General features: G+C 37.5%; 3 protein-coding genes across 6 annotated transcripts; 1 reads left to right on the forward strand and 2 right to left on the reverse strand.

Moving 5' to 3' along the window:
• The first annotated feature begins 22794 nt into the window (after positions 1-22794).
• LOC110606037 lies at positions 22795-43374 on the forward strand. 2 transcript variants are annotated; one of them, XM_021744764.2, is made up of 12 exons: positions 22795-23069; positions 23175-23261; positions 24774-24907; positions 29771-29829; positions 29915-29969; positions 30069-30119; positions 40156-40195; positions 41391-41431; positions 41504-41608; positions 42252-42299; positions 42645-42764; positions 43062-43374. In XM_021744764.2, the coding sequence occupies exons 1-12, from the start codon at positions 23021-23023 to the stop codon at positions 43128-43130; spliced, it is 858 nt and encodes a 285-aa protein (XP_021600456.1). In that variant the 5' UTR covers positions 22795-23020; the 3' UTR covers positions 43131-43374. The 2 variants fall into 2 exon arrangements, with proteins under 2 accessions (XP_021600456.1, XP_021600458.1); XM_021744766.2 differs by lacking the exon at positions 30069-30119.
• Positions 43311-50621, reverse strand: LOC110606036 (probable sucrose-phosphate synthase 4). Of its 3 annotated transcripts, none has more exons than XR_002486474.2 (15): positions 50191-50621; positions 49747-49836; positions 48517-48737; positions 48280-48343; positions 48005-48204; positions 47444-47924; positions 46898-47023; positions 46493-46624; positions 46224-46400; positions 45995-46048; positions 45789-45851; positions 44333-45175; positions 44113-44240; positions 43670-44000; positions 43311-43476 (listed from the first exon to the last, which is right to left on the reverse strand). XR_002486474.2 is itself a non-coding variant. In XM_021744762.2 (14 exons), exons 1-14 carry the CDS (start codon positions 50398-50400, stop codon positions 43730-43732), a joined length of 3060 nt encoding a protein of 1019 aa, XP_021600454.1. In that variant the 5' UTR covers positions 50401-50621; the 3' UTR covers positions 43628-43729. The 3 variants fall into 3 exon arrangements, 1 of the variants encoding a protein (XP_021600454.1); XR_002486475.2 differs by lacking the exon at positions 43311-43476 and adding an exon at positions 43536-43566; XM_021744762.2 differs by lacking the exon at positions 43311-43476 and having other exon boundaries at positions 43628-44000.
• Positions 50622-57853: 7232 nt separating this feature from the next.
• LOC110607066 (probable carboxylesterase 18) lies at positions 57854-59112 on the reverse strand. Its single transcript, XM_021746123.2, has one exon. It carries the CDS (start codon positions 59039-59041, stop codon positions 58064-58066), a length of 978 nt encoding a protein of 325 aa, XP_021601815.1. The 5' UTR covers positions 59042-59112; the 3' UTR covers positions 57854-58063.
• Between the last annotated feature and the right edge of the window lie 12977 nt (positions 59113-72089).

Below are 72089 nucleotides of genomic sequence, written 5' to 3' on the forward strand. Positions count from 1 at the left end.
AAGGCCAGAGGAAGAGGTAGATTCTAAGCAAGAAGATCTTAATGGTTATATACTTGCAAGGGATAGAGGTAGAGAAAAATCAAACCCCCTTCAAGATATAATGAAGTTAAGGCTGTGGCTTTTGCCTTCACGTCTGTAGAAGAAATTAAAATCAAAGAACCAAAGTTATATCAAGAAGCCAAGTGATCTAAGGACTGGAGAAAGTGGAAAGAAGTAATGGAGGAAGAAATAAAGTCACTGAAGCAGAATAACACTTGGATTCTAACTAAGAAATCTGAAAAGAAGAAGGTTATAGGGTGTAGATGGATTTTGAAGAGAAAATCGGGCATTCCAGGTGTGGAGCAACCCAAATTCAAAGCAAGACTGGTTGATAAGGGTTTCTCGCAAGTAGAAGGAATAGATTATAATGAAATCTTTTCTCATATGGTGAAACATGTTTCAATCCGGGTTCTGTTATCATTCTTAGTATATCAAAATCTGGAATTGGAACAAATGGATGTGAAGACTACATTCTTACATGAAATTTTGGAAGAGTAGATTTTTATGAAGGAACTAGAGGGTTTTGAGGAAAAAGGGAAAGAAAATTGGGTTTGTCAGCTTTAGAGGTCTCTTTATGGTCTAAAATAGTCGCCTAGACAATGGAACCAGAGATTTAATTCTTTTATGCGGGACAATACATTTCATAGAAACAATTTTGATTCCTATATCTATTTTAGAAAGCTTGAAGATCAGTCTCTAATATATCTAATGATGTAATACCCAATTTCGCCTAGACAATGGAGCGCCTTTAGGCCCCCGAAAGCATAAGTGAGGAAAGTCCAGGTTCGGCCGCCGAACCTCAAGTTCGGCCGCTGTAACGCCCCGGAAATCCGGACCGCTACCGGCGCTAGGATCCAGATCGGCGTAAGGCCGCCGGGACCCGTAGCAAGCCTAACATAACCTGTAATCCTGTTTAATCCCATACATGATCAACAAACTCAAAAGAATCTGTGAACATACTCATACATCAGCCAAGCTCAACCTGTACATTACATAATCATAAACATAAACCACCACTGGAGCCCTCATCAAATGCTCCAATGGGGTATCTCATCATACATTAAGCTTGGACTATCATGAACATCATAAACATATCTATAGATCATGTATCAAAAGGGATAACAATACTCATAGGGTCAAGCACAACTATAACCTCAATATTCCTTATTACATAACATAACTTAAAACTCTTTTACATTACATCATAATACAATTGTCATGTCCACCATCTAACTATTACATAACATCACTTCATACTCTGGCTAACCTCTTGGTCTACCATGTACCTGCACATCTGGGGTTAGGGGAGAGGGGTGAGCTTTAAAGCCCAGTGAGCAGAATAGAGAAAAACATATATTAAATATTTCATGCTTCCATGAAATGCAACACATTCGTGAATACTAATGTAAACAACCTAAAATATATCATGGCATATATGATGCATGAACATGCTCCAAAAAGCTATATTTCATTTATTTAAAATCTTAAGGTTCATTCCACTCACCTCTGGCTGAAGCTCTACAGACTCTGAAGCAGCTATCTCACTGCTGAGGTCCTCGGTTCCTCGGGTCCGAACCTACACGGGTGGACTCCAATGAGGGACCAAACATACATAAACATAACTCTAATAAACTCCCCAAAAACCCCCTAAAACATCAGGAAAACATCACATAGAAATATGCATGAAATGGCTGAACAGGGCACTTTCGGCGGCACCTTCGGCGGCCGAAAGTCCTGGACAGATCCGAAAGTCGGGCACTTTCGGCGGCACCTTCGGCGGCCGAAAGTCCCAGACAGAGACGAAAGTCTCTTTTCGGGGGCAACTTCGGCAGCCGAATGCTGCCTCCACAAAGGGGGTTCGGCGGCCGAAACTCCCTTCGGCGGCCGAATCTGGTTTCTGCCAAAGGGCAGAAACTCAGCTCTTTTATGCCCATTTCGCCTCCCAAGCTCAAATCATGCAAAAACTTGCTCTACAACATGCATACTCCACATACATCACACCTAGGGGTCTCAAACTAGCATATACCCCATCTACAACACTTCCATCAACAAAAACAAGCTACATTGTTCATCAAAGCATCAAAACCCATAAACTCAACATATACCCTAACATGCATTTCTATCCATAGATCTTGCATAAAGCTTAGTTAAAACACATAAGGAGCTTAAGATCGGCTCTTACCTCTTGAAGATCGAGAGGGAGACGACCTAAACTTGGAGATCCACGAAAATGAGCTCCTGAGTTCCCAAAGCTCCAAAACTTGGTTTGAATGCTCAAAACTTGCAATGTGAGTTTAAAACTCAAGAAAAATGGAAGAGATTTGGAGGAAGAGCACAAGATTTGTAAAGGGAAGGTTGGAAGCTTGCTGTGGCCGAAAATGGGAGAAAGCTCACCCATTTCGGCTAAGTGCCCCTTTTATAGGTGGCTGGCCAGGCCACGTTCGGGGGCCGAACATGCCTCCGCATCCATGCAATGTTCGGCGGCCGAACGTGAGTTTCGGTGGCCGAACCTGGACTTCCCTCGCCTATGCTTTCGGGGGCCTAACGTGCCTCCAAAACGCATGCATGTTCGGCGGCCGAACTTGCCTTTCGGCGGCCGAACCTGGGTTATCCTCCAATGCTATTTTCATGTAAAAACTCATTTTCTTTTATACTTAAAACATTAAAATACATGAAAACATTTTATAAAACATGTTCTTACCCTTCTAGAGATTTCCGACGTTCGAGATCCCACCGGACGGTAGGGATTCCGATACCGGAGTCTAGCCGGGTATTACATTCTCCCCCCCTTAAGAACATTCGTCCCCGAATGTTCCTCGACTAGTACATAGCATAACAAACAACATAACATACATACATACATATAAAACACATAGGGACTAACCTTAAAAGAGGTGGGGATATTGCTGGAGCATGGACTCCCGTGTCTCCCAGGTACATTCCTCCAAATTGTGGTGGTTCCACAGGACTTTCACCATCGGGATTTCCTTGTTTCTTAACTTTCTGATCTGGGTGTCTATGATCCGTACTGGCTGTTCAACATAGGTGAGATCCTCTTGGATCTCTACATCAGGCTCACTAAGAACCTTGCTCGGATCTGACACAAACTTCCTCAACATAGAAACATGGAAAACCGGATGGATTCTTGCCATAGTAGCAGGTAAGTCCAGCTTGTACGACACATTCCCAATCTTTTGCAAGATTTCAAAGGGTCCGATGTATCGTGGGGCTAGTTTACCTTTCTTTCCGAAGCGAACCACTCCCTTCATTGGAGACACCTTGAGCAATACCAGATCCCCCTCCTGAAACTCTAACTGTCTCCTGCGGACGTCTGCATAACTCTTCTGTCTGCTTGCAGCAGTCTTGATTCTCTCTCTGATGATGGGTACCACCCTGCTGGTGATCTCAACTAACTCTGGCCCTGCTAAAGCCTTCTCTCCAACTTCCTCCCAGCAAACAGGGGACCTGCACTTCCTTCCATACAAAGCTTCATATGGAGCCATCCCGATGCTAGCATGATGGCTGTTATTGTAGGCAAACTCCACCAAAGGTAGATGCTGCCTCCAAGAACCGCCAAAGTCCAACACACACATTCTGAGCATATCCTCTATGGTCTGGATGGTCCTTTCTGACTGTCCGTCCGTCTGTGGATGGAAGGCAGTACTGAAATCCAACCTGGTACCCATGGCATCCTGCAGACTCCGCCAAAACCTGGAGGTGAACTGGGGCCCTCTATCTGACACTATTGAAACAGGAACCCCATGCAGTCTGACTATCTCATCTACATATACCTGCGCCAACTTGTCTACAGAATAGCCACTCCTGACAGGGATGAAGTGAGCAGATTTGGTGAGTCTGTCCACAATCACCCATATGGAGTCCAATCTGTTGGACGCCGCCGGTAACCCCACTACGAAGTCCATAGCTATATTCTCCCATTTCCACTCTGGAATAGGTAGTGGGTTCAGCATCCCAGCCGGCTTCTGATGTTCCAGCTTCACCCTCTGACATACTTCGCAGGCGGACACAAACTGTGCCACTTCTTTCTTCATCGCTGGCCACCAATAAACCTTCTTCAAATCCTGATACATCTTGGTGGCTCCGGGGTGAACGCTGTATCTTGCATTATGAGCCTCCCTCATAATGTCTCCTTTAAGCCCTATGTCATCTGGTACACATAATCGACTCCCATAGCGGAGGATCCCCTTGTTGTCGAATCTGAACTCGCTGTCTTTGCCCGACTGAACAGTCCTGGCAATCTTTACTAACTCTGGGTCCTCATGTTGTTTCTGAGCCACCTGCTCCAGAAACACGGGTGTCACTTTCATCTGAGCAACCAAGGCACCTGTACCAGATAACTCCAACTGTAGACCTTCCTCAATGAGCTTGTAAAACTCCTTCAGCACCGGTCTCCTCTCTGCCGAGATGTGGGATAGACTGCTAAGTGATTTCCGGCTTAAGGCGTCAGCTACTACATTCCCCTTACCCGGATGATACTGAATCTTGCAATCATAGTCACTCAGTAGCTCTACCCACCTCCTCTGTCTCAAATTCAAATCTCTTTGACTCAAGATGTATTGCAGGCTCTTATGATCCGTAAAGATCTCACATTTAACCCCGTAGAGGTAGTGCCTCCACATCTTGAGTGCAAAGATTACTGCTGCCATCTCAAGGTCATGCGTGGGGTAATTCAACTCATGCTTCTTCAGCTGCCTAGAAGCATAAGCAATCACCCTCTCATTCTGCATAAGCACACAACCCAGTCCCACACGGGACGCATCACAAAAGACTGTAAAGTCTTCATCACTAGCCGGCAGAGCTAAAACTGGTGCTGAAGTCAACCTCTTCTTGAGCTCTTCAAAACTCTCCTCGCACTGGTCGGTCCACAGAAACTTCTGATTCTTCTTGGTTAGTCTGGTCAGAGGAGCTGCTATCTTTGAGAAGTCCTGAACGAACCTCCTGTAGTAACCTGCCAAACCCAAGAAACTCCTGATCTCTGTTACTGAAGTGGGTTTAGGCCAGTTAGCCACAGTTTCTATCTTCTTGGGGTCTACTTCAATCCCATTCTCTGACACTACATGCCCCAAGAACGAGATGCTCCTCAACCAGAATTCACACTTGGAGAACTTGGCATACAAGCCATGTTCCCTCAAGGTCTGTAGAACCAACCTCAGATGATGGGCATGCTCCTCTGCATTCCTGGAATACACTAAGATATCATTTATGAAGACAATAACGAAGTGATCCAGGTACTGGCTAAATACTCTGTTCATGAGGTCCATGAATGCTGCAGGGGCGTTGGTTAACCCGAACGGCATCACAAGGAACTCATAGTGCCCATATCTGGTCCTGAAAGCTGTCTTTGGTGTGTCTTCTTCCCTTATTCTCAGCTGATGGTACCCTGATCTCAGATCTATCTTGGAGAAACAACCCGCTCCTGCTAGCTGGTCGAATAGATCGTCGATCCTTGGCAATGGGTACTTATTCTTAGTAGTGACTTTATTCAACTGTCTGTAGTCGATACAAAGTCTAAGGGATCCATCCTTCTTCTTTACAAAGAGTACTGGAGCACCCCAAGGTGAGGTACTCGGTCGGATGAAGCCCTTGTCTACTAGATCTTGCAACTGTTCTTTCAACTCTTTCAACTCAGCTGGGGCCATCCTGTAGGGAGGGATAGAGATCGGTCTCGTTCCAGGCATTAACTCTATCTCGAACTCTATCTCCCTAGCAGGTGGTAAACCTGGAAGCTCGTCTGGGAACACGTCTAAGAACTCTCTGACCACCGGCACTGAGGCGGGCTCTCCAACCTGACTGTCTAGCTCTCTCACGTGAGCTAGATAACCCTGACAACCCCTCCTGAGCAGCCTACGAGCCTGTAGGGCCGATATCATACCTCTAGGCGTACCCCTTTTGTCTCCTCTGAAGACGACTTCTGACCCATCCTGACATCTGAACTTAACTACCTTGTCCCTGCAGTCCAAGGTAGCACCATGGGTAGATAACCAGTCCATCCCTAGAATGACGTCAAAATCAGTCAACTCTAGAACCACAAGGTCGGCGGACATGCATCTTCCCTCCACAAAAACTGGACTACATTGGCAGACTGACTCTGCCACTGACGGGTCACACTTGGGTCCACTGACCCAGAGGGGACACTCTAACTCAGAGACCATCAACCCTAACCTCAGCACGGCTCTCGGAGCGATGAAAGAATGAGATGCACCAGGGTCCATCAATGCATACACATCAGAACAACCAATGATGAGATTACCTGCCACCACGGTGTTGGATGTGTTCGCCTCTTGCTGTGTCATTGTGAAGATCCTCGCTGGAGCTGACGGACCTTCACCTCTGAAACCCGCTGAAGAAGAGGCTGCTCCTCTCCCTCTACCTCTGCCGCTGGCTTGAGTTGGTGCTGGAGCTACTGGCTGAGCTACACTGCCTGAACCTGTCTGCTGGGACTGTGCCATAACAGCTGCTCTAGGACAATCCCGAGCCATATGTCCCTCTTGCCCACATCTGAAGCAGGCTCTGGACCCATATAGGCACACTCCCCTGTGTGGCTTACCACACTTCACACATGCTACATTGTCTGCACCTGAGCTCGAGCCACCTCCAAAACCCAGACCTGACTTGATCTTGCTCCAGAACTTGTTCTTCTTCTGCTTCTTGGTGGTGCTGCTCCACCTCTTACTACCTGAACTTAAGGAAGAAGGATCCACTTTTCCCCTACCTGGGGTTTTGGAACCGGAAGGCTGTGCCACTGACTGCTTGACTTTTCCCTCGATGATAGCACTAGCCTCCATTCTCCTAGCCATATCGACTATGGTGTGAAAACTCTCTCTATCTGCTGACTGTACCAAGGAGGAATACCTGGGATGGAGCTTCATGATATACCTCCTCGACTTCTTCTGGTCTGTGCTAAGGTCCTGCCCAGCAAATGGCAGCAACTCCATAAACCTGTCAGTATATTCGTCTACACTCATGTCATCAGTCTGCCTCAACTGCTCGAATTCTATTATCTTCAATTCCCTTGAACTATCAGGGAAAGCCCATCCTGCAAACTCATTTGCGAAATCCTCCCATGGAAGACTGTCCACCCTCGGTTTGATGTAGTTCTTGAACCACTCACGGGCCTTCTTGCATTTTAGGGTGAACCCAGCCATCTGAATGGCTCTGCTGTCATCCGCCCCTATCTTGTCTGTTATCATTTTGACCCTTTCCAGATACACAAATGGGTCATCACCACTATCATATTGGGGAGCACCCAGCTTCATGTAGTCGGTCATCTTGACCTTGCTCCCTCTGGATGAGCTAGGGTTAGGAGGTTGAGTAACTGGGGCTGCTGGTTCTGTAGGTGGTGGAGGTGGGGCAACATTTTCTGTGGTAGGGTTTTCTGGATTTGGGTGATAGGGTGGTGGTGGATACATAGGATACTGTGGGTATGGTGGGTAGTATGGCGGATATGGCATCTGTGTGGGGTAAGGGCTAAAACTAGGGTAATCCGACGTGCCTCCCATCGAATACCCGGGGTGTTGCGAGAAATGTGGGTAGTGGGGTGGCTGAACAAATCCCGAGGCCTGAGTGCCTCCTTGGGACTCTCCCATTCCCTCTTCTGACATACTAACCCCCAAACTGCCATCCCTCCTCTGCTCTACATCCACACTGTCCTCCACATCCACTGACATTCTCCCTTGTACAGTTCCCCTCACAGATCTGCTTCTGTCCAAATCCAAAGACCTTCTAGGGTCTCTCATTGCTCGGTCCCTGTTGGACCTGCTAGACATTGCCCTAGGCAATGCTGGAGGACGGGCGCTCATGCCCTCATCCTCAGGTGGCACTCCAGTCAATCTTGCAGATCGACGAGTTCCTCTCATCCTGTCTTCTGAAAAACCACACAAAGCACAAACATCAGCATCATATGGTTCATGTGGGCACACATGAACCCTCATCACATATACATCATTCATATCATAGCATCAATGCACATGTATATAATCATGGCATTTCACATCATCATACAAGACAGGACTCCACATCCTATCCTAGTGGACATGACCTTCCTATTGTGCTTGACCTTCTATACCTCTATGAGCCCGACACTCTAGGTCCGATCATATGAACCTAGGGCTCTGATACCACTCTGTAACGCCCTGGAAATCCGGACCGCTACCGGCGCTAGGATCCAGATCGGCGTAAGGCCGCCGGGACCCGTAGCAAGCCTAACATAACCTGTAATCCTGTTTAATCCCATACATGATCAACAAACTCAAAAGAATCTGTGAACATACTCATACATCAGCCAAGCTCAACCTGTACATTACATAATCATAAACATAAACCACCACTGGAGCCCTCATCAAATGCTCCAATGGGGTATCTCATCATACATTAAGCTTGGACTATCATGAACATCATAAACATATCTATAGATCATGTATCAAAAGGGATAACAATACTCATAGGGTCAAGCACAACTATAACCTCAATATTCCTTATTACATAACATAACTTAAAACTCTTTTACATTACATCATAATACAATTGTCATGTCCACCATCTAACTATTACATAACATCACTTCATACTCTGGCTAACCTCCTGGTCTACCCTGTACCTGCACATCTGGGGTTAGGGGAGAGGGGTGAGCTTTAAAGCCCAGTGAGCAGAATAGAGAAAAACATATATTAAATATTTCATGCTTCCATGAAATGCAACACATTCGTGAATACTAATGTAAACAACCTAAAATATATCATGGCATATATGATGCATGAACATGCTCCAAAAAGCTATATTTCATTTATTTAAAATCTTAAAGTTCATTCCACTCACCTCTGGCTGAAGCTCTACAGACTCTGAAGCAGCTATCTCACTGCTGAGGTCCTCGGTTCCTCGGGTCCGAACCTACACGGGTGGACTCCAATGAGGGACCAAACATACATAAACATAACTCTAATAAACTCCCCAAAAACCCCCTAAAACATCAGGAAAACATCACATAGAAATATGCATGAAATGGCTGAACAGGGCACTTTCGGCGGCACCTTCGGCGGCCGAAAGTCCTAGACAGATCCGAAAGTCGGGCACTTTCGGCGGCACCTTCGGCGGCCGAAAGTCCCAGACAGAGACGAAAGTCTCTTTTCGGGGGCAACTTCGGCAGCCGAATGCTGCCTCCACAAAGGGGATTCGGCGGCCGAAACTCCCTTCGGCGGCCGAACCTGGTTTCTGCCAAAGGGCAGAAACTCAGCTCTTTTATGCCCATTTCGCCTCCCAAGCTCAAATCATGCAAAAACTTGCTCTACAACATGCATACTCCACATACATCACACCTAGGGGTCTCAAACTAGCATATACCCCATCTACAACACTTCCATCAACAAAAACAAGCTACATTGTTCATCAAAGCATCAAAACCCATAAACTCAACATATACCCTAACATGCATTTCTACCCATAGATCTTGCATAAAGCTTAGTTAAAACACATAAGGAGCTTAAGATCGGCTCTTACCTCTTGAAGATCGAGAGGGAGACGACCTAAACTTGGAGATCCACGAAAATGAGCTCCTGAGTTCCCAAAGCTCCAAAACTTGGTTTGAATGCTCAAAACTTGCAATGTGAGTTTAAAACTCAAGAAAAATGGAAGAGATTTGGAGGAAGAGCACAAGATTTGTAAAGGGAAGGTTGGAAGCTTGCTGTGGCCGAAAATGGGAGAAAGCTCACCCATTTCGGCTAAGTGCCCCTTTTATAGGTGGCTGGCCAGGCCACGTTCGGGGGCCGAACATGCCTCCGCATCCATGCAATGTTCGGCGGCCGAACGTGAGTTTCGGCGGCCGAACCTGGACTTCCCTCGCCTATGCTTTCGGGGGCCTAACGTGCCTCCAAAACGCATGCATGTTCGGCGGCCGAACTTGCCTTTCGGCGGCCGAACCTGGGTTATCCTCCAATGCTATTTTCATGTAAAAACTCATTTTCTTTTATACTTAAAACATTAAAATACATGAAAACATTTTATAAAACATGTTCTTACCCTTCTAGAGATTTTCGACGTTCGAGATCCCACCGGACGGTAGGGATTCCGATACCGGAGTCTAGCCGGGTATTACAGCCGCCGAACATGGCATGCATGCGGAGGCACGTTCGGCCCCCGAACGTGGCCTGGCCAGCCACTATAAAAGGGTCCCTTAGCCGAAAATGGGCGAGCTTTCTCCCCATTTCCGGCCAAGGTGAGCTCTCCGCCGCCCCTCACCGATCTTGAGTTCTTTCCTTCCCATCTTACTCGATTTTCATGAGTTTTTACTTGGTTTTGAAGATTTTCAAGCTTTGAGCTAAGTTTTGGAGCTTTGAGGTTCAAGAACTCAAAACCTTCCACCTCCGAGTTTAGGACGTCTCTCCCTCGATCTACAAGAGGTAAGAGCCGATCTTAAGCTCATTTTATGTTTAAAGTAAGTTTTATGCTAGATCTATGGGGTTAAATGCATGTTTAGCTCATAGTTAGGTTTATGGGTTTTATATGTGTTTTTGAGCAATGTGAGTTGCTTGTGTGTTGTAGTTGGGGTTTTTGTTGGTTTGATGCCCCTAGGAGCTTGTATGGTTGCTTATGAATGCTTGGGAATGTTGTAGAATAGGTTTATGCATGAATTGTTAGTTTTGGAGGCATAAATGCATAGGGGAGCTGAGTTTCTGCCATTCTGGGCGAAACCAGGTTCGGCAGCCGAAGGAACTTTCGGCTGCCGAAGCTTGCCCCCGAAAGGAGACTTTCGTCTCTGTCTGGGACTTTCGGCCGCCAAAGGTGCCGCCGAACATGCATGAGTTTCGCCTCTGTCTGGGAGTTTCGGCCGCCGAAGGTGCCGCCGAACCTGTCTGACTTTCGGCTCTGGAGGGACTTTCGGCCGCCGAACCTGCCGCCGAAAGTGCCCTGTCCAGCCCTTTCTCGCATGTTTTTCTATGATTGTTCCATGATGTTTTAGGGGGTTTTTGGGGGATAGTTTAGAGTTATGTTCATGTATGTTTGGTCCCTCATTTGAGTCCACCTGTGTAGGTTCGGACCCGAGGAACCGAGGACCCCAGCAGTGAGTCTGTTGCCCCAGTGTCTGGTCAGAGCTATCCAGAGGTGAGTGGAATAACTTATTATGTTTTAAAGCCAAGAATGAACTTTTTAGCATGTTTCACGCATCATGAATGCCATGTGATGAATTAGGTTGCTTGCATTAGAATTCACGAATATGTTGCATTGCACATTTTTATGTTGATGTGGATGAATGTTGAATGATCCATAGCCCTCGATCTATGTTATGACGATATGATATGTATGGCATGGAAAGTAAGACCAGTGGGACCCATTCTACGTTCGCTGGCACTATGTAAGGGAAAGACCAGGACCCATTCTACGTTCTGGCACAGTTGGACCATGTAGAGGGCTATTGGTGACAAGTTCATCCTTGATGTGATTAGCTGTGATGTGATGCATACCATGATTCATATGATTTAAATGTTTTTATCATTCTGCTCACTGGGCTCTAGTAGCTCACCCCTCTCCCATTTCCCCAGGTTTGCAGGTACAGGGTAGACCAGGAGGTTTACAAGAGTAATGAAGTCACGTGTATGTAATAGTTAGTGTGGACATGATAGATGTATGAATGTTATGTAAAAGTACAGATTCAGTAATGTATTGATATTGAGGATTAGATATTGTGCTTGACATTATGTTTGAGGAACCTCTTTTATTACATGATCAAGTATGTTTTATAATATTTATGAAAGCCAACTCATCTCATGATGTATCGCCCATTGGGGCATTGATGAGATCCCACAGAGGGATCATAATTATGATTATGACTATGCACAGTATATGTTCAGGTTGAGTTGGATATGTGAAAGAAAGGTTTTAAATTTTTATGTATTTTCTTGATCATGTATGGGATTAAACAGGTTTTCAGGATGTATGTTTGGCTTGCTACGGGTCCCGGCGGCCTTAAGTCGACCCGAATCCTAGCGCCGGTAGCGGTCCGATTTTCGGGTCGTTACAGAATGGTATCAGAGCCCTAGGTTCATAGGATCGGACCTAGAGTGTCGGGCTCATAGATGTTCTAGAAGGTCAAGCACAATAGGAAGATCATGTCCACTAGGATAGGATGTGGAGTCCTGTCTTGTATGATGATGTGAAATGCCATGATTGTATGCATGTGCATTAATGATATGAATGATGTATATGTGATGAGGGTTCATGTGTGCCCACATGAACCATATGATGCTAATGTTTGTATGATGTGTACTGTTTTTTAGAAAACAGGATGAGAGGAACTCGTCGATCTGCACGATTGACTGGAGTGCCACCTGAGGATGAGGGCACGAGCGCCCGTCCTCCTACATTGCCTAGTGCAATGTCTTGTAGAGCCAACAGAGAAAGAGTGTCAAGGGACCCTAGAAGGTCTTTTGATGCTAGCAGAAGGGGGACTGATAGAGGAGGAAGTTCTTCAGATGTGAGGGAGGTTACGGAAGAGGATCAGAGGAGGGATGGGAATCTGGATGTGAGCATGGAGGAAGAAGGGACAGGGGAGTCTCAGGGAGGCGTTCAGGCCTCGGGGTATGGTTTTCCACCCCATTATCCACCTTTCCCATAGGGTTCAGGGTATCCGATGGGAGGTACATCGGATTACTCCAGCTTTAACCCCTACCCTACCTACATGCCTTATCCACCTTTCTATCCACCTTACACACAGTACCCAGCTTATCCACCCTCACCCTTCTATCCAAACCCGGCAAACCCCACCTCGGGGAATGCTGCACCTCCACCTCCTCCACCTACAGAACCAGCAGCCCCAGTTACTCAACCTTCCAGACCTAGCTCAGCTGGTGGGAGCAAGGTAAAGATGACAGATTACCTCAAGCTGGATGCTCCCAAATACAAGTCAGGGGATGACCCCTTTGAGTATCTGAGAGTGGTGAAGACTATAACTGATGAGCTAGGGGCGGATGATAGCAGGGCCATTCAGATGGCAGGGTTCACCTTAAAGTGCAAGAAAGCACGGGAATGGTTCAAGTGTTATGTGGACCCGAGACTAGACGGTATGACATGGGAGGAATTCGCGAATGAGTTCGCTGGATGGGCTTTTCCAGACAGTTTCAGAGAACTGAAGATGATTGAGTTTGAGCAACTGAGGCAGTCAGAGCACATGGGTGTAGAGGAGTTCACGGATAAATTCTTGGAGCTATTGCCTTTTTCAGGGCAAGCTCTAGATACAGATACGAAGAAAGCCAAGAGATATGTTATGAAGCTGCATTCTAGGTACTCCTCGTTGATTCAGTCAGCTGAGAGAGAAAGTTTCCACACTGTAGTGGATATGGCTCGAAGGATGGAGGCAAGTGCTATAGTTGAGGGGTCAGTGAAGCAGTCAGTGACCCAGTCTTCAGGGGTTAAGACCCCAGGCAGAGGAGGGCCAGGTCTCTCTTCTCAAAGCTCAGGAAAGAAGAGGTGGGATAACACCACCAAGAAGCCGAAGAAGAATAAGTTTTGGAACAAGTTGAAATCCGGTCTGGGTTTTGGCGGTGGCTCGAGCTCAGGCTCAGATGGTACAAAATGCCAGAGATGTAGAAGGCCGCACAGGGGAGTGTGTCGAGCTGGGACTAATACATGTTTCAGATGTGGACAGGAGGGACACATAGCTCGGGAGTGTCCTAGAGCTCCTTTTATGGGCCAGCCCCAGCAGACAGCTTCTGGTAGTGTGGCACAGCCAGCAGTTCCAGCCACAACTCAAGGCAGTGGCAGAGGTAGAGGGAGAGGGGCAGCCTCTTCTTCTGGTTCCCGAGGTGAAGGTCCATCAGCTCCAGCCAGGATCTTCACCATGACTCAGCAGGAGGCTAACACATCCAACACCGTGGTGTCAGGTAATCTCGTCATTGGGTGTTCTGATGTGTATGCTTTAATGGACCCGGGTGCATCTCATTCATTTATTGCTCCGAGAGCCGTTGAGAGGTTGGGTATGATAGTCTCTGGGTTAGAGTGTCCCCTATGGGTCAGTGGACCCAAGTGTGACCCGTCAGTGGCAGTGTCAGTCTGCCAGTACAGTCCAGTTTTTATTGAGGGAAGATGCCTCTCCGTCGACCTTGTGGTTCTAGATTTGACAGACTTTGACGTCATTCTAGGGATGGATTGGCTATATACCCATGGTGCTACCTTGGACTGCAGGGACAAGGTAGTCAAGTTCAAAGATCAGAACGGGTCAGAGGTCGTCTTCAGAGGAGACAAGAGGGGCACACCTAGAGGTTTGATATCAGCTCTTCAGGCTCGTAGGTTGCTTAGGAAGGGATGTCAGGGGTACTTAGCTCATGTGAGAGAGCTAGTCAGTCAGGTCAGGGAGCCAGCCTCAGTGCCAGTTGTCAGAGAGTTTCAGGATGTCTTTCCTGATGAGCTTCCAGGTTTACCACCTGCTAGGGAGATAGAGTTCGAGATAGAGTTAGTGCCTGGAACTAGACCGATCTCTATCCCTCCCTACAGGATGGCCCCAGCGGAGTTGAAAGAGTTGAAAGAGCAATTGCAAGAGCTGGTAGAGAAGGGCTTCATCCGACAGAGTACCTCACCTTGGGGTGCTCCGGTCTTGTTTGTGAGGAAGAAGGATGGATCCCTTAGACTTTGTATCGACTACAGGCAGTTGAACAAAGTCACTACCAAAAATAGGTACCCTCTGCCAAGGATCGATGATCTATTCGACCAGCTAGCAGGAGCGAGTTGTTTCTCCAAAATAGATCTAAGATCGGGGTACCATCAGCTAAGGATAAGAGATGAAGATGTGTCGAAGACAGCTTTCAAGACCAGATATGGGCATTTTGAGTTCCTTGTAATGCCGTTCGGGTTAACCAACGCCCCTGCAGCATTCATGGACCTCATGAACAGAGTATTTAGCCAATACCTGGATCACTTCGTTATTGTCTTCATAGATGATATCTTGGTGTATTCCAGGAATGCAGAGGAGCATGCCCATCATCTGCGGTTGGTCTTGCAGGCTTTGAGGGAACATGGCTTGTATGCCAAGTTCTCTAAATGTGAGTTCTGGCTGAGGAGCATTTCGTTCTTGGGGCATGTAGTGTCAGAGAATGGTATAGAGGTAGACCCCAAGAAGACAGAAACTGTGGCTAACTGGCCTAGACCCACTTCAGTGACAGAGATTAGAAGTTTCTTGGGTTTGGCAGGTTACTACAGGAGGTTCGTTAAGGACTTCTCAAAGATAGCAGCTCCTCTGACCAGACTAACCAGGAAGAATCAGAAGTTTGTGTGGACCGACCAGTGCGAAGAGAGTTTTGAAGAGCTTAAGAAGAGGTTGACTTCAGCACCAGTTTTAGCTCTGCCATCTAGTGATGAGGACTTTATAGTCTTTTGTGATGCGTCCCGTGTGGGACTGGGTTGTGTACTAATGCAAAATGAGAGGGTGATCGCTTATGCTTCTAGGCAACTGAAGAAGCATGAGTTGAATTACCCCACACATGACCTGGAGATGGCAGCAGTAATCTTTGCACTCAAGATGTGGAGGCACTACCTCTATGGGGTTAAATGTGAGATCTTCACGGATCATAAGAGCCTACAGTACATCTTGAGTCAAAGAGATTTGAATTTGAGACAGAGGAGATGGGTGGAGCTGCTGAGTGACTATGATTGCAAGATTCAGTACCATCCGGGTAAGGCGAATGTCGTGGCAGACGCCTTAAGCCGGAAATCACTCGGTAGTTTATCCCACATATCGGCAGAGAGGAGGCCAGTGGTGAAGGAGTTCTACAAGCTCATTGAGGAAGGTCTACAGATGGAGTTGTCTGGTACAGGTGCCTTAGTGGCCCAGATGAGAGTGGCACCCGTGTTTCTGGAGCAGGTGGCTCAGAAACAGCATGAGGACCCGGAGTTAGTAAAGATTGCCAGGACTGTTCAGTCAGGCATTGATAGTGAGTTCAGATTCGACAGCAAGGGGATCCTCCGCTATGGGAGCAGACTATGTGTACCAGATGACATAGGGCTAAAAGGAGACATTATGAGAGAGGCTCATAATGCAAGGTACAGCATTCACCCCGGAGCCACCGAGATGTATCAAGATTTGAAGAAAGTTTATTGGTGGCCAGCGATGAAGAAAGAAGTGGCACAGTTTGTGTCAGCCTGCGAAGTGTGTCAGAGGGTGAAGCTGGAACATCAGAAGCCGGCTGGAATGCTTAACCCACTACCTATTCCAGAATGGAAATGGGAAAATATAGCTATGGACTTCGTAGTGGGGTTACCGGCGGCGTCCAACAAAGTGGACTCCATATGGGTGATTGTGGACAGACTCACCAAATCTGCTCACTTCATTCCTGTCAGGAGTGGCTACTCTGTGGACAAGTTGGCGCAGGTGTATGTGGACGAGATCGTCAGGCTGCATGGGGTTCCTGTTTCGATAGTGTCAGATAGAGGGCCCTAGTTCACCTCCAGATTTTGGCAGAGTCTGCAGAACGCTATGGGTACTAGGTTGGATTTCAGTACTGCCTTCCACCCCCAGACGGACGGACAATCAGAAAGGACCATCCAGACCATAGAAGATATGCTCAGAATGTGTGTGCTGGACTTTGGCGGTTCTTGGAGGCAACATCTACCTTTGGTGGAGTTTGCCTACAATAACAGCCATCATGCTAGCATCGGGATGGCTCCATATGAAGCTTTATATGGAAGGAAGTGCAGATCACCTGTTTGCTGGGAAGAGGTTGGAGAAAAGGCCTTGGCAGGGCCTGAGCTAGTAGAGATTACCAGCAGGGTAGTACCCATAATCAGAGAAAGAATCAAGACTGCTGCAAGCAGACAGAAGAGTTATGCAGACATCCGCAGAAGGCAGGTCGAGTTTCAGGAGGGGGATCTGGTATTGCTCAAGGTGTCTCCTATGAAAGGAGTGGTTCGCTTCGGAAAGAAAGGTAAATTAGCTCCACGATACATCGGACCCTTTGAAATCTTGCAAAGGATTGGGAATGTGTCGTACAAGCTGGATTTACCTGCTTCAATTGCAAGAATCCATCCGGTTTTCCATGTTTCAATGTTGAGGAAGTTTGTGTCAGATCCGAGCAAGGTTCTTAGTGAGCCTGATGTGGAGGTCCAAGAGGATCTCACCTATGTTGAACAGCCAGTGCGGATCATTGACACCCAGATTAGGAAGCTTAGGAACAAGGAAATCCCGATGGTGAAAGTCCTGTGGAACCACCACAATTTGGAGGAATGCACTTGGGAGACACGGGAGTCCATGCTCCAGCAGTACCCTCATCTCTTTTAAAGTTAGATTTCCATGTGTTTATGTGCTATGTGTGTATGTTATGTTTGATGCCATGTTATGTGCTAGTTGAGGAACATTCGGGGACGAATGTTCTTAAGGGGGGGAGAATGTAATACCCGGCTAGACTCCGGTATCGGAATTCCTACCGTCCGGTGGAATCTCGAATGTCGGAAGCCTCTAGTAGGGTAGAATCATGTTTTCATAAAATGTTTTGAGGTATTTCATGGTTTTAAGTAAAATGGAAATGAGTTTTTGCATAAAAACAACCTTGAAGGAAAACTCAGGTTCGGCCGCCGAACATGCATGCCTTCGGGAGCGCCTTTAGGCCCCCGAAAGCATAAGTGAGGAAAGTCCAGGTTCGGCCGCCGAACCTCAAGTTCGGCCGCCAAACATGGCATGCATGCGGAGGCACGTTCGGCCCCCGAACGTGGCCTGGCCAGCCACTATAAAAGGGTCCCTTAGCCGAAAATGGGCGAGCTTTCTCCCCATTTCCGGCCAAGGTGAGCTCTCCGCCACCCCTCACCGATCTTGAGTTCTTTCCTTCCCATCTTACTCGATTTTCATGAGTTTTTACTTGGTTTTGAAGATTTTCAAGCTTTGAGCTAAGTTTTGGAGCTTTGAGGTTCAAGAACTCAAAACCTCCCACCTCCGAGTTTAGGACGTCTCTCCCTCGATCTACAAGAGGTAAGAGCCGATCTTAAGCTCATTTTATGTTTAAAGTAAGTTTTATGCTAGATCTATGGGGTTAAATGCATGTTTAGCTCATAGTTAGGTTTATGGGTTTTATATGTGTTTTTGAGCAATGTGAGTTGCTTGTGTGTTGTAGTTGGGGTTTTTGTTGGTTTGATGCCCCTAGGAGCTTGTATGGTTGCTTATGAATGCTTGGGAATGTTGTAGAATAGGTTTATGCATGAATTGTTAGTTTTGGAGGCATAAATGCATAGGGGAGCTGAGTTTCTGCCATTCTGGGCGAAACCAGGTTCGGCAGCCGAAAGAACTTTCGGCCGCCGAACATGCTTGTGGAGGCAGCCTTCGGCTGCCGAAGCTTGCCCCCGAAAGGAGACTTTCGTCTCTGTCTGGGACTTTCGGCCGCCAAAGGTGCCGCCGAACATGCATGAGTTTCGCCTCTGTCTGGGAGTTTCGGCCGCCGAAGGTGCCGCCGAACCTGTCTGACTTTCGGCTCTGGAGGGACTTTCGGCCGCCGAACCTGCCGCCGAAAGTGCCCTGTCCAGCCCTTTCTCGCATATTTTTCTATGATTGTTCCATGATGTTTTAGGGGGTTTTTGGGGGATAGTTTAGAGTTATGTTCATGTATGTTTGGTCCCTCATTTGAGTCCACCTGTGTAGGTTCGGACCCGAGGAACCGAGGACCCCAGCAGTGAGTCTGTTGCCCCAGTGTCTGGTCAGAGCTATCCAGAGGTGAGTGGAATAACTTATTATGTTTTAAAGCCAAGAATGAACTTTTTAGCATGTTTCACGCATCATGAATGCCATGTGATGAATTAGGTTGCTTGCATTAGAATTCACGAATATGTTGCATTGCACATTTTTATGTTGATGTGGATGAATGTTGAATGATCCATAGCCCTCGATCTATGTTATGACGATATGATATGTACGGCATGGAAAGTAAGACCAGTGGGACCCATTCTACGTTCAGGGCACTATGTAAGGGAAAGACCAGGACCCATTCTACGTTCTGGCACAGTTGGACACTGTTATGTTATGATATGTAAGGGAAAGACCAGGACCCATTCTACGTTCTGGCACAGTTGGACCATGTAGAGGGCTATTGGTGACAAGTTCATCCTTGATGTGATTAGCTGTGATGTGATGCATACCATGATTCATATGATTTAAATATTTTTATCATTCTGCTCACTGGGCTCTAGTAGCTCACCCCTCTCCCATTTCCCCAGGTTTGCAGGTACAGGGTAGACCAGGAGGTTTACAAGAGTAATGAAGTCACGTGTATGTAATAGTTAGTGTGGACATGATAGATGTATGAATGTTATGTAAAAGTACAGTTTCAGTAATGTATTGATATTGAGGATTAGATATTGTGCTTGACATTATGTTTGAGGAACCTCTTTTATTACATGATCAAGTATGTTTTATAATGTTTATGAAAGCCAACTCATCTCATGATGTATCGCCCATTGGGGCATTGATGAGATCCCACAGAGGGATCATAATTATGATTATGACTATGCACAGTATATGTTCAGGTTGAGTTGGATATGTGAAAGAAAGGTTTTAAATTTTTATGTATTTTCTTGATCATGTATGGGATTAAACAGGTTTTCAGGATGTATGTTTGGCTTGCTACGGGTCCCGGCGACCTTAAGTCGACCCGGATCCTAGCGCCGGTAGCGGTCCGATTTTCGGGTCGTTACAAATGATATATGTAGATAACATGTTGATAGCAGCAATGGATCAATCAGAGGTTAAGAGATTGAAGGAAATGCTGGGAGCAGAATTTGATATGAAAGATTTAGGGTCTGCAAAGAAAATTCTGGGAATGAACATTAAGAGAGATAGAATTGAAAACTGATTAACTCTATCTCAAGAGGATTACGTGCAGAAGGTTTTAACAACATTTGGAATGGACCAAGCAAAGACTGTGAATACTCCGTTGGGGGCTCATTTCAAGCTAAATTCGAGCAAGGATTCAGAGAAGTTTAATGAGTCATTCAAAGAAATGGTCTCATATTCAAGTGTTGTTGGTAGCATCATATATGCTATGATCAGAACAAGGCCGGATTTGGCTTATTTAGTTGGAGTTATCAGCAGGTTCATGAGCAAATTAGAAAGAGATCACTAGAATGCTATGAAGTGAATACTCAGGTATATTAGAGGAATACAAAAGCTGAAACTCAATTATGTCCGGGAATTAGGTCTGAAAGTTAAAGGTTTTTGTAATTATGATTATGCAGCAGATTTGGATAAAAGGAGGTTAGTATCAAGGTATGTATTCACTTGTAATACCCGGCTAGAGTCCGGTATCGGAATTCTACTTTCCGGTGGAATCTCGGATGTCAGATTCCTCTAGAAGGGTAAGAGTTATGTTTTTGTAAAGGATTTTAGTATGTTTTAATGTTTTAAGTACAAAAGGAAATGAGGTTTTGAAAGAAAAGAGCCAAGGAAGAAATGCAAGGTTCGGCCGCCGAAGGTGAGTTTCGGCCGCCGAAGGTGAGTTTCGGCCGCCGAACATGCATGAGTTTTGGTTTCACGTTAGGCCGCCGAAGGTGGTCTGGCCAGCCACCTATAAAAGGCCCTAGGTCGGTGAATGGATAAGATATTCTTTCCATTCACAGACAGAGGTGAGATCATGCTCTTCCTTGGGTGATTTTCATGTTTTCTTCAAATCCCAGGTACACAGAGAGTATAGCAAGCTTGCTACGGGTTCCGGCGACCTTAAGTCGACCTGGATCCTAGCGCCAGTAGCGGTCCGATTTTCGGGTCGTTACATCACTATTGGAGGAAATGTTATAAGCTGGAAGTCAGGTCTGCAACATGTCGTACCTCTTTTGACCATAGAGGCTGAGTATATGGCATTGACGGAAGCCATTAAAGAGGGAATCTGGTTAAAAGGTCTAATGGAGGAGCTTGGATTCAAACAGGAAACAGTGGAAGTGTTTTGTGATTCTCAAAGTGCCATCAGTTTATCAAAGAACAACGTACATCATGAAAGAACCAAATACATAGATATCAGATTGCACTTCGTTAGAGATTTGATATCTAAAGGTATTGTCAAGGTTCTGAAGATCCACACAGAAGAAAATCCTGCAGATGCACTCACCAAGACTTTATCAGTTGACAAGTTCAAAAAGACGCTGAGCTTGTTAAGGCTGATCGAAGAATGAAGAAGGTCAAGACGAAGAAGGGATGAGGATTCACATGTATTGAAGAAGTTCAAGCAATGTGGAGAATTGTAGGACTGATGCTTGAATTCTTCAAAAGAGCTCGGAACTTGTGGACAAAAACACAGAGATAGAGATCAGACAACTTGTAGATAGCTTGGCAGATGATTAGACCTGTAATGAGATGTGACGACCTGTTGATGAGGTGTGACGACCTGTTGATGAGGTGTTTTGCTAAAGGGCTGACCTGCCTGAAAGAAGGGCCGACCTGCCTAATGAAAGCAGGCTAAGCAAGGCAGGCTCGATGAGAGAAGGGCTGGAGTGCCTGGGATGCTTATAGAGTTGGTGGAGCCCGGATGCTCGTCAAGGTAGGCCAGTTGTCCATGAGAGCTCAGATGCTCTGAAGCTTGTAAGGCAAGAATGAAAGCCTAAAGGCTCAAAGATTCACTAAGCCTTGAGAACTTGGAATTCTGGAAGGCTGGAGGGCGAGAGTAGCTCGGAAACCTAAAGACTCACCAGGGCAAAAGTAGCCTAGATGTGGTAGTTCAGAATATTTGAAAGCTCAGAATGCATGGATTCCTCAAAGTGCTCGAAAGGTTTGACACGTAGATTATTTAAAGAAGTCGAAACGTCTTAGTAGATTAAAAGGAACGACAAAATTTTATTTTTCCACCTTCATTTAAAAAAACTTAAGGGTTTTCCAGTCTCTTACATTGGGGGCCAAAGTCGTTGAGTCTGCTATTTAAGGAGCAGACGTCTCTCTGTTTTGAGGGTGAAAAAGTGTGAAAGGTGCGCAAAGTGAAAAGCGCTGTGATTATTATTTTTCTCTATCATTGTTGATTTGTAATCGAGCTTGTGCTCGTGCGTGGTTGTTCTCTCTCTCTAACACTTTGTGAATAAAGGATTCCCTCTTTCAAGACGTAGGACGATTCATAAAAATCGATCTAAACTCGTAAAACTCTCTGTATTTTTCTTTCTTTTCTTTATTTTCTGTTACGTCGCTCACCAGAAATCAAAATTACGGTATTAGAGTAACAACACTTTCGGTCTAGAATTTTGAGATATACTTTTTTTTATCATTATTTGAGATGGATTTCGACTTGTATTTTCAGAACCAATATAATATTCTCTAATGTGCATGCTCGAGATTCTCATTATTTTAATGAAAACTTATTTTTAAATTTTAATATTTTTTAAAGAAAATCTTCTCAACTTATCGAACAATAGATAAAATTAAAAAAATCTCTAAAAATTTTATTTTAAAAATCCTCAAAGTTCAAAATTTTTAAATTTTAAAAAATCTTTCATTACTTTAAAAAAATTCTCCCCTCTAAAAAAATCCTCTTAAAGGGCTTCAAAGAGGAGAGAAGCCGTTAAATTAAATTGAAGGTTCTTCTTGTAACAGAATGTAAAAAGAAAAGAAAAAACACCGTCGGATGTGCACGTGATCAATTTTCTCGTGAATTCCCCTGTTGAAGTGATATTTGCACAAAGTAGCGCATTTAAATAATAAAGTGGCCTCTTCGACTACAAATTTTTCATCAAGGGTCTAAGCGACTACAAGATATGTTGTTAAGGACTAAAATGAAATTTTAATAAAAGTGAAATATTGTGAAAATTGGCGTTGGGACCATACTTGCCCAAGCCTCGGAATCAATTTGCTCTGCTCTTTCTCCTCCATTGTTTTTTTTCCCTCCAAAAGGTTTCCCTCCTTTTAGAATCGGTTCATTTCTCTGTACTAATTGAGTGCGATTGATTATCTGGTTTCCTTCAAGAATCTCAACTTTCAATTCTCAACAACATTAATTCTCTCTGGTATTCGTGTGGAAATTGGGATTCGAAGATGGAGGAATACTTGCAGTACATGAAGACTCTACGCTCTCAAATGAACGGTATCTGGCCTGTCTCTCTACATGAATATCTGAAATCAAACACAAATCCTTACTAAGGAAGCATTTAGTTTGTATTTATTTGCGTATGCGAGTGAATTTTTGTAGAAGTGGAAGATCAGGCAGCTAAGGTATCAGTGGAAGAGCACACGCAGATCGCCACCATTCAAACCACGGAAACTGATATCAAATCTGGTAGTTCTCCTTATTTATTTATTCCTTTTAATATTACGTACATACATGTATACAGAATGATGCATTTCTATGAAAATTCCAATTGTTTTTTTTAGTGTAGGTTCCTAGTTATTTTCGCTGTTACATCTGATTTTTGGCAATGTGTTTAGGGATGGCAAAGGATGGGGTATTTTTGGGTATCCGATCCGACCGAATCCTAATGGAACGAAGTCATAATCGGGTTTGGTATGGGTTTGGGTTTTAAAAATAATATACATTGTGGGCGGGTTCGGATCGGATTCGGTTCACTACCGAACCCGTTTATATAAATAATTAATTTAATATAAAAAATATATTTTATTTATAAATTTTTTTATATATTTTTATTAAAAATTTAAATTTAAATATTCTTTAGAAATATTAGATTTTTTAAATGAAAATTATTAATGAAAAATATTTTTTATATAAATTATTAATTAAAATATATAAGATTAAACGGGTTCGAGTTTTATTCAGATAATAATAATCGGGGTTTGGGACGGATTCGGATAGTTTAAATTAATTTTTAATCGGGTTCGGAATGGTTCAGATATTACTAATATAAATCGGGTTCGAGTATAGTTTAATTTTCACGAGTAACTACCCGTTTATATCCCTAAATGTGTTACTTCTTCGCACCTTTTTTGCGCGCTAAAATTAGTCGATTGGAGATATATAGATCTGATGTATAGATTTTCTTTAGCTGGATAGAGTTACAATAGAATGGTTTTTAAATATTGATAAGACATATTTTGAGGATGAATTTGAAATATCTATTAAAAAGTATGATTTCAAATATAATTTCATATGCTTGGTTGAAATGTGTATTTCTTTTTCTCTTGTCCTTCACTACTCCAAATCTTTGGACTTCAAATATTTTGTGCAATTTCAAGCTTATATTTATTATTGGTATTCTTGTTTACTATTTTTTAATATCAAAATTTATATTTGCAAAACTTAGGCCTTATTTCTTATATTGAGAATTTTAAGTTCAATATGGATGACTAATTTAAGAAGAAAGAATACGAACACTGACTGTGATTTGTAGTAATAAATAATAATTGTGGCCTTTACTGTAGAAGTTGATGAACCAGAAATAATATTCTGCTCTGCATTTTAATTTATCATCAGACATCACATGAATAAAGAATTTTTTTTCTGTTTTGGAACTGTAAAAAATATTGATGCATACTTTAAGTTCAAGATAAATCTATTTTTGGAATGTTTAAATCTTAGCCGTTGTAAAGGACATAAAGATTGATGCCAAATAAGTTTTCTGATATTCGTCAATCATCACAGAAATGCTCAATTACCTAGAATGCACAAAGCTAATAAAAATTGCTTGCATGTGTAGGTGCTCGGTTTATGATTGCAATTTAACAATAGTGAGATGGAATGAAATGCTTAAGGCCCAACATTCAGGAATTAACGGACAACATTCATAATGAGATATGATTGCTAAATTTCCATGAACCTTTTCCATTATTTTTGCAGCAAAATCAGAGACAAAGAAACTTAAAGAAGAAATTGAGAAGATGATACAGGCAAAAGGACAAATATGCTTGCAGATAATGGAAAAACAAAGGAAGATTGCTTCTATGGAGTCTGATTCATCTACCCTTTACCAGGTATTTTGAGATTATCTTGAAGTTTAAACGTAAGTAGTTTATGCAAAAGATGGAAACATGGAAAAATAAAAGTGAAAACGGCACACAAATTATACACACTGTAAAGTCCAATAATGGAGCCATCACAATTGAAAGTATAAGGTCCACATGAAATCTTTCTGTCCACCCGGCTTTTCTTCCATTGTAACTGTAAGTGTACATGTGGAGTGTAACAAGACAAAAAATAATTGGACAATTTCTGCGTGTTTTCTCTGTTGAAGCAAGTGTGTTAATATACAGATTATAAAGCCTTATTAAGGTAACTCCTGAGAATCCTCAATCAATTAGTATCAATTAGTCTATAATCCTCCATCAATTAGTCTATAATTACGTAATTTGCTTTAATTATGTACAAAATTTGTTTACACTCTAACACTCCCCCTCAAGTTGGAGTATAGATATTTCTCATGTCCAACTTGTTAGAAAGATGTTCTATTCGAGACCCATTTAAAGTTTTGGTGAGTAAATCACCCAGATGCTCTTCTATCTTCATATAACTGGTGGAAATTAAATTTTCTTGAATTTTCTCATGGATAAAATGACAATCAACTTCAATATACTTAGTCCGTTTATGATATACTGGATTGGAAGCAATATAAAGAGTAGCCTGATTATCACACTAAAGTTTCATGGGTGACGCAACATCCATACTAAGTTTTTTCAGCAGATGATTTATCCATAGAATCTCACAAGTGGATTGAGCTATGGTTTTGTATTTTGACTCGACACTGGATCTGAATACCACGTTTTGCTTTTTACTTTTCTAAGATACTAGGTTTCTTCTAACAAGTACACAGTAGTCTGTAGAGTATCAGAAAAATAGTCAATTGCAATATGCCTATGATCACTGTAGAGTATACAAATTTCAGGGGTTCCTTTTAGATAACATAAAATTTATTCTTGAGTAGCCCAATGTTTCGTAGATGCAGACATGAATTGGCTTACAATGCTTAATGCAAAATCAATATCTGGCCGAGTCATCATCATAAGCTAGTTCAGCTTTTCAACCAACCTCCTGTACCTCTCTGGATCATCATAAGGGTCTTCGTCATCTTTTGTGAGACTTATATTAGGAATTATTAGTGTGTTATATAGTTTAGCTCACGTTTTTCCAGTTTTTGCAAGTAAATCAAGGATATACTTTCTTTGAGACAACAAAATTTTCTTTTTACTTCTCAAGTTTTTGACTCCCAAGAAATACTTAAGTTGACCCAAGTCTTTGGTATGAAAACTCGCATGCAAGAAGGATTTGAGTAAAGAGATCCTTGCACTATTATTTCCTGTAATGACAATGTCATCAACATATACAATAGGGAGAATAATAACAGTAAATGAATTTCTATAGAAGATTGAGTGGTCACACTTGCCTTTTTTCAACCCAAAATTTTGAACAATTTCATTGAACTTGCTAAATCATGCACGAGGACTATGCTTTAACCATACAAAGATTTCTTCAAACAATAGGCTTTTTCATACTTTCTTGAGCAACAAATCTAGGTGGTTGCCCTATATACACCTCGTCTTAGAGGCCACTATGAAAAAATGCATTGTTGATATCTAATTGGTGTAAAGGCCAATGCTGAGAAGCAACTAGAGAGATGAACAAGTGAATCAAGGTCATTTTGGCTATAGGAGAAAAAGTGTCAGAATAGTCAACGCCATAGGTTTGTGCATAGCCTTTAGTGATAGGACGGGCCTTAACCTTGCTACAGAACCTTCTGGATTGACTTTGATGGCAAAAACCTATTTACAGCCTACAGCCTTCTTGCCAGAGTGTAAATTAACTAGTTTTCAAGTATGATTTTCATCTAAAGTCTTGATCTCCTCAAATATTGCATCGTGCCATCTAGAATGGACCAGTGTCTCTTTAACTGTCTTATGTAAAGAAATGGAATCTAGAGAGACAATTAAGGAGGTAGAAGGAGACAAATGATCATAAGAAGAAAGTTAGCAACAAAATAGACTTACACTGTCATTTACCTATGGGGAGGTCAAGGTCACTCGATAGTGGATCGGATGGCGAAGAAGATTCTGGTGCAGGACATGTATTATCAGGTATTGGTCTTCGAGAGTAAACTTGAATAATTAGCGGTTTAATAGGAGGCTGAGTACTAGGAGGAATGTTATCATCAGATTGTGCAACAGAAGGCACACTTGAGGAGTTCCCACTATCAGATGTGATTCTATAGATGAGCCACTTATCATCCTCCCCCTAACTAGTAGAGGTTTGTGCAACAGGATAAAAATAAATTTGCTCGGAAAAGGCTACATCTATTGAGACCAAACATTTGTTAAGCTCTGGAGAGTAACACTGATACTCCTTCTGAAGGCGAGAATATCCCAAAAAAATACACTTTAAAGCTTTAGAATCAAGTTTAGTCACATGAGATCTGACATTCCAAATATAGCAAGTGTTGCCAAAAGTCGTGGTTCCAGAGGAAATAATAGTTTTTTAGGAAAGAGGACATTTAGTACAGTGGAGGGCATGTGATTAATGAGGAAGTATGCAGTAGAAACAACATCAGCTTAGAATTGCTTAGGAACTTGCATTTGAAATAACAAAGCTCAAGCGGAGATGTCGATTTTTCCTTTTAGCTACCCCATTTTGAGCGGGTGTATCAATGCATGATGATTGGTGAAAAATACCATGTTGAGTTATATAAGCCTGGAATGATTCTGATATATATTTTTTTATCATTGTAGCTTTGCAAAGTTTGCATAGAAATATTAAATTGAGTCTTGATTTCAGCACAAAAGGCAGAGAAAGGAGAAAACACTTCCAAGCGATGCTTCATAAATAAATCCAAGTCATTCTGGAGAAATCATTCACAAAAGTGATAAAATATCTGAATTTAGTCTTAGACCTAATCCGACATGGTCCTCAAACATCCGAATGAACTAATTCAAAAGTAGACTCAACTCGTTTATTGACTTTAGGAGTTAAAGAACTTCAATGATATTTTGCAAAATGACATGACATACACTTCAGTGAAGATACGTCATGAAATTGAGGGTATAACTTTTTCAAATCCGGTAAACAAGGATGTCCCAACCGATAATGTGTTTCGAACGGAGACATAACACTAGAATAAGCAACAGACTGAGGCACTCATGCATCCAAAATGTAAAGACTCCCAGATATGGTTCTTGAATGAGACAATGATTAGGAAAAAAAGAAACACAACAATTTAGGTTTTTTATAATTTTACTCACAGAGATTAAATTAAAGCAAGATTAGATAAATTTAGCATAGACGATAGAGTAATAAAAAGAGTAAGTTTAACAGTCCTATAACCCTCAACATTATAGCTATAGTAACAGGAGAATGTGTTTTATGTTATCGAAAATTGGCAAAAATATTTGGATTACTTGTCATGTGATCCGTGGCATTATAATTAATGACCCATTTATGTAAAGAGAAAATAAAATAAGTTTTACTTGTCTGAGTGATAGTCGTTACTGGAGTGGACCCTTTCAACCTATGTTTTGTAATTTTAGTAGGCATTGGAATAATTTCAGTAATATGGGCTTTACTATTAGAAGCCATTTCAACCAAAATGCTATACTCCTACACCTTAAAACAAATTAAAGGAAGACAACCTAACCTGTTCACAGCAAAAAAGGAGGCCAAACTTGGTGGACAGCAACACCTAACCCAGTGAATAGTAGGCTGCCACCGAAGAACACTTCCTAATCAACATCGGATGGTTGGAGTTCCATTGAAGACGTGCCGGAAATGGCTGGGTGATCATCGGGGAAGGAACCAGAGGACAAACGGACACCACATGCGCTCCCATGAGCCATCGCGTGAAATTGAGGCCGAAACTTTGATCAGCGCATGAGCGCCACTCACGGCAGCTCCGGTCACCGTTTTTTGGGGAACAACTAGAAACAATGCTGTGCCTCTCCTTGTGCCAGAGGTGAGACCAAACGGGCACCCAAACTTGATGACACGACAACCAATTTCTCAATCTGAGAAACCCAAAGAGTAGACACCCAAAATTAGCTAAAGGCTCTGATACCATATAATTATATAAGGAACAATTAGGCAATTTCTGTGTGTTTTCTCTATTGAAGTAAGTGTATTTATATATAGATTATAAGGCCTTGTTAAGGTAATTCTTAAAACTTCTCTATCAATTAATTAGTATTAATTAGCCTATGATTAAGTAATCTCGTTTAATTATATACAGATTATGTTCACGCTCTAACATGGAGCAAGCAAAAACCAGTCAACTGGTATATGCAATCAAGTTCAGTAATTAATGCACTGACCAAGTAAAATTTATTTATTGATAAAATTTATTTAAGACTCTATGATGGGGGCTCTTAAGAGTCTTAATACTGCATTATGTACTTGTGAGATTATTGAGTTCTAAAATTACCTGAAAAAGTTGGCACTTGCCAGTAGAGATAGGTTGCACTTGGGGATAGCATGGGCATGATCATTCATTTGGTCAAGGAAATAAATAAGTTGGTCAATTCTTGATTTGCTGAGGAACATTTAATACACATACACTGTAATTACATTCTTGATGTTACCACAATCACAATACTGGAAATGTGTGGCTATAATTTTTTTAGGTTTAGGAATTCGATCTGGATGATGAGGGCAGTCAATATTGCAGCAATATTTGTATGAAAATGTTGAGCTCTAAAACTACCTCAATGCACTGGGATTTTAAGGCAGATAGATACAGGCTGCAGTTGAAGGGATACCATGTGCATGAGTAATGATTAAGTTGGTTAGCTGATCTGTCAAGAAACAAGCACTTAAACTTGTCTATTCTTATTTTATCCCTAACTAATGTTGTTAACATGCAGACACTGGAGCTCATTCAACAGGAAAGAGTCGGTCTATCTTCCAAGCTCATAAACAAGAGGTACTGAAAGAAAGAAATTAAAATCGTTGAACTGCAGTTTCTATGTGATAATACTGATGGAACTATAATGTGTTTACCACAACAGTGCCCACTATATCAAGGTTGCAGATGATATTAATTCCAAACTACAGCAACAACAGGTTCTATTTCCAAAGCCCTCTAAGCGATTGTGTAAATTTCTATCCTCTATGTTCTATATTTTGAGCTGCAAGTTATGGCCTGACTTTTGCTTTGGTCAGGATTGGGTCACTTGTCACAAAATTGGCATTGAAATGGGAGAGAATGCTTTGGTATTTTCCTTCTAAATTTGTTTTCCTTTCTTTTCCTTATAAGCAATTATAATTAAATAAAAATTATTCTCAAAGACAGCACAACTTACGTATGAAAGACTTTTAGACATGACCTCTGAAGAAACTAGACATCATGGATTTGAATCGCGATCGTGGCCGTGTTTGCGGTTGTGGCCCCAGATAAGGGAACAAGACTATAACGGCTGTAACATAAAAGTAACAGTCTATCACTATACAAATTTTTCAAAAAAATTTGCTACGTTTATAGAATGAAGGGATGTTTAATGATATGAGTACAACTAAGATACATAACCAAATAATGAGCATAAATACATCAAATAAAAGACATTAAATACATCATTGATCATTACCGATAATTAATTTAAAGCTAAAATAACAGATATTAAAGAATAATTACTCATATTGTAAGTTTAATAAAAAAAACTAGGCATCAAACATAGTTTTCTTTGACAAATAAGTAGTGAAGATTTGTAGATAGATAGATTTTGACCAACATAGAAGGTTTCTAATTAGGAGGATACAAATTTTTGGGATTCTAATTAGGCTTGATTTAAGAGATTTTATTCTTATTGTAAATATTCCTAATTTCGGTTGATTTTTTGTGTATAAATACTCAAAACTTGTAAATGTCAATTTAAATAGAATGGAATAAAAAATTCCTCTCAAATTCTACATGATATCAGAGCCAGGTTCTCAGATTTGCAGCTTCGGTCTGTCAATTTAAAATTTTTTACGATAGCTTCTTGTGTCTCAAATCTGCCATCTCTAGATCACCTGTTTAGGGTGAGTTATTTGTGTCACCACCCCTACCAATCAAAATTGTGGCCCAAGATTGGCCTCCTGTCCAATTCCGGTGACCGGACGAAGTGCGTGTAGCCCACACGCTCCTTCCCTCTCATCGCTCCGACGCCACACGCCGGCGCGTGTGTCCTTTTTCGGCGAGATCCGGAGGCTCCATCTCCTCTTCTAGTGTCAATTCGGCTTGGCTATTGCAGCCTTGGTTGATGTTTTGAGGTTTGGTACTCCGTTTAAGGTGATAAGCCTTAGTAGCTTTGGATTTGGCTTTGGTGGCTACTGTTTGGGTATTCTGCCACTTGGGAATTCTGTCTCTTGATCTACTAATTCCATTGGTATTTTTGTTGGTCTTTTAAATTTGTTCCGGTGGTTTTTTCCGGTAGTGATTCTTTCCGGCAGACTCGTCTTCACATCACGCCTTTGATCTGCTTAATTTTCCATTGTTTTTGATAGAAAAAGGTTTTTTTTTTTTTGAAATGGCAGTGACTTGTATGGGTAATGTAAAAACTTCTGATAATGCTTTTATTTCGTCTCTTGGTTCTGCTTCATGGATTATTGATTTTGGTGCAAATAGACATGGCGGGCTCCTCTGAAAGTTTCCTTAATTACCTTCCATGTCTACGAAAAGACATTGTCAGAATCGCAGATGGTTCTTTCACTCTTATCTATGGAATCGGTTCTATTGTTTATACTCCAAATATTAAGCTATCATCTGTTCTTCATGTTCCTCATTTTCCTATTAATGCTCTCACCAAAGCACTTAACTGTAAAATTGAATTTTTTCCTGACTATTGTGTTATTGAAAACTTTTAAACTAGGAAGAGGATTGGCAATGGTAGATTGCACATGGCTTATATATGTTAGAAGGGAATCTGAGTTTGAATTCACCTTGGGCTCTCTTTGGAAGAAATCGAGATGTCAATTTAGGAAATCATATAGTGACATCGATGGTTAGAACATTCATCTTTCTTTGTTTTAGAGAAACTTTATCCTAATTTATTTTTCAAGCCTCAGTGTGACTCTTTAGTTTGTGATGCTTGTGAGTACGCCAAGCATACAAAAACCTCTTATCCCCCAAGTAACAATAAGAGTATGATCCCTTTTGTGACTATCCATTATGATGTTTGGGGACCTACTCAAATGGTTTCACTATCTGATAATCATTGGTTTGTTACTTTTATTGATTGTTGCACTCGTATGACTTGGGTGTATTTGATAAAGGCAAAGAGGGATGTGTTTTCTTGCTTTCAATCTTTTCATAAGACGGTTTGTACTCAATTTGTTGCTAAGATAAAAGTTTTGAAAATTGATAATGGCACGTAGTACATGGATGGACGTTTTTCTACTTATTTGGAATCTAATGGGATATTACATCAAACTAGTTGTCCTTACACTAGTGCTTAAAATGGTGTTGCTAAAAAAAAAAGGCATCTATTGGAAGTAGCCAAATCTCTCCTTTTTACCATGAATCTTCTAAAAATCTATTAGGGAGATGCAGTCTTAGCCGCAACTTATCTCATTAATAAAATGCCTGTCAAAGCTCTTGCTGTTAAAAGCCCTTTGGAGGTACTGCAAGAGAAAAATGCTTATACTGTTTCACCAAAGATGTTTGGATGACAGGTGGGAAGCTTGATCCGAGGGCTCTTAAAGATGTGTTTATTGGACACTCTTTCACACAGAAGGGTTATAAATATTACCATCCTCCATCTGAAAACTACTTTGTCAGTATGGATGTTACATTTAGAGAGACTAAACCTTACTTCAGTACTACCCCATCACCTCTTCAGGGGAGGACAATGAAAGAGAAGAGATGATGCCTAGTCCTATAATTCTAGAATGTTTTACTCTAGAGGAAACTACTATACAGGGGGAGACTATTGGTGATCAAGAGACTACTATATAGGGGGAGACTATTGGTAACCAAATTGGGAGTTTGGATAAACTACATTTAAGGAGATACTCAAGAAGAGACAAACAAAAGTAGAAAAAGTCATTGTGCAGCCTACTCAGTGTCATAAATCTTCATCTTCTCCATTTGATGAGTCATCTCTAAACCTTGAGCCCATTGATGATCTAGATAAACCAATTGCTTAAAGAAAAGGAGTTAGGTCTTGCACAAAACACTTTATTTCTAACTTTCTCTCTTGTGATTTTTTGTCTCCATTCTATAGAGCCTTTGTCTTATCTATTTCCTTTGTGTCTATCCCACAGGATTGAAAGGGAGCTCTCAAAGATTATAATTGGAAGAGAGCAATGATGACTAGTTAATAATGGAGACATTCGAACTTATGGAGTGGATTACCAGGAGACATTTGTCCTTGTTGCCAAAATGAGCTCAATCAGAGTATTGCTATCTTGCGCTGTCAACCTAGACTGGGACCTACAATAATTTGATGTGAAAAATATATTTCTCTACGGAGACTTGGAGGAGGAAGCGTATATGGAAATCCCTCCTGAATTTGCTAATGAAAAAACACAAGTGAAAGTGTGCAGACTAAAGAAGGCTTTGTATGGGTTGAAGCAGTCACCTAGAACTTGGTTTGATCGATTCAGCAGAGTTATAATTTCCTTTGGCTATCAATAGAGCAATGCTGACCATACCCTATTTATCAGACATCACAAGGGTAAAATTACTCTTCTCATAGTCTATGTTGATAACATAGTAATGACGGGGGATGATATTGAAGAGATGACTTGGCTGAAAAAGTTTTTGGCCCAGGAGTTCGAAATTAAAGATATAGGAAAACTGCAATATTTTTTTGGAATCGAGGTTGCCAGGTCAAAGAAGAAAATCTTTATTTCTCAGAAAAATATATTTTAGATCTTTTGAAAGAAACTGGTATGTTAGATTGCAAACCAGCATAAACTCCTATTAAGAGCAATCACAAGCTATAAGCAAGGATTGGTGAATCAGTGGATATTGGCAGATATCAGAGGTTGATAGGCATACTGATTTATCTTTTCGATACTCGACCAGACTTAGTATATGTAGTTAGTTTAATTAGTCAGTTTATGCATGATCCTTGTGAGTCACACATGGAAGCTATTTTTCGCATTTTGCGATACTTGAAATCTACTCCTGGAAAAGATCTCTTATTTTCTAAACACAGTCATCTCCGCATACACACATTCACAGATGTAGATTGGGCTGGATCCCTTGATGATAGAAGGTCGACTAGTGGGTACTGCACACTTGTGGGAGGAAATCTTGTCACTTGGAGAAGCAAAAAGTAAAGTGTTGTTGTTCGATCAAGTGCTGAGGCGGAATATAGAGCAATGGCATAAGGTGTTTGTGAACTCCTATGTTTGCAGAGATTGTTGGAGGAACTGAAACTGTTAGAGAGGGGCAAACTCTTCTTGTACTGTGACAAAAAAGCTATCATTAGTATAACTCACAATCCGGTTCAACATGACTGAACGAAGCACATAGAGATTGATCGACACTTCATTAAAAAGAAATTTGTTGAATCCCACATCGGTTGTGGAAAGGGGTAATGTGCCCCTTATATGGGCCATGGGCACTCCTCCCCCTTGAGCTAGCTTTTGGGGTAAGTTAGGCCTGGTCCAAATTTAACATCGTATCAGAGCCTCTCCATCCAATGTTGGGCCTCCTATAAATATGTCACGCACCAGTAAAAGTTCTGGGCGTGAAGGGGTGTGTTGAATCCCACATCGGTTGTGGAAATGGGTAATGTGCTCGTTATATGGGCCATGGGCACCCCTCCCCCTTGAGCTAGCTTTTGGGGTGAGTTAGGCCTGGTCCAAATTTAACCAAATTTAACAAAATTAATAAATGGTGTTTTGAGATTAGATCATGTGACTTCCAATGAACAGTTAGCTGATATATTTACCAAAGGGCTCAATAATAAGACCTATCACAACTTGATTTGCAAGTTAGACATATGTGATATCTATGCACCAACTTGAGGGGGAGTGTTAACCAACATGAAAGGTTCCTAATTAGGAGGGTTCAGATCTTTGGAATTAGGCTTGATTATAGAGATTTTTATTTTTATTTTAAATATTTCTAATTTAGGTTGATTCTTTATGTATAAATACTTAAATCTTGTAAAGATCAATTCAATCAGAATAGAATAAAAAATTCCTCTCAAATTCTACACTATCTTGTGCTGCCAATCTTGACGGGGACCTATAATAATTTGATGTGAAAAATGTATTCTTTCACGGAGACTTAGAGGAGGAAGTGTATGTGGAAATCCCTCCTGAATTTGCTGGTGAAAAAACACAAGGAAAATTGTACAGGTTAAAGAAGGCTTTGTATGGGTTAAAGCAGACACTCAGAGCTTGGTTTGATCGATTTAGCAGAGCTATAATTTTCTTTGATTATCAACAAAGCAATGCTAACCATACTCCACTTATCAAACATCACAAGGGTAAAATTACTCTTCTTATAGTCTATGTTGATAATATAGTAATGATAAGGGAATGACACTGAAAAAATGACTCGGTTGAAAAAGTTTTTGGCTCAGGAGTTCGAAATTAAAGATCTAGGAAAACTTTAATATGTTCTGGGAATCAAAGTTGCTAGATCAAAGAAGGGAATCTTTATTTCTTAGAGAAAATACATTCTAAATTTTTTAGAAAAAACTGGTATGTTAGGCTGCAAACCAGTAGAAACTCTCATTGAGAGCAATCACAAGCTACAAGGAGGGATTTGTGAATTAGTGGATATTATAGATATCAGAGGTTAGTAGGTAGATTTATTTATCTTTCGCATACTCAACCAGACATAGCATATGCAGTCAGCTTAGTCAGTCAGTTTATGCATGATCTTCGTGAGTTTCACATGCAAACTATTTTTCACATTTTGCGATACTTGAAGTTTGCTCCTGGAAAAAGGTCTCCTATTCTCTAAATACGGTCATCTCAGTTTACGTTCACAGATGCAGATTGGGTTAGATCTCTTGATGATAGGAGGTCGACTAGTAGTTACTGCACACTTGTGGGAGGAAACCTTGTTACTTGGAAAAGCAAAAATCTAAGTGTTGTTACTTGATCAAGTGCTGAGGCGGAATGTAGAGCGATGACACAAGGTATTTGTGAACTCCTATGGTTGCAGAAATTGTTGGAGGAATTGAAACTGTTGGAGAGGGACAAACTCTTGTTGTACTATGACAATAAAACTGGCATTAGTATAGCTCACAATTCGGTTCAACATGACCGAACGAAGCACATAGAGATTGATCGGCACTTCATTAAAGAGAAGTTAACAAATGGTGTCTTGAGATTAGGTCTTGTGACTTCTGATAAACAGCTAGTTGATGTATTTACCAAAGGGCTAAGCAACAAGACCTATCACACCTTAGTTTGTAAGTTGGGCATGTGTGATATCTATGCACCAACTTAAGGGGGAATATTGACCAACTTAGGAAGTTCCTAATTAGGAGGATTCAGATATTTAATATCCTACTTAGGCTTGATTATAAAAATTTTATTTTTATTATAAATATTTCTATTTTAGACTGATTCTTTGTGTATTTTTATAGGTTATAGGAAGTAAATATGTTAATATAGGAAGTAAATATTGATAGATGAGTCAGTTGCTTAATCTTAGGGATTGTATAATTATAGGCTTGATTTTCCTTCCTATATACCCTCTCTCATGTATAAATAGGTTGTAATCTCTATTGTGAAATACAACAAATATTATCCTTCTATATGGTATCAGAGCCTCACCCATAGAGATTTAATTTTTTTTTTTGAGATTTAGGGCTCTGTTCATTTAGGTTACCCATAAAGGGTAACATTTGGAGACTTAGGGCTCTGTTTATTTGGGTTATCAATAAAGGGTAACATTTGGAGACTTAGGGCTCTGTTCATTTGGGTTACCAATAAATGGTAACATTTAGAGACTTAGGGCTCCTTTCATTTGGGTTACCCATAAAGAGTAACATTTGGAAACTTAGGGCTCTGTTCATCGGGCACTGTTCACCGGGTATTGTTCACGGCAACTGTTCATCGGTACTGTTCACGGGTACTGTTCTTCTGATCCTTTGTTTATTTTGATTGTTTTGGGTTGGTTGTCCTTATGGCTGAAGTTAAAACCACCGTAAGTGATGTGATTCTTGTGATGATTAAAATCAAGGAACACAAATTAAATAGATCTAATTTTTTGGATTAGAGTAAGACTATTCGTGTTTATTTACGAAGTATTGAAATGGATGATCATCTTACCAAGGATCCTCCAATTGATGAAACTCGTAGAGATTGGATGAAGGATGATGCTTGTTTGTTTCTGCAGATTCGAAATTCTATTCATATTGAGGTGATTAGTCTTATTAAACACTGTGAATTTGTTAAAAAATTAATGGAATATTTGGAATTTCTATATTCTGGCAAAGGGAATATTTCCCGTATTTATGATGTGTGTAAGGCACTTTACCGAGCTGAGAAAATGTGGTCTCCCGTTCTAGTGTTGAACCTGAATGTCGAGCCATGACACAAGCCGTTTGTGAAGTCTTGCGGGTACGTCAACTATTGGAAGAAGTTGGGTTTACAAATTCGATGCTTGCTAAGTTGTGGTGTGATAATCAAGCGGCTATCCACATTGCCTCCAATCTAGTATTTCACGAGAGGACTAAACACATCGAGATTGATTGTCATTTTGTTCGTGAAAAGGTCCAACAAAAGATAATATCAACAGGACATATCCAAATTGGAGAACAATTAGGAGATATATTCACTAAAGCTCTAAATGAGACTCGAGTTGATTATATATGTAACAAGTTGGGAATGATTAACATTTATGCTCCAACTTGAGGGGGAGTGTTATAGGTTATAGGAAGTAAATATGTTAGTATAGGAAGTAAATATTAATAGATGGGTCAGTTGCTTAATCTTAGGGATTGTTTAATTATAGACTTGATTTTCCTTCCTGTTTAAATACCGTCTCTTATGTATAAATAGGTTGTAATCTCTATTGTGAAATACAACAAATATTATCCTTCTACATGTATAAATACTCAAATCTTATAAAGATCAATTAAATTGTAATAGAATAAAAAATTCTTTCTAAAATTCTTCGCTCATCTATAGTGTCACATTAGATAATGGAATCTCCACTAATTTGTTTTCTCCTTCACAACCTAGTGAAGGGGTGTCTTCAAGTACTCAGCCTTTTGCCAAACGCTAGTAGTTCAAGTTTACTTTAGAAGATCTATACCTGATGGTACATGTCCTGCGCCAGAATCTTCTTTGTCATCGGATCCACCATCAAGTAACCTTATCCTCCCCATTAGTTTTTACAAAGGTAAACGACACTGTAAATCCACCTATTATGTTGCTAACTTTTTATCTTATAATCATTTGTCTCCCTCTTCTACCGTCTTAATTGCCTCTCTAGATTTTGTTTCCTTACCTAAGATAGTTAAAGAGGCCCTGACCCATTCTGGATGGCATGATATAATGCTTGAGGAGATCAAAACTTTCAATGATAGTCATACTTGGGAACTCATGGATTTACCCCAAGGCAAGAAGGCAGTGGGCTGTAAATGGGTGATTGCTGTCAAAGCCAATTCAGATGGTTCCGTAGCAAGACTTAAAGCACGTCTTGTCGCTAAAGGATATGCATAAATCTATGGAGTCGACTATTTTGGCACTTTCTCCCCTGTGGCCAAAATGACCTTGGTTCACCTGTTCATTTTCTTAGCTGCTTCCCAGCATTAGCCGTTACACCAGCTCAATATCAAGAATGCCTCTCTCCATGGTAACCTTCAAAATGAGGTGTATATGGAGCAACAACTAGGGCTTGTTGGTTAGGGAAAGTATGAAAAAGTATGTCGTTTGAAGAAATTTTTGTATGGTTTAAAGCAAAGTCTCCATGCATAGTTTGACAAGTTCAGTGAAGTTGTTCAAGAATTTGGATTGAAAAAAAAAGTGTGACTGCTTAGTTTTCTATAGACATTCAGATACTGGTATTATTCTCCTAATTTTATATGTTGATGACATTGTCATTAAAGAGAATGATTATGCTGGAATCTCTTCTCTCAAGTCTTTCTTGCATGCAAGTTTTCATATCAAAGGCTTGCGTCAACTTAAGTATTTTTTGAGAGTAGAAGTCTTGAGAAGTAAAAAGGAAATTTTCTTATCTCAAAGAAAATATATCCGTAACTTACTTATAGAAACTGGGAAGTTGGGAGGTAAACCCTGTAGCACACCAATGATTCCTAATATATATATATCACGAAGAATGATGGGGACCTTTACGATGATCCAGAGAATACAGGAGGTTGGTTGGAAAGTTAAATTACCTTACAATAATAACTCGATCAGATATTGCTTTTGCAATAAGTGTTGTGAGTCAGTTCATATTTGCAGGTACAGTGAATATATTGGGCCGCTCTAGAATAAATTTTATGTTATCTAAAAGGGGCTCATGAACTCAGTATACTTTACAATGATAGTGGGTATATTCTAGTTGAGTGCTTTTCGGATGCCAATTAGGCAGGACGAGATCCAAAAGTGATAGAAAATCCACTACAGACTACTGTGTGTTTGTTGGAGAAAAGGTAGGGTCTTGGAAAAGTAAGAAGCAGAATGTGATATCCAGATTTAGTGCTGAGTCAGAATACAGAGCTATAATTCAATCCACCTATGAAATTCTATGTATAAATCATCTGTTGAAAGAAGTTAGGGCAGATGTTGCATCACCTATGAAACTTTAGTGTAATAGTCAAGTTAATCTTCACATTGCCTCCAAGAAAATCTAATTTCCATAAGTTACGTGAAGTTGATTGATAGAAGACTTTTAGGAGCAAAATTAGTTTCCTTTAAAAAGGTTTTATAATCTGTATATAAACAGCCTTGTTTAATGGAGAATATATACAAATTCTTCTACCAATCTATTCTATTACAGTAAGGAACTGGAGTAATAATCAATTAATTTCTTTTAAGGTTTTTTTATCTGGTAGCTTTCTGTGTATTGCTAACCTTTCAGGATCCTGAAATACTCACCAATATTGTTGCTGAAATATCATTTTCAAAAGCAGAATTTCTTTCCAATCTCTTGCTGCATATTCTCATCATGACTTGGGACATAATTGCAACTTGGTTGAAGGACTTCTTCTTGTGATGATATAGCTGTTACTTTTTCCTGACCTTCTTAACAGTCATTTACACATTTGAATCATGATGTTTAAGAGTCCCAAACATCTATGCGTAGGTTTTATCACTATTACAACACTAACTTGAAATTATGTAGGTCAAGGATAATTTTGATGAGGAAGCAGCTGAAGCTGGAGGTATGGCTATTTTTACAAACAAAAGGAGTTAAAAGTACACTATTTTTGACATATTATTAAGGGGATGCAGTACTTGAGTGTCGACTTACATAAATCCTGCGCGATAGAACTGCAACCTTGCTGCTACTGGTTTATGTGTAAAAATGAATCATTAATTCCGATTTCAAATTTTATCTCAGATGCATCATTAAGTTGCTGGATTTGGTGGGAAAGAATGATTAGATGTCCTGATATATGCATTAAAAGAAATTACTGAAATTATCCAAGTTTCTGACTTACATTTGTAGCTTGTAGAACAAAAAGTCGATAAAGAATCTGGTGACTTGCTTCTCTATGTTATTTTACTTAATTGATATTTTATAAGAGCCCATAAAAATGAAAACTTTACTTCTCTGTAGTTTTAGCCAAACCTTCCAATTGTGACCTGGATAGTTATAGGAAAAAAATAACTAAAATAAACATTTTGTAGGTTGGAATTTTAACGGAATAACAAATGAGACTATTGTGTTAAGCTATATATTACCAATTAATGTTAGGATTTTAATTTTCAAACAAATAACTCTAGACAAACGGTTAAATAAGGCTGACTATAATTATAATTACAAAGAGATCCTCTAAATTAATTTAAACTTTTGGCCAGAACTGATACAATTTCAAAAGTTTATCAGTAGGCAATTTAATATTAGCAGTTCTTCATGGTGGTGCACTTTGTGAATCTCAACTGTGAAGGTGGAATGTGTTTAGTGGGCAATATATATATTTTGAGGGGTTGCAAGCAAGCGGGAGACTTTTTTAACATGGTGAAAAGTTTTAGAAAATTTGAACTTTAAGAGAGCTCTTAGAGAATTATATGGCAAGGTTCACGAAGCTAACCTCATGCATGGTCCTTAATGTGGCCCAGAAACTTAAACCTTGTTTTATCTCAAAGGCCTAAGGATTTGATGTTAGGACATTTCTACCTTGGTGGCAAGTAATGACAGGAGAGCATGTGAAGAAATGGAGAGAGAAACAGAAAGGGAAATGTCCTTTACAAAATGTCATCCTAATCTACATTAACATGACGTCCGAATAAGACCCTTGTCAAGAATATTATTTTCTTATTGCATTTCATATTTATATTGTCTACTAATGTCTAATTTTCCTCTTTAAATGGAATATCCATCACTTTCATTTCTACATCGGACTTATCTTGCAGGGAAGTCTGCAATTGGTGACTGCCTCAAGATGGATAGTCAAGTAACAAGCTTCTTACAATTTGAATCAATTAAGAAAAAGTTGCAATCTTCTAAGTAATGGTTGCAATAACAGGGGAATAATGCAAGGAAGAAGAATCTAATGACCAAAGTGGACTCTGCCAAAGCTAAGCTTGATGAAATTGCACAGAGGAAATCTGAACTTGCCACGCAGAATAAGGTTGCTTCAAATACTTCTGTTCCGCTTATTATATCATTTGTACCAGAGTCTTTATTGGCTGTGATATACATGCCAAATTGCTAATCTTTTGAACCTTTACTTGGTTAATGAATTTTTTTCTTTTTTGGTACCCACTTGGTTACTTGTCCAAATATCTGTTTGCTTCTCAGACTAAGTTTGTCTTTTACTTGCTAGAATCCACTAATTTTAGCTTGTTTAAGAAATTTCAGTTTTGATCACGTGATTTATACCTATGATTATTAGTTTAAGTAGATGCTTGTTTAATTTTAGGTGCCTAAACTCTGTCCAAAAATGAACCCAAGAGAAAGAAATGAGCTTGCTTCTTTAGGTTTAAGTTGTCTCTATACGATGTTCTATCTTTACATGTTTTAATATTCGTTGCTGCCAACGGATTTTTTGAAATTGTCTTTGTTATCCAGTGGAAAAAATAAATTGTGATACACAATTGTTGGACATGGGATGTAAAATCTAGTTTAGTCAAGAATTTTGATGCCTCCAACACTCTTTCTCTTCATATGCATACCCTCATGCTTGGAAGAGATCTAATTTCTGGGAACACATAATTTATGTGGCCCCCTTGGATTTTTTGTAACTTTAATGGGTCTTCATTATGTCATTCTAGGTGAAGCAATCTATTGAGCAAGTGAGGTGCAAGGCAAAAGAGTTCAAGGTTAGTTTTCTACTTGGTGGTGGTGCATGTATGTTTGTGCAGAGAGATACATGCTTGCGTCATTAATTAATTGTATAATAGATGATAATCTCTTGGAATCAACTCAAAGACCTGCTTTGCTCTTCTTAATAATGCACTATCTTTATAAGTTGTCTACAAACCAATTATATCACAGTTCCCACTGTCCAAAAAAAATATAGTAGATAATCCATTAATGAGGTTTGTTAGGTAAAATTGAGCTTCCAAATCCTTTGAACTGAAAAAGATGAATGGATTTTAATTATGTGATTGTGTATCTTTTTCTCATTCTTATCTGTGATACTTTAAATGTTTGGATGACTGTAGCCTGAGCTACTGGCAATGGACATTAAGACACTTGAAGAGGAATATAAAGCTCTTTTATCAGATAAAGCTGGAGAATTTGAGTATTTGCAGTCTCTGCAAGGCCAGATTGAGAAACACAAGGTAAATATTGCTATTAGCTTCGTTGTCTGTGTACCATGAAATTCCAAGAGAATATAGAGCTAGGTATTAAGTTGAAAAGTGCCCTCTTAATGGTACAAGTAGAATCCATCCACAAGAATGTTGTGCCTTTTACAGAAATTTCATGATCTGATACAATATGGAAAGTGTGATGGTTGATTAAGTTGAAATTTCCATAGATTATCTAGAAAATTCTGAAGATTTTTCAACCTTTTTTTCCCCCACTCCTTCCTGCTTAAGAATTTCCGGTTCTAATCTCAGAGGCTTTTCTTCTTGCAGGGTATTTCTGATATGATTAAATGTGCATGTGGAGTGGAATACAAGGTGGAAATGGAGTTTTCTGCATGACATTGGTGATTTGGACCTTCTAAATTGGATTATTGGCAGACGATCAATCGTAGACTAGAATCATGACTATGTAGGTATTTTGCAACATGACAAGAACATTATTTCTTATTAAACAATAGTGCAGGATGGATACAAGCCAATTTGACTGTAGTTAGTGGCAATAATAAGTTGGAAAATCTAAGTATCTTTGTCTTAAGATGCTTGTTAAGAAAAGAATACAAGTGCCTCACTCTTTTTGCTATCTGCTAACCTTGTGGGAAGTGAATACATCAGCTATCTCTAATATTTCGTTAGTATCTCTGTATTGTTCATTCACTACCAACTTCTCCCTACCATCCATCCTTTCCTGCACATATATATATTACTCATCATATAAATAAAATTAGTACCCTGAAAAGTGAAGGAAACATGAAACTGGTGCCCTTTGTATGATTTCCTGCAAAATTAACTGAAATTTAGGTAGAGATGTACATATAATTGAAATTTAGGAAGAGATATACAATGGTAAACGTATATATTCTTTTTCACTTTTGAATTACCTGTGAAAGCAAATGCCCAGATAACTATTACAAGAAGGAAAGGTTATTTAAGAATAAACATCACTTGATCCCTAGAGTCTCTAAAGCTGTAGACAGGTTTTCATAATTTTCCTCCACAAAGCGTAGGCTAGGGCTTTCTTGGGGGATAATATCTTCCCTTTTAAAGCCGTCTTGGCCGCAAAGAAGATTCTCACTTCCATACTCCACAGAACCTCTCATAATAAGGGTCTTATGGAGGCCAGCTAGTAGTTCTTCATAATCTGTATCCCCTTTTTCTCCAACAAAGACTACTATTTTGGAAAGATCGATTCCCCACCTAACTGAAAGATACCTGCAAGAACATGCTGATATTTAGGTGTAATTTTTCTTATTTACACTTCATAATTGAAATTTGAATGTAGACTTTAAAAAAATTATCCAGTAAAACAATAGGCCTAACAAACCTGAGGGCTTGTTTCCTTGATGCAAATAATGGAATCACATTTAACCTTGATGCTGCACGTGTGTAGACAAGGCTGCATCGAATGCCTCTCATTCGGAGCCTTTGTCGGATTTCATCAACCTTTCGAGTCTGATTTCATTAAGAAGTGTTAGATGGAATGTTTATTTCCCTATATTACTTCCCATTAGTAGAAAATTTTCTAAACATAACAAGTCTCTTACCTTGGCTCCTGGTTTGATGATATATGAATAGCTCCTAGAACCACTTGCTTGAACATACTCGAGTACGTCATCTTCAGCCCCATCTTCTACCTTAGCTAGCCTAATTGCCATAGACCTAACATTCTCACCAGGCCACCTATACCCCACATGGGCTTCATAGTCCAAATCAGCCACCATGTCTCTCCATGGGCAGTACATCTCACTTCCACTATTACATATTATCGCGTCAAAATCTTCTATATTCACTGGGCAATATCTTAAAGCTTCCATTGTCTCTTGTAAACTTGAGCCGGTTGACAGTACAAAGCCTATCCTGCCCAACCCTAGGCATGATCCAGCAGCTTTCATCACATTCTTGATAATTTCTTGGAAGGTCTCGGTGCTTTTCCCATTACAGTCATAACAATCAACAGCTATCACAAATAGCATCTGCCTTCTGCCAGGACTATATGTAACATTTGTGTTACCATTGAATGAAGCAGCTTGGGTAATGGCTTCAATTAGTTTCTTTTGTCTAGTTGTTGCATCTAGCTCTCCATTAAGCTTGGGATCGCCTTCTATAGAGAATCTCAAAGACAGGTCCTCCACATCCTTTAGAGAGTCACTCATTGGCTCTTCTGGAACCGGTGTGATCTCAAGACGGCTTGTTGGGTGGCGGTTCCTGCAGTGTTCAATGTGTGAGAGATAATTACGGCAATGTTCTGGCCAAGAAAAGCGATGAATGTTTTTTAAGCCATTTTTTCGGCATTCAGTCCAGAGGTTTTTGTCAGCAACAAGCTTCAGAAGTGCATCTGCTATTGCTTTCTGATCATGAGGATCCACCAGTAGGCCATTGTTAAGAGCCTGCAGAAATAAACTCCATGAGTTGATTGGTCTATATCATCTACAAGCACTATATTTTGAAATTCCAATCAAGAAGAGTATGCACAACTTTAACCAAATTGGGCAAAGCTTGGGTAGTCATGATCACAAAGTGGATAGTTGAGAAGATGCCCATTTATGGTGCAAAGTGCTTTTTATGATTATTTGCAATCCAAAAAAAAAAAAAAAAAAACAGGACAAGGTAAATGAAACAGAAATATTTATTCATATGCTTTGCTGTGTGAAAATAGGAAAGAATGAAGTGTATCTTTAGACAAAGGGTTGATTGATAAGTTGGCTTCTTAAAGCTGGAATTCTGTTGAAAATCTTAGCTTCCTCGAAATACTGGAAGCGGGTGCGACCATTAAAGCTGCTTTCACTTATTGCACACGCAATGCCCGTCTGAAAGATATCAGTTTAATGGAGAAGCCAAACTTATTGGGTATGTTTATTATTTTAACTCATTTCAAGGGTTAAATATTCATGAATGCTTAATCATTAACTAGCTATAATCCATTGATTTCCAGACGAAGGAAGAACAGAACAAGAGCAGAAATCCAAGAAATTTGGAATATGATGTCTTGTTGTTCTTTACCTTTAAAATGTCCACTGGTCCACCATTTTTGGTAGCAACGACAGGTAAACCGTAAGCAGCTGCCTGCAAAATAAATGTTGGAATGTGATGTGAGAAACTGTTATCTATTAGTAAGGTAGAAATCTTGTGTACTTCTCTAACATGCACCAAATTAAAATGATTGGATTAAGCCCTTTTAAATGACGAATATCAGCCCTGAAGATTACCTCTATGAGTGTGAGACCAAATGGTTCCACCAGAGCTGGATTAATGAAAACTCCCTTCAAGAGACAAAGCCAGCAATTATTAGGCAATAAACTTGGCGAATATTTATGGCTGTATGGATACAGGAGTAGTAGCTCAGGCAGAATCAGTGGAGGTTTGGGGAAAGGGGGATGGTATATTTTTCAATTTTTGTGTGAAAAAAGTGGGATAGATATGTCATGAAACATGTACCTTTGTTTTTGCAGCCAGACGGTAAATGTCAGGAACTTCAGATTGCTTATGATGCTTGGGGTAAGCAACTTGACCATACAAATCATACTTGTCAATGAGCTTAAGCACAGTTGTAAGAACAACTGAGCTACTGTTAGACATCTCTTCAATGTCATCTCTGTTACCAAGTATTAGAGTCTGCAAGAAGAAGATGGGGATTAAGGAACTAGGCACTAAGGTGATAGTGTGGAACCTGCTTCATATCAAACTGAAGTTAAACATAAATTTACCAGATTGGCTAGCTCACGGAGGCGCTGGCACTCCCCAAATGCCTTGAGTAATGTGGTGACATTTTTCTTTGGGTCAGGACGGGACAATGCAAGTATGGTAGGCTTGTGAGGATTTGTGAAAAACCGCATTACCTGCATTTAGAAATTTAATAGATAATTAATAAGGAATGCAGCTGATATTTGATTAATTGCTTTTTCTTCATTCAATACACCCAGACATCTGGATGTTTCACAGCAGTTTCCTTGGCAATCACTTTGGAAGTTTTTTTTTTTTTGGTCAGCTATAATAATGGTTTATTCTGTAACACTAACAGTTTTTTCTTGCAAGACAAAGTAGGTGATATCTAGAAACAACGAACTTTATGTTTAGAAGGAAATTCTTAGTCTGAGAAAGAGAATAACAACCTCGGACCATATTGGAGGCAGATTCCTTTTAGTTTGAGTTCTGTCAGGCCCAATTAATGACTTGAGATCACCTTCCAATGAATCATGTGTTGTCACATAACTGAAGTCCATGCCTGGGGGTATAACCTGATTCCAAATGATTATTAGAACATGTACTTGAATGATAAGATGCAACTATGAACTATTGTTCAGATTATTGATTTATGTTCACTGCATGCTAGAATCATTTGGACAGGTGAGCTGGTTATTTTGACAAAAGGAGGCTTTATGAATGACATCCATTTGCCATTATACTTGCAGTAGCTATATAGCAGAAAACAAGTACTCATTGAAGTATTATTGTCAGTATTGCAGAAAATATCCTGTTGAATGCTTTGATGATCATGGAAAGAAAATAAAAAACACACTGATCTGATTTACTGCAGTTTTCTTGCCGTATAATCTAGTTTTTAGATGCAATTTTCACTAGAAACTTAGGTCCTTTTTGTGTATTTGTGATTCTTGTTTGTGAGAAATGATGCACAGAGAATAAGAAAGTATACATACCACCATCCTTGGCATGTGTCTTCCCATGCAACTTACTCCTCTGCGTCTTCTAACCCTCAGCTTTCTTTCCAACTTGATATCAAACCCATCGTACAAGCCCCATTGCTCTTCAATCTCTTGCTTTGTGCTAGTTACCACCATCTCAGTTGCATCCAACCCCAACTCTTCTGCTTCAATCCTCCTCATTATCTTGTATGTCACGTTTATGTCTTCCTTAGAAAGCCTTCCTTGCTTAAGCAATTGCTCAAACTTGTTCCTCCCCAGAGAGTGTCCTGTTAGCACCATTGGCACATTCAAGGCCCCGGACAAATGTGATGCCACCTCCCCAGCATCAGCGTAGTGGCCATGAATTACATATGGCCAAGTTGGCTTCCCCCCATTAACTTGTTCCCCTAGAGCTCTAGCCATGTTCACAATATGGCTTAAGGCTCCATCTACAAATTCAGGTATGTAAGGCCAGAGTGATTCTTTTGGTATGTACCTGTTGTATAGATGCTGCAGTCAGACCAATATTTGATAAAAAAAATTAAACTTGCAAAATAAGAAGAAAGCTTTGATTACTTCTCGCGGGGACCACAAGGAATGCGGACTATGTAGGCTCCACAACTGCCACTTCCATCAGGTGGGCATGCCAGCATCTCAATGGGCTCACCATAGCTGTAGTCTACCTCAGGGGAGCTGATTTGTCTGGTCAAGAGATCTACTCTATAGACTCCTTTTGTATTGGCTAGAGCTCGAGCAAGTTCAACAACATATTTTACCTGTAATCACAGCAAAATCCAGAGTCCTGGTAAGTTAAAATGAGCAGATTAAGTTTGCAACATTTGCATGATTACCTGACCCCCAGTATCAGAATCTCTTCCAAGTTCCATATTCTCTCCACGCACCAGACCATGCATACTGTAGGAGAAAATCAGGAGAAAATATAACTAAGTGTGAATGTAAATGTAATGGTAATTTTCATAATCACACAGTACATTTCTATTTAAGTAGTTCTTAAATATGTAGTTGACTATAATTCAGGTTTTGTAGCATAAAAACTATAGTTAGCTGAGATAAACATGTAGAAAAACCTGATAAGCACAATGTATAGGCGCCTTGGTTTTTCTTCATCAGACCATATTTGCATATCTGAGTTAATTCTGCTGAAGTTCTTGACAGGTTCTGAAAGGTTGGTGTCACCCTTTTCCTTCTCCCCTTCGGATAGCTCAGAAAGGTCATCAGCAGCATCATTACGCCCTTGCTCTCTCTCCAGCCGTCTTCTGGCAAGTCTTTGTGCATCATCCCATTCTATCTGCAATTAAATATTACCTTTGATATCCCTTAAGAAGCTTAGATACAAACATCGATATTAGTTTTATAAGAGTAGATGAAATACTATTATTTCTCACTGAGTGACCCTAATTAGGGTCAGTCGTATTCGGTTCGAAAAAATCGACTGAATTAAATTAATTTAAAAATTCAGTTTAATTTTTTTATTCATTTTGGTTCGGTTTGGTTCAATTTTTAATTTAAAAAATTTTGATTATTTTAGTTCGGTTTGGTTTTGATCAGAAAAAATCAAAAAAATCAAACCGAACCGATTAGTGATAATAATATATTATTTTCAATAATATATAGAATTTAGATCATATTAAAATTAAAATATTTTAATTAAATTTTAAAATACTAAAAATAAAGTGTGAAAAATAAAAAATTTAATAAAAATTAAAACAAATCAAATCAAATTAAATTAAATCAGACTGATTCGATTTAATTTGATTTTTAATTAAAATTAATTCGATTTGATTTTTATAAATACTTAAATTCTGATTTTCAATTTATTCAGTTTGATTTGACTTTAAATCGAACCGATTAAATGCCCACCCCAAACCTTAATAGGAGTTCTTGTGCGGTGAACTAACAACAAACACAGCGGAGAATACAATTGCGAGGCTTTTGCCTCAGAGTGGACGAGTGCTGAATCGTGGTATGAAGTTTAATTTCAGGAGTTTTATGTTTTTGGAATGTTACATACTCCCTTCGTTCCATTTTTTTACAAATATTAAGAAAGATAATTTTTTTTATTAATTTTTCAATTCTATTCGATAAATTATAAATAAAGTAGAAAAGTTACACATAGAATGGAGGGATCCAAAACCTTTCATTCTCAACATTCGTGAAGGATATAAAGAGACGTATTAAATTTGTGAACCAGATTGAACCTTAATGAGAGGGTATAGAGTCAGCCAAATCACAAACGACATGTGTTGTGAAGAAACTATATATATTAAAGTGGAGAAAGGAAACTAGAAGAGGCTGACCTTTTTCTTCATACGGGCAAGATGCCAAATCCTCCAGCACATATTCTCAAGCCTGTTACTGCGTTCACGAGTATTCCTTGTTGCTATCACCTGCCCACATTTACACATTATTCACATTCATCCCTCTTCCTTTTTCTTCCATATCCCCATCCTTTCCATTTAACTCCAACCACCCAAAGCCCAAAAAAGTTCAAATTCCATTAATTTATACTTAAGGCTTCATAATTAAGAATTTGAAATATATTAAGCATATTGAAAGTCATTTAATCTAAAAACAAGCCTAAGCATTCTTCTGGACATAAGAGAGAATGCTAATCACAACTACAAAACAACAAGGAGCTATACCTTAGTTTAGCTTAATTAAAGAATTCTTCTCCTTAATTAAATTTTCAAAAAAAAGAACTGAGATAGATGGAGAAGGAAGGGGATGGATAGTAGGCTAACCTTGACCCATGTCCTGTGGAGATCAGATTCATCAAAGCTATTAATAACTTCTTCAACAAAGTACTTAGTAGGACTAAAAGACTTGTCTTCCTTTTGTTTGCTGTCTTCAAACTTAGAAATCTTCAACTGCCCATCATTTCTTTTCCTTAGACTACTTCCCACATCTAGAATTGCTTCCAAGTACCCATTTATCCAATCATTTCCAGCCATTTCTTGGCTTTTCTTCTCCTTTTCTGTCTACCTAGCAAGCTTCCCAAGAAGAACTCTTCAAACAAGTTGCTTTTCTCTTCATATATAATCCTCTTGCGTCAATGGAGGAGCCTCTGGAAGATTGATGGCTAAAATTTCTTAAGAGAGGCAGAGATATGTAAGGAGGGAGGGGAAGCTGTAATATTTGAAGTGCTTGCTTGTTTTTGCAGTTTGAAACCGAGTTGGACGTGAATAAGGTAGGCTACTTAAACAAGGCCAAGAATCTTTTTTTTTTTTTCTTTTTTTTTCTTTTTAGTGTGTTAGTTATAATATTTAAAAAAATTACTATTTGATATAATATAGAAAAACTAATGAATGTGTATCAATTTTAAAATATATATTAAAACATTCTTAACATTTTAAAAGATTTATTAATTAGTTATTCTGATAATTTTAGCCGTTGAAGATTATAAAAAAACTAAAAAATGTCTTTTAATATAAAGGGACTAACTAATAAACTTTTTATAAAATTAAGAGATCAACTAATAAATTTTCTCATACTATAAATATTAAATAATAAAATATTTAATGATCAAGACTAATTAATAAAAATTTTTTAAAATCGAGAATCTATGGAGACTAAATAGTAATTTTTTCTAACAATTGTTAGGGTGTTTTACAATGTATTCCTTAAAGTATGATAAAAAATACAATTTAGTCCCTCATTTTAAATGATAATTAAAAAATTGTAAATTACCTTATTTATTAAGGTGTGATAATATTTATATATCCTTTAGGCATCAACTTGGATTGAGTGGCTTTGGTTCTTCCTTGTCTTATTCCTTTGCTGGTATATTACTTAGTACATCCTTTATTCTTTCACTATTTTCAACTTTCCACCCTTAGCATTTACAAATATTACTTAAACTATTATTGTCTTAATAAAAATGAATATATAGTCGAGAAGGAAAAGAAAGAAAAGAACTTTCCAAAAGAATAGAATTCCATTATATATATATTATGAAATATTTGATGTTTGTGAATGAATGAAGGAGGTGGCCCATGCTTTAATACTGATAACTGGTTGAGAATATTCCATTACTTCTCTCACAAGCTTTCTTTTTCTCCAGGCAAAAATATTTCATATATAGAAAAAAAAAAAAAAACTCACTTATTAGGCCATATCTATATAAATTAAGAAATAAAATTACTGTAATTATAAATTCTCATGTATTTATTCTTTAATTTCATATAAAGTCGGTTCAAGCAAAAAATTTCATATCTATATTGAAAAAGAAAAAGAGAGTTTTTTAATAAAAAAATTCAAATAAATCAAATAATAATTGATAGACTAGACGATAGATAGAAGAGAGATCGAATTGAATAAACCGAAAATTAAAACTTTGATATTTATAAAAATCAAATTGATTTTGATCAGAAATTAAATCGAATCGAATCAATTTGATTCGGTTCGATCTGATTCAGTTGAATCGCTTTAAATTTTTAATAAATATTTTATTTTTTACACTTTACTTTTAATATTTTAAAATTTAATTGAAATATTTTAATTTTAATATGATCTAATCTCTTTATATTATTAAAATTAATATATACTGATTAATTTAATTTGATTTGATTTTTTTAATTTTTTTTAATTAAAATTGAATCGAATTGAAATAATTAAAATTTTAAAAATTAAAAATTAAATTAAATTAAATTAAAATTTTAAATTAATTCATAATATTTTTTGATTTGAATCGAACTCCGGTAGGCGGTGGAAAGCGGCGATATTAATTGTTGGGAAAAGCATTAGTTTGTAGGATATGAGTAGTGGCTGGTGGGCTGCTGTTGTTTGCAACTCATTAAATATTTTTGTTTCAAATCTCATAAAAAAGACAAAATCTGTGTTGTGAAATTGGCGAGGTTTCCTCTAAATATCCTTTTCCTTTTTTCATCACCATTGCAATCTCTATCATATATAGCCCATCAAAGAAGTTTTAATTACTTAACTCTTTAAATTTTCAACCAATCGAAAAATAAAATCTTTCTGGTTGCAATTCCGAACAAAAAGAAAGTCACACCTTAGTTTATATATTATTTTTTAAAAAATAGAAATTAAATATTAAAAAAATAGAATATAAAATTTCTCATATTTATTCAGATATATTTATCATTAAATTAAATCTGTTATAATAGTTTATATGCTGCTATAATAATAGAAAGAATTAAATTATTATAAATATTAAAATTATAATAATTAAATTTTTTAAAAAGTAAATTTGAAAGACTGAATTACTATAGTCTTGCAATATTAATAGAATAATTATTTTATTAATAAAATGAAACTTTAAAAATTAAATTATTTTCATTAAAATGATAGAAATTAAATTGTGGATCTTATTAAATTTCATGTTATAAATTATCCTAAAATAAATTTGTACCACACTGAGTACAAAATGAGGTGGCATGAACATTTGAATTTTGAATATTAAATCCCTTTAAAACTTAAAAAGAAGTTTTTTTTTTAAAATAAATTTATTTAATACGAATTTAAATTAATTCTATCTGTGGGTTTAAGTTACTAAATTACATCTATAAAAAAAATAAATGTTTAAAAAAATTTATCTTAAATTAATAATTTAAATTATTTTAAATTTAATTATGAAATTTATTATGATTTTAGTTAATATGTTAAATATTTTATTAATCGAGTGCATCCATATACATGTAAAAAATTACTCACACCAGTATATATAGAGAGAATTGCCTCCGACATGAATTTGGATTGGCCCATCGTGGATGGACCTCGATCCATTTTCATCCATATTGTAAATTTGAGATGAATATTCTTAATAATCAATTAAGCAAAAGAAAATATTGTTTTTTTTTTTTTTCAAATTATGCATGTGGTTTTACAGACAAATTAGCCTCGAGTTTGGAGAAGATCATTGAAAGGGGCAATTACAATGATGGGTTAATTTTCTGTGTATGTAAAACGGATATTGAAGAATATCCTAATAAATCAAATAGAATAATTGATAACGTTCAATACCAAATAATCAAAATAAAATTGAGTAGTCAGTTAATTAGACTCCAATCCACATCGTAATATCAGGGCAACCGGATCGTTTCGATTCGAGACGAGTATTTGATCAGTTTGATTTAAAATCAAATCAAATTAAATAAATTAAAAATTAAAATTTTAGTATTTATACCAATCGAATCGAATCATTTTTTATTAAAAATTAAATCTAACTGAATTGGTTTGATTCGATTGATTTTAAATTTTAATAAATTTTTTATTTTTTCTTTTATTTTTAATATTTTAAAATATTTTAATTTTAATATAATCTAATCTCTCTGTTTATTAAAAATAATATACTATTATCACTAATTAGTTCGGTTTGATTTTTTTAATTTTTTTTAAATTAAAATTAATCTAAATTAAAATAATAAAAATTTTTAAAATTAAAAATCGAATCGAATCAAATCAAAATATATAAAAAACTATTTCAATTCGATCAATTTTCTAATTTGAGCTCAATTTGCTCGTTAAATAAATAGTGTTTGTAATAATTTATGAAAAAATTTGAAATTATTTCCTAACTTCACATTTATTAAAGAATTTATATTTTTTAAAAAAGTTAAAGTAAATTTTTTTAATTTATAGTAATTTAATGAACTATTTCAGCAATAGTGTTTGGAGTATTCAATAATTTAGAGTGTAGATAGATAAATGGTGAAGGAAAAGTAACCTTTCTGGATATTTCAAGGAATATTCATTTTGTTAGGATTCTTATCTTATTCATGGCCATCCAAGTATTTTATTTTATTTTATTTTATTTTTTTAAATTATCTCCTCGCTTCCATAAACCTTCAAAGAAAGATATGCCACATGCACTTTTGACATAACAGCCACGTAAATTTTCAGGCATCTTGAAAATTTGAAAGTGCGTATGTTACAGAAAATAAGCCATTTTTTTATTTTTTATATTTTCTTCATTATATTATAAAATTAAAAAACATGATTTTTTGAAGTAAAAAAAATATGGAAATTCATGTATGAATAGAATTTAAATTAATAAAATATGATTTTTCATAATTATATTTATGTATACATAAATTTTTTTATTTTAAATTAATATAAGATGTATCATTTTTTTCTTTATTTTTTAAATTAATATAAAAAGTATTATAAAAAATAAATATATTTTCTAAAAAATAATAAATTGAATATATTTTCAAGTTTTAAATTGAAAATAATTTTTAATATTATATGAAATGAATACATTTTCTCAATTTTTTTTAAAAAAATAAATAAAATTAAAATAAAATTAAAAATCATAAAAATTGTTTTATGTAACTAAACCTAGCCTAATATTTATGTTTTCTGCATTTTAATTCGATCTTTTTATTTATAAATCTATTATTTCAATTTTTTAATTGAATAAAATTATAACCTCAATTTAAATTCAAGATTTATAATTGAAATTTGAAATCTTAAATTTAATTTTATCCATGTTGATAGATTCAAAATTTTCAATGAAAATAATTTACTATATGCACTTTATTTATTTTTCTAATTAATAAATTTATTCTAGTGATGAAAAAAAAAAAAAAAAAAAAACTTGTCTATAACTCTTTGCATGGCCGACAATCTTCAACCTTCTAGAACCATATGCTCATCACCAGATCACTGCACACATATAGTAGGATGAGCAGTATTCGGTTCAAATTGAAAAAATTGATCAAACCGAATTGATTTAAAAATTTAGTTCGGTTTTTTATATATTTTGGTTCAATTCAATTTGGTTTTTAATTTCAAAAATTTTAGTTATTTCGGTTCGATTCGATTTTGATAAAAAAAATTAAAAAAACCGAACCGAACCTATTAGTGATAATAATATATTTTTTTAATAATTAGAGAAATTAAATCATATTAAAATTAAAATATTTTAATTAAATTTTAAAATATTAAAAGTAAAGGTTAAAAATAAAAAAATTATTAAAAATCGAAACCGATCAAACCGAACCGAATCGAACCGAATCAGACCGATTCGGTTTGATTCGATTTCTAATCAAAATCAGTTCAGTTTGATTTTTATGAATACTAAAATTTTAGTTTTCCGTTTATTCGATTCGGTTCGATTTTAAACCGAACCGACCGAATGCTCACCCCTACATATGAGGAGATGGGAGAGGTTAAAAATTTTAATAATAGTTTTTAAAAAGCATTTTCAATATGGTAAAAGAATTATTATTTATAAAAATAAATATTATATTTAATTTAAAAATAATAAAAACGATGAAAAATCAATTTGAATTTATCATTAATTTATTTAAAATTAAAAAACTCAAACAAATGAATTATTTTATAAATATAAATATATTTTGTAAAAAATATATTCCGAACAAAGTGTTGAAGCTCACATCGTTAAATATATTGATCCGTTTAAAATCAAGAATTTTATAAGAATTTAAAATTTAAATATTTTTTTATAATTATTTTTATTTAAAATGAAATAATTTAATTTTTTTTTATTAGTTAGGTAGGGTTTACATGTGATTGGTTATTTGTCGTGTGATGAGATTGAGACCTATATGTTTATGACTAAAAAAGCCTTTCATAGTACCATACAAGATGAACACGTTCCTTCTAAAATTAACTTAAATTTTTGTAAATTTTGTCAATTTGGTATGTTATATTAAAATTGTTAATTTTGGATTAAATTAGAAAATAGCATAAAGATTTAAATTTTATAAACAATTGGAGCTACATAATTTATTATTTTTAATAAAAATGATATGGATCTTTATCTTTCTTAAAAGTTAGCTCTTTCTTAAAAAGTCACCATAGACATTTATCAGATGAATTATACATAGTTTTACTCGATTAATAATATGAACGAATTTATTAATGAATTTCAAAATTTATTGATAATTTTTAATATAAAAATTTTTATGTAAAATTTCAGTAACAGATTAGAAATAAATTTTAAATTTATTGATAATTTATAAATTTATAAAATAATTGATATTAATTTTTATCAATAAATTTAAAATTATTAATAAATTTATTGATAATTCACTATTATTATTAGTAAATTTTAAAAAGTATTAAAATTATTAATAAACTCTAAATCTGACTGTAATTTACAAAGAATTCGGAAATTTATTATCAAATTTTATAATCAAATAAAAGAAATGCAGCTGATCTTAAAAAGTTAAATATTTAGAATTTTGTTGATTTTATCCAAATATTTTAATTGGTTTTATTTATGTGTAGAATAAATTTAAATAGGAAGATTTATAATTTAGTCTCTGAGTGTTGTCATTATTAATAAGTCATTCCCTATATTTTTAGAAACTTATTAAAATGTCCTTATCTTTTTCTCTCTATCAATGAAAGTCCTTCCGTCTATTTTTGTCGTTAAAAATATAGCAAAAGACCAAATTACCCCCTTTCTTTTCCTTCTCCTTTTTCTTATTCATCAATTCTTCCTGCTTCTTCTTATTCTTCTGCTTCTGCTTCTTCTTTTCTCCTTCATCATCATTATCTTTTTTTCTTTTTTGAGGAGGAGGAGGAGGAGGAGGAGGAGGAGGAGGAGGAGGAGGAGGAGGAGGAGGAGGAGGAGGATGATAGACTATTTCGTTGATGGAAAGAAACAATAAGGACGTTTTAATAGATGTGAGAAAAGTTAGAGACTATTTCGTTAACAAAAAGAAACGATAAGAACGTTTTAATAGATATGAGAAAAAATAAGAACGTTTTAATAGATTTCTGAAAGTATAGGGAGGGACGATTTTATTGATGGAAAGAAACTATGAGAATAGACTATTTCATTGACGGAAAGAAATGATAAGTACGTTTTAATAGATATGAGAAAAGATAGGTACTATTTCATTAACGGAAAGAAACGATAAGGACGTTTTAATAAATATGAAAAAAGATAAAAATGTTTTAATAGATTTTTAAAAATATAGGGACTAATTTATTAATAATAGCAATATCCAAGTACTAAATAAGGGGTTTTATTTGAGGGTAAAATTAGATTTTAAAAATTTTCTCTCCTCTTTTATCTAATTTTAACGGAAAAAACAACGAAATAACTATTTTATTGATAAAAAGAAAAAATAAATACGTTTTAATAGGTTTTTAAAAATAAAAACTGACTTATTATTAATAATAGTAATATCTAAAAATTAAATTATAAATCTTCCATTTAAATAATTATCAAGATTACTAAAATAATTACAAAGATTACATATTATACGGGCTAATTGATTTTATCTATGTGTCGGATAAAGTCTACATTTAGCACACTCTCTTGATATTAAATCACCAAAATTAAAATATTCGAATAAAAATTACTAAAATACGTAACTATTTAATTTTTTAAAATCAATTAGTCTATATAATATGAAAAGATAATAGAGAGCGAAAACATTCGTAAATATAATTATTTTTTTCCTTAATAAAATTGTATAATAGCTATCAATTTTTAACCATCCACATACATACATATCAATAATGATCGACTTGCGATTCTACATCGACTATTCTATATAGCTAATGCATGATATACTTTCTCCATTTGGTTACACTATTGTCATAGTAGCACCCTTTATTTTTTCAAGTGTTTGTCTAAGAGAGTGTGGGCCAATCATGAATGTAGTAATTATCTCATTTAGCCGATTGTTTTTGTATGAAATCTTTCATCTCCTTGAAGAACAATGAATATTCGGGTAGATCCGGAAACCCCCAAAACCCATGGATTGCATTCGGATATTCCACCAAATACACTTGTTTTCCTTCTTTCTTCATCCCTTGGTAGTATCTCCTTTGCCAATCTTGCAATATATCAAACCCTCCGATCACAAGAAGCATATCAGGAAACTTCACACCCGAAATATCATCCGATTTGGGTCCGAATACATTCGATGCCGGGTGGTCTCGATCCGACCCTTCTGGTAAAAACGCCTTCCAAAACCAATCCGTAAGCTTAAAATTCAGAACCGGACTTCCAACCAATCGGATCTCCGAACCAGTCCTCTCTTCTCCACCGAAAAATGGCTGCAATGATACTAACCCAATTATCTTCAACTTCTGGAAATCATATCCACTTGCTCTGACGGCCGAATGGTGGATCAGATTCCCGCCGGCACTATCTCCGACCAGAAAACACCTGTTTCGATCAGCAGAAGGAGGAAAACAGCCAAAATTCTCATCGAGAAATTTGAGGAAATCAAAGCAATCTTCGTACTGGCATGGAAACCTATGCTCTGGAGCGAGGCGGTAGTTGACGGAGACAACAATGGCTTCAAGTTCAGACGCGAGACTCTGGCAGCATATTTCAGTGGCTGTAGAATCGGCTGTGAAGAAAGAGAATCCTCCACCGTGCATGTAGATGATAATAGGGCTGATAGTGGAGGTGGAGACGGAGTAGGGGACGTAAAGGCGGAACCAGAGATCGCGGGAGGCGTCAATGATGATATCAGACGTTTTGACACCATTACGAGGAGTTTGAGAAGCAGGGACTTTGAAGTCGAAGAAGCTCCAGATACGGCGGTTGACAGTGAAGTTAGACCTGCAAGAGGCGGAAACGGCGGTGGAAAATATGAACAGAGGGATGCGAGCCTTCCATGGGAGATTGTAGGACATTTCTTTCTTTGTTTAGTGCGTAATTAGAAAAGGAATTGAGAGTGTGAGAGGGTTATTATGGAAATTAGTGGAATAAATATAAAGAAGACAATGAGCCGGCCAACCACACTGATCGGTTCTTAATGCATAGTTGATTTTAAAAAAAAAAATTATGAAAAAATTTATTAATTAAATTTTCAATTTTAAAAATATATAAAAATTATTGTATTTTAAAATATTTATTAATTATTTTTTTAATGTTAATTATTAAATATTTTATTATTTAATTTTTATAATTAAAAAAAAAACTTAATCTTTTAAATCTATAAAAATCTATTAATTAGTTTATTTATATTTAAAATAGTTTATTTATGTTTAAAATATTTTAAATTTTTAATAATATTTAATAGATAAAATTAATATATAAATTAATTAATAAATTTTTTAAAATGTTAAAAATATTTTAATATATTTTTAAAATAAAAAAAACTAATTAATGAATATTTGGAGAGATTAAATAATCAATTTTTTTTAATGACAAAGCATTAAATTCCCCAGATCTCCTCGTCTGAAAAAAAAAAGTAAAAATAGCAAAAATAGAAAAGAAAAATAAAAATTTGTGGGGCGTTCATGGCATGAATTCTCCGATGGGTACAAAGCACAAAAGGTTAGAAATTAATTATTTAAAATTATTATTTAGTTAGTATAGAATAAAAAATTTATTAATTAAAATATTATTAAAATTTTGAAAAATCTAATAATTATTATTCTTATTAATTTTATAAGTTAAATATTACTAAAAAGAACTCATTTAATCCCTTAATTGTTTTCAAAAAGGTATTTGAAACGTACAGTTAAAATAAATTAATATATTAATTAATAGACTTTTTAAAATAATAAAAAAATTAATATAAATTTTAAAATTAAAAATCAATTAATAAATTTAGTCATATTATAAAAATTAAATAATAAATTTTTTATTAATTTATATCATTCTCATCAAATTAATTGGAGACTGGCCTTGGCTTTTATATATTAATGAATTAAGTTTGTATTATTGTTAAGGATGCTACTATCCGTCTTATTTTCAGCAAACAATTGATGCTCTTCAACTAAGAAAGCAAACTAAAATATAAAACGAGGCACATCAATTCCAATTAACTCAGCTATGCAATTTTGATTGAAACATTACAATTTCTCAATTACATAATGCTACTAATTAATTCTGATCACCGTCACTTTTTGTAAAAAATATGTGACTGACCCTAAACTTAAATTTATCAGAGAAAATAACGTAATAAGAGATAAAGAGAGTAGACCCAACTATTTCACAACCCATCAGCATGCGCGTCGGAAGGGAATTAAATGGCCGCATGACAAAATTTTATTATTTGCTTTTCTTTATTGCTTTCAGTATTAGTTTAATTCAATCAATCTCAAAACCCTTCTTTATTTTACTTTCAGTTTGTTTACTTGGTCTTGATAAGGAAAATAGATAAGTATCAATTTCCTGTGAATTCGATCCTTTTGCCACTATCTACAGTTGTCATATTGTTGAAAGGTTATTTTTGACCGGTTTCGACAACCGCACAGTCACATGCTATGCAACTTCATGATGCTGTCGATAAATTTTTCATGACTATTTTTGCAGTGTAAGGGTGTGATAAAGCCATGAAATGGGCTAATTTACTTAATTATGGAATTTTTTCCATTTGAATTGGGCAAACCGTCGATGAAGTCCATGGTGATGTCCTACCAGACTCGGCAAGAAATGGGCAAAGGTTGGAGGAGCCCTGCTAGGGACAGTGTGTCAGCCTTAGTGCACTGGCATACATCACAAACTCTGACATGGTACGACATTGTATAGTATATGGATGGCTAGTAAAACTATTGTGTGAGCCGCTTGTATGTCCTTAATACCCCGAAATGTCCTCCATGTGGAGAATCATTAAATTCCCATAATAGTTGTGAATGACATTGGAGTGAGGTGGTACCACCATTCAGTTATGGTAGTAGATTAACCCATTGCATTGGTTATAATTTTTTTCCGGCTTCGCATATTCTTGCCGTAAAATCTTCTACATGTATGGATCTGCGGCTGCAACTACTTTGATAGTATCCCACATAGTAGTTTGCAGTGTAAAAAGAGCATTAAGGACAAGGCTTCCATCTATCTGAAATAAGGCATCTACCACATTGTTTTCTTTGCTGGGCTTATATCTAATTTCGTAGTCATATCCCAGCAGTTTGGATACCCATTTTTTCTGATTGGGGTTATGATGCGTTGCTCTGAAAGATGTTTAAGGCTTTTTTGGTCTATATAGATGTAGAATTTGCAAGTAAGTATGGTCGCCGAGTTTGTATAGCATGAATGACGACAAGCATTTCCTTTGCATAGATGGACTAATTCTGCTTAGCAATCCCGAGAGCTCGGTGGATGAATGCAATGGGCTGCCCATTTTGAGTTAAAAATGCACTGATCCCTTCGCTCGAGGTATCTGTGTTTGATGATGAACGACTCACTAAAATTAGGCATGTCAAGTTAGTGTGGAGGTCATGGCACCTTTTAATTGTTGGAATGCAGTCTCTGCTTCAAGAGTCCACTGAAACTGTCCTTTCTCAAGAGATTGGTTAGAGGACCGATGAGCAAGCCATAATTTCGGATAAATTTTCTGTAATATCCTGTGAATCCTAAAAAATCACGCAATTCTGTGATGTTAGTAGGCTGAGGCCAATTAAGCATTACATCAATATTTTTTTTTGTCCACTTTGACTCCTTGGGGTGTGATAATGTGCCCCAGATACTCTAGTCCTTACATTCCAAATGCACATTTTGATATTTTGACAGAGACTTGGTTGTGCCTTAAAATTTCAACAACCTTCTATACATGTTCAATATGCATGATCCAATTGGGGCTATAAATTAATATGTCATCAAAGAAAACAAATATGTACTTGCGAAGGAAAGGTCTAAATATAGAGTTCATAATAGCCTGAAATGTGGATGGGGTATTACATAACCCGAATGGCATGACTAAGTATTCATAATGATCATTATGGATAAGAAAAGCAGTCTTATATATATCAGAGGGATGAACTCGTATCTGATGATAACCAGGTCACAGGTCAAGTTTTGTGAAGTATTTAGCCCCATGAAGTTCATCAAGCATGTCATTAACAATGGGAATGGAAAATCGGTCTTTAATGATTATTGTGTTAAGTGCTTTATGTTCAGTATAGAACCGCCGAGGCCTATCTTTTTTTTACCAGTAAGACAAGGGATGAAAAAGGTCTAACACTAGGTCTAATTAACCTCAATTGCAATATGTCATGAAATTTCTTTTCAATTTTGGCTTTTTGAAAATATGCATACCTGTAAGGTCAGACACTGACTAATTCAGTACCTTCCTTGAGGTTGATACAATGATCTATTTGCCATTGAGGTGGTAACTATGTTGGTTCCTTAAAAAGTTTTCCATATGACTGAAGTAATTGTTCCATATCTGAATGCAAGTCCTCAGTGGAATCTTGCAAAATGGCCTGAAGATAGATTGCAAAGACCGAGTGCCCTTGGTTCACTTCTTTTGACAGAGCTTGTACTGTGACTGGCTGGATTGCTCGGGCATTAATGCTTTGTATTCACTCATCCAATTGGAAGTCCATGGTCATTTGTTTCCAATTGCACAACACATTTCCCGGCTGCTCCAACCACTATACTCCCAAAACCACATCCAATCCTATTAATGGAAGAGCATATAAGGTGATGACAAATGGTATACCTTGGAGAAGGAGGGATACATTGTCAAATCTCCCTTGACATCGTAAGGCTTTCCAATTGACCACTTTTACTTCAAATGGAGATGTAGGTGTCACTGGTAATTGTAATATGGTGGCTATCTTCTCGTTTATGAAATTGTGGGTTAACCCACTATCAATAAGCACCACCACTTCATGAGAATCAATCTTAGCTAGAACTCTCATCATTTTATGAGTATACTAACTAGACAGTGCATGTAAGGAGACTTCGGGTGATCCTTCTAATTGGTGTCGAAACTATAAAAAATAACATATTCAAAACCAACAAATATAAATTACATATAGGGTGAATAGGATCGAATCCATAAGGAATTGACACTATGAATCGACACTAAGAATCTCCAATCAATAACTAGAAATATAAACAACGAAAATAAAAATGGGGAGCTTTGATGAAGAGTGAAACCAAAATAAAAATAAAAATAATTAAAGAAAGCAATAATCAAGAGAAAATCAAATCAAATCAAATAAATTCTAATTGAAGATTATGATCTATTTCAGTTATGAGAATTGATCATAGAAACAAAAATATCTTTATTCATCCAATAAATTGGTTCTAATTATGAAAGACGCTCCACATAATCAATCTCCCCTTAGGTATAAATTAATTAGAAAATATTTACTAATTAACCCTAGTCAACAAACATCTCAAAGAATGTTTATTGGATTGAATTTATCAACCGCCTTAATAATTAGAGAGACCCAAATCCTAACTAACAAATCAAACCGCGTGGTGAGCTTAAGCTAGATCATGCAATTCCTTTATTGTTACTTGTTGTTGAATAACTCAAACAACTACAGATTTCAAGCATCCAAACTAACGATATATCACTTTGAAAATATAAACAATGGGTCTTATTGATCAAATAACAAAATAATAGTAATATTAAGAACTGAAATTGCATAAATATTGAAAGAACAAAAGATGAACAATGATGTCCAGATCTCACAATTCATAGAGAAATTGAGATTTCACCCTATCCCCAACTAGAAGTAAAGAGTTTAGCCACACATGACTTGAAATAAAATATAAAAAAAATAAAATAAAAGAAATTGGTTGAAGAAAAAGAGATGACGCATGAGGCTGCAGCCCAAGCTAGGTATTTATAGTAGCTGAACCATAACAGAATCCTTGCAAAATTTTCCTAAAGATTTTAATTTGAATTACTTTATTGAGAGATCTCCTTTTGATTTATTTCCTTAATGAGAGATTCCTTAATTTTTGGGAGAGATCATGTCGCACTTAAAAGAGTGATATCCGGACTAAAATGCGTGAGATGACATATTCTTTAATGAAAAGATTTGATTTTTTTTTTGCTTCAGGTATGCTTCAGCTGCTGTTCGAATGTTTGCCCAAAGACTTGGGAAAATCTGTGGTTAAATCTTTTCAATCATTGCACATAATCAACTTCTTTTCTCATGATTTTGGCTAATCTTTTCTATCATTTGCTTTTCTACAAAAACATGACAAAAGGTGTAGAATTAATAGAAAATCACTTATATAGGTGAAAGAAAAGAAGGAGAATATATGCTAAATTTATACTCTATCAAATACTCCCATACTTGAACCATGCTTGCCCTCAAGCATTCAAACAATTTAGATCAACTTCACTTTTTTATCTAGACTTTTGGATTGAAGCATAATAGTATACTAGTATGCATATAACTGTAACAGCCCGGAAACCAATACCCCTCTGTAACGGCCCGAACCGCCACCGGCGCTAGGATCCAGATCGGCTTAAGGCCGCCGGGACCCGTAGCAAGCCAAACATACTTCCTATCACCTGGTCAAATCCCATACATGATCAAAACTTTAACATAAAACCTGTAAAACTGAACATACACCAAGCTTGATCCGTATGCTAAAACATAACTGTGAACATAAACTTTCCCATGCTAGAGCCCTCATCAAATGCTCTAGCTGGGTCAACATTACATACAACAAGCCTGGTTCTCAACTCAACATAAAAACATTACATAACCATGCATCAACAGGGATTAACCAGTCTATAGGGCCAAGCACACTCTAATCCATAAACATAAACTCTACTATCAGTTACATACATTATTTCAAATTACATTACATCAACTTATATTACATGTCCACTTCTAGAACTACTAGACTGCAACATAAACTATTACATATACATACAACTTGACTTTACCCTGCTGCCTCTGGACTCTCTCAAGCCTGCAAAACTGGGATTAGGGGAAAGGGATGAGCTAAAAAGCCCAGTGAGTAGAAACAGAGAAAACAGTTCATTCATTACATGCTTTCATAAAATGCATCATAACACAGAGAAATCACATAATTTTGTCCGCCTCGGGGCTTATGCAATATTTATTCCCCACGGACCCTGGTTTCTGAGAGTCTGTCTTTTTGCATGCATCTTTCCTCTCAGAGGATGGACATGACATCAAAAATCCCTCTGTCGGTGCCCGGCTCCCCCATAGGAGCTCACAAAGGCCTGTAACATACATGACATGGTGTCTGGTCCACAGAGAGCTCACATGGACTTTCCTACATGTACTTGTCCGGCTCTCAAAGGACTAAGACAAGACTCGTGACAGATATGGGCTATTGAAGTCGCCTCGGTCCACCCTTCCTCCATCAACATCAAATAATGCAATGCGTCATATTCGTGAAACTAGTGCAATCAACCTACTACATATAATCATGATGCATGAACATGCTTTAGGCATTAGATTTTGTGCATAAAAGATTAGGTTTAGTTCTACTCACCTCCTGGCAGACGCTGACTGACTCTGCAACTGCTAGCACTACTGGCCTCCTCGATCCCTCGGGTCCGATCCTACACAGGTGGACTCGAATGAGGTGCCAAACACATTCTACCAACTCATAAGCAACTCCCCAAAACCCCTCTAAACATCAATAAAACATGCATGGAAAACACCCAAGAAACGGCTGGACAGGGCACTTTCAGCGGCACCTTCGGCGGCCGAAAGTCCCTTCCAGAGACGAAACTCGGGTAGGTTCGGCGGCAGGTTCGGCGGCCGAAACCCTTGGACAGATCCGAAAGTCCCTCCTTCGGGGGCACGTTCGGCAGCCTAAAGACTGCCTCCCATGCAGATTCGGCGGCCGAAACTCCTTTCGGCGGCCGAACCTGGTCCCCTCTGGACGACAGGTCCGATTCTGCCAAGCCAAAAACCAAACTCAATATACCCAAATCCTTACATACTCTCTCCCAACATGCATACTCACTCCCACAAGCATAAAGGAGCATAAACTAACATAAACTCCTCAACACAAACATCACATAACATACATTTGGGTATAAACCCACATAAACCTAAACATGCATATCTACCCATACTCAACCATCAAAAACTTCATAAAACTTCATGAAAACACTAGGGAAGCAAGGATCTACACTTACCTCTTGAAGATCGAGAGTGGTGTAATCCTTAACTCGGAGGTGTGGAGAATCCAAGCTCCAAAAGCTCCAAGCTCCTAAAACTCCTTTTAAGCTTTAAATCTTCAAACACAAGGGTAGAAATCATGAAAAACTTGAGAGATGGGTAGAGAAAACACGAAAACGACCAAAGGAAGGCATAAACTCACCTGAGCTCGAGAATGGGAAGAAAACTCACCCATTTCCGATCTGAGGGCCCTTTATAGGTGGCCTAGTCGAAGACCTTCGGCAGCCTAACGTGCCCCCTAATCTCATGCATGTTCGGCGGCCGAACTTGACTTTCGGCGGCCGAACCTTGGCTCGTTCAAACAAGACTTTCGGAGGCCAAAAGCACTCCCGAAGCCTTTCCATGTTCGGCGGCCGAACTTAACTTTCGGCGGCCGAACCTGGCAAACGCCTCCTTGGTCTTTTCCCTTTTCAAAACTCAATTCTTTTCCATTTAAAACCATGAAATCATGTGAAAAACATTTTAGAAGACACATTTTACCCCTTCTAGAGAGATCCAACACCCTAGATTCCGTCGGAAGGCAGGAATCCCGATGCCGGATTCTAGCCGGGTATTACAATAACTAATAATCCCATGAGTCATATTATAAACAATAATCACAACAAAATCTTTAATATAAATAGGAGAGTTTAAGCTATTCACATTCAATCACACAAATAGTAAAGTAGCATTTATGGAGTAGTCACTAGACTTTATTTTAGTCAATTTTATTGTTGTTCAAAACTGATTCTTAAGTCTAAAAAAAAAGTATCCAAAGCTTTTTATTATTATTATTATTATTATTTATGAGCACTTATTCATCTTTTGTTTGGAATATCACCACTCTTTTAACGCGAAGGTACATATTTGTGATACGTATCTTGATTACTCAATTGATCATAATTTCAAGTGGCTACTAGCACTACTCATTATCACCAGTGGAGTAGATTTATTTTGTGCTCCTTTTTTCTTTCTTTCTTTAGTACCTTGAATACCTTATTTCTTTGATAAAAGTTTCAGAAAAATTAAAAAATAATGACTTTAGTAAATCCTAGTTATATTCTACTAGTGCTTTAATCATGCAAGCACACATATCTTATTCAAACACAACTATTTATTCTTCAAAACAATCATCAAAGATTATTGCAAACAATGTGAAAATCAAGACAATCACCTACATAAATACTAATATACTGTTTATAATTCAAACCACATTTTAAAGAATTAAAAAATGAGTGGAATAATCAAATTGCAATGCTTAGCCAAAATTTCTACCAAAGTACTTAAAAAGAATGTAAAAAAAATGCGTGAAAAAAATTTGCAGAATAAAATAAGAAATAAGAAAATGCAACATATATAGTTTTATTCCCCCACACTTGACCAACACATTTATCTCAATGTGACAAAAATAAAAAGTTAAACAAAGAGAGTTAGAACAATACTCCCTTGGTCAAGTTTATGCGAGCAAGGTATAAGACAAGACTCAAGTAACTGGTGGAGGGAAAGAGATCCCAACATGATCAAGTAAGAAGTGTAGCATATTTTTTGCATTGGCTATAACCCATCATATTTCTTCTATGTACTCATGAAGTAACATGATTAGTTTCTCCTCCTTTAAGTGAAGTATTTTTGGCTCCTAGATTTGAATTTTTAAGGTGATTCAGCAGTAACTTGATCTCCAATTCATGTGCCTTCATAACAGATGGCTACAGCTGTAAGTTAGATTTGGGCAAATCTATGGTCAAACTTGACATAGGCAGTGGCTGTGCAGAACCTAAAAAATAAGTTGTTTATCTGATTTCAGCATTTGTCTTAGAATTTTGATCCTCCAAACTACTCGTGACTGGGGTTCTACATAAAGCAATATTTAACTTGTCATCATGACTCAACTCAAATGCATTTTGGCTCAAAGTATCAAGAACATCAATATCATCATCATTAGTTATATCACTAGAAAATTTCAAAGAATCATAAACATTAAATTTAATCACTTTTTATCAAATTTCATAGTAAGTGTACAATCATGCACATCTATTTTAGTCCTAACCGTACTAAAAAAAGGCCTACCCAATAAAATACTAGATGTAATATTAACTTTATCCTCTTTCATGTCAATGATGTAAAAATCTGTAGGAAAAACTAATCCATCAACTTTGACTAGGACATTTTTTAAAACACCCTCAGAAAACACAATAGATCTATCAGTAAGTTAGATGACAAGACTTATTTTATTTAAGAGACCAGCATTTAATGAATTATAAATGGATAAAGGCATGAAATAATTGAAGCTCCAAGATCACACAGTCTTTTTAAATCTAACTGACTCGCGGTTGTCGAAACCGGTAAAAAATAACCTTTCCGGTTATCAACAATTTTACAACTGCAGACAGTGGTGAAGGATTGAATCCAAAGAGAATTGATTACCTATTTATTTTTCTCAACAAGACCAATAAAATAAACTGAAACAATGAGATAAACAAAAAATGAGATAAACTGAAAGCGAAATAAAAATAAATTGCAGTAAAAGTAAAATGGGGGGTTTGAGATTGATTTGATTAATAAACTACTAAAAGCAATTAAAATAAGCGAATAATAAAATAAAAGAGAAATAAATAATAAGAAAGCTCTAGTTGAAGTATTGGATCCACTTTAGTCATTGGGATTGATCACAGACACTTTGTTCTTTTGGGTTGATTCAATAGATTAGTTATGGGGATGGAAGACGCTTCTCACCACCATTATCTCTCCTTATGATTAAACCAATTAGGGAACGTCCTTTAATTAATTACTAATTAACAAATTACCAAGGAACGTCCTTGGGCCTTAGGTATCAAAACAATTGTCAATTGTATTAAGAAATAGAGAGATCCAATCCTAGCTATCCAAACGTATGGAGATAACGCTAGATCAAACAATTTCCTTGGGTTTTATCCCAAGTGTTCTCATGTAAGAATAACCCAAGCAATTACGGACTTAAATTATTCAAACTAACAAATAATTATTTTGCAATAAAAAATCAACGTAGATTTCAATAACAAAATAATATGAGAATTAAATATGAAATTGCATGAATATTGAATTCCCAAAATTAAACAATATTTGATCAAGTCTCACAACCCATTAAACAACTAAAGTTTCAACCAATATTCAACTAGATGAAGAAATCAGCCACTCATTGGATGAATTAAAAACATAAAAATAAAAAGGAAAAAAAGAAAGAAAATAAAAGAAGGAACCGCCCAGAAGCTTTGTGGAAATTACCGAGTGATGGAGTTCTGTGTTTGTCCACTTAAGAGTCCTTAAATAGGACGAGAGGAGTGCGTGACCTAGCTCTCACGTGCGCGCAAAATGGTGAACTGCTGTCCGTGTGCTTGAGCTTGTGCGTGCGTGAGTGTGCTCGGACCATGTGAAGGATGCGCGGGCCCATGTGCTTGTGATTGTGCATGAACTTAGTCCTCACGCGTGAGTGGGCTATCCACGGTGGAGTGCTGGCCATGTGCTTGGGCTTGATCCAAGGTGAAGGAGTGCGCGGGTCATGTGCGGGAATGCGCGGAGTGGTCCATGTGCGGGGACTTGGGCTGTTCGTGGGTGTTAAGCGTCTAGTGGGGCCACATGTGGGTATTTGTCCATGGTGAAATAGTCCATGTTGCGCTGATGTGGTCCACGTGCGCGTAAGGGTGAAGTGATGAGCTGCCCATGTGTGGGAACTTATTGAGGCGTGAGTGGGCTGCTCATGTAGTGCTTGGTGGGCTGCGTGAGTGGGCTTCCAAGTGTGTTGACGGGTCCATTGTGAAGCGGATCGAGTGTCCTTTGCTGCCCAATTATTTCTTGGCTCCAAATAAGGCAGTTTTAGGGAGATTTTTTCTAAAATGTCATTTTTCATAATTTTCTGCAAAATAATATTAAAAGCAATAAATTAAGCAGAAATCATGTAAATATTCATCAATAATATTAATATAAATTGGACTAAATTATGTTCTATCAAATACCCCCACACCTAGCATTTTGCTTGTCCTCAAGCAAATAAACATAGTCAAATAAGCTCTTCTCACTCTAGATCCTTATTTCCACTTAAACTCTTACTCTAGACACCTATTTTGAATCATTGCAGTGAAGAATATATGCATGAAGATTACTCACCTTTCTCCTTGTTTCCCTTTACTTACCATGGCTAGGATTTGTTTTCCTCAAGAGAGACCATGCACATTATATGTTAAGACTTTTTCTAGCTTTTGGTGTGACTTGCCCTTACCTTGAAGTACTTAATTCAGGCTTTTGCATTTTAGATATTGCTTGGCAAGGTCACCAACCTATTTTTGATGTAAAGGTTTAGATTTTCAGTTGGTCACCTGTCCAAGTGGCTACTAGCTCTGTTCATAGTCTTTTGACCATTGGAACAGTTTTTGATTTGTGCTTTTGAGGTCTTTGCCTTTGCTGAATTTTCTTTCTCTCAATAATTTGGGCAAATCAACACCAATCGCTAAATCAAGTCACATTAAGTTCATTCACACAATTTTCAATTTATTCTCATCAATTGAGGGTCATCAATATATTTTTCACCATAGCAAACTCAAAGATTCAATTCAAAAGGCAATTCTCAAACATGAACACAACTCACTGCAATTGATTCAATATAAGTTTAAAGAGTTATCACATCAATGGGGTCATGGAAAGAAAAGCTCATCCAATATAGTTTATCAGTTTGAGTAAAGCATTTCAAAAACGGAAACAAAATAAAAAAACTGTGGCTATCTGTGTGTGTTATTGAAAGCAAAAATAAATAAAAAAAATTCAACTGATGCAAGCAAACTAAAAAACAAAAAATAAACTCAAAAAGTAAAAATTCAGAAATATGCACCCCCACACTTAAATCATGCATTGTCCTCAATGTATAAGAAACATAAAAGAACAAAGGAAACTGAGTACTCCCCTGGGTGTGGTGTGCATGGTGTGATCCACTTGATCAATGCTCAAGTAATTGGAGAAGGGAAAAGAGTCTCAACTGCATTGAGCAAAAAGTGTAGCACTCCTTTTGATTTTGTCATAGCCCATCCTATTTTCTCCATACACTCATGAAGCAACATGATTAGCTTTTCTTCTTTCAGATGAGGTGTGCCTTTAGCCTTTATGTTTGCATTTTTGAGATGATTGGGAAGAACTTTGAACTCCAATTCATGTTTTTCTATGGCTAGCTGCAAATTGATACTAAAATCTGGCAAAACAAACTCTACCTTATTTGGAGGTTTGGGCAAGCATTGATTGCATGCTCCTTTGGTTTGGGCCATTGGACTACCATTTGGTCCTTGTGAGCATGGACTGTTTGCGTTGGCTCTATGGCTGACATGGTTTCAGTTTGCTCCTTCTGCACAAGATTGGCTATTTCTCTTTTTATGATTGAAAATAAACTGAACAATAATAAACTTAAAAATGAGATAAAAACTGGAAGTATTGCAGGACTGTTTTGCGCAAGGCTTTTGGCAGAACTGGATCCAGGGGCCTCCTTCTGTTCAAGATTTGTTTGCATTGGAAGGCTGAAAGGAGTTTCAGTTTCCTCCTTCTGCATGGGACCTAATTGAGGTGGAAGACTGATCTGTATTGGAAGCTGAAGAGGTGCGCTGGAGATGGTTTCAGTCTGCAATGAGAGCTGAGGTGAAGGGTCTGGCGGCCGAAAGATAGTGGAGTTCGGCGGCTGAAAGGTCATGGCTTTAGATTGCGCAAGTCCTTCCTGAGTTGGAGCAACAACATTTTCTTCATCCTGTGCTTGGCTGCAGTCCACCTGTTGGATGCAACAGTCAGTTTCTTTCAGTTCTGGTTCTTTCTGGCTCTCTTCCCT

This window comes from Manihot esculenta, chromosome 18, assembly GCF_001659605.2.
Source record: "Manihot esculenta cultivar AM560-2 chromosome 18, M.esculenta_v8, whole genome shotgun sequence".
Classification (NCBI taxonomy): domain Eukaryota; kingdom Viridiplantae; phylum Streptophyta; class Magnoliopsida; order Malpighiales; family Euphorbiaceae; genus Manihot; species Manihot esculenta.

What these genes read in the sequence shown, in the direction of transcription:
- LOC110606036 (XM_021744762.2), bottom strand. Translation starts at nt 50,400, where the DNA reads ATGGCTGGAAATGATTGGATAAATGGGTACTTGGAAGCAATTCTAGAT. An exon ending in CTATACATTGTGCTTATCAG is followed by an intron (nt 48,344 to 48,516) that starts GTTTTTCTACAT and finishes TTTCTCCTACAG; the next exon opens with TATGCATGGTCTGGTGCGTG. An exon ending in CCTTGTGGTCCCCGCGAGAA is followed by an intron (nt 47,925 to 48,004) that starts GTAATCAAAGCT and finishes TCTATACAACAG; the next exon opens with GTACATACCAAAAGAATCAC.
- LOC110606037 (XM_021744764.2), top strand. Translation starts at nt 23,021, where the DNA reads ATGGAGGAATACTTGCAGTACATGAAGACTCTACGCTCTCAAATGAAC. An exon ending in TCTACGCTCTCAAATGAACG is followed by an intron (nt 23,070 to 23,174) that starts GTATCTGGCCTG and finishes GAATTTTTGTAG; the next exon opens with AAGTGGAAGATCAGGCAGCT. An exon ending in GGAAACTGATATCAAATCTG is followed by an intron (nt 23,262 to 24,773) that starts GTAGTTCTCCTT and finishes TTATTTTTGCAG; the next exon opens with CAAAATCAGAGACAAAGAAA.
- LOC110607066 (XM_021746123.2), bottom strand. Translation starts at nt 59,041, where the DNA reads ATGTCCTACAATCTCCCATGGAAGGCTCGCATCCCTCTGTTCATATTT.